This window comes from Citrus sinensis, chromosome 6 (genome assembly GCF_022201045.2).
Source record: "Citrus sinensis cultivar Valencia sweet orange chromosome 6, DVS_A1.0, whole genome shotgun sequence".
Classification (NCBI taxonomy): Eukaryota; Viridiplantae; Streptophyta; class Magnoliopsida; order Sapindales; family Rutaceae; genus Citrus; species Citrus sinensis.
The window spans coordinates 15308171-15378445 of NC_068561.1; the positions used below are offsets into that span (position 1 = coordinate 15308171).

A 70275-nucleotide genomic window follows, 5' to 3' on the forward strand; every position below is an offset into this window, starting at 1 on the left:
ATAAAAATTTACTATGTTTCAAAAAAAAAATCGTGATTCCCCCTCAATCAAGTAATTCTCTTTTAAAAACAAATGGATTCCCCCTAAGGAATTACTACTCCCCCTTTTCTTTGCAAAAGAATCCAAAGGATAATTAAACAAAATAGCCTAAGGTTTAATGAGTAATGAATATACATGTCTGACTAAAATTAATGCTCAAATAATGATGATCATGCAAGAATATGCAAAATAAATGTTTTATATGTGAAATGCCTAAAACAAACTTTTAGTGCAATTAATGATACTTTTCTTTTACATATTAATCAACAGAATTAGACTTTAATCACTCAGAACTAATTAAAGATTAGAGAAATTTAAACTTTTGTGTGTATGTGAAAAATAAATCATCCAAAACTCATTATCAAGTCTCTCAATATCAACAACTTTAGTATAAAAAAAAATAGAATGAACAAATCAAATTAACCTTGTGATTTTGATCTCGAATTAAAACTTATTGAAACAAGTAGGTAGTGTCTTTCTTTTTTTCTCCTCTTTTGGGTTTGCTTTTGCTTTTGCCTTTTTTTTTTCATACCACCTCTTAAGGTAACCTTGTTTTCATGGTAGATTATCATATATCATATTTTATGATATCAGACTTAGATTCTTTTTTTTTTTCTAAACCATGAGATGGTCCTGAGTGGGCCCCAACTGTGGGAGGCACCTTCAAGCCCGTACCACAACCCAGATTAATCCCCGCTCGCACCGGATCGACCCATAAGGGGTAAAGTGCTGGCCAAAGTGGTGATTTCATACAAGAGCGGGGCTTAAACTTCGGATCCCTCTTAAGGAGTGAGAGTGCCGAACTACTCACACCAACCAACTTTGGTTTCAGACTTAGATTCTCAGACAAGCATGTGCAAATAATGCAATAAATATGTCGTAAGATGCAATCTAACCTGCTAAATGTACTGCGAGGCACGACTACACAAAATAAATATCTAAAAAGGTTTTCTCTAGAAATCTTTTAAATTCATTCGGAATAACTGATGGTTGCTGCTTGCATGTGTGTCATACGTGCTTAGTTTAGAGGCTCTTAGTCTTGTGGAAAGCGTTGTGGATCGTAATTTTGGTGATGTCTCTTGAAAGCTCAATTCTGATCTTTGATATCATTTCTTTTTCCTGAATAGATTAAGGCAGGTAAGCATCTAGAATATCCAGCTTGTGATTCTTGCAATTTTGGAAGCAAGCATTAAATATTTGCCATAAGCAGGCTGCCTGGCTATGGATGGAAGTCCAAGCGGAGAGAGTACTGGATTGAGGAGTTCCAGGAACAAGCCTGGTACACCTGATATAGAAGATTGTCCTGGTGTTAACGCTCAAGGGCTGGAGGATATGTCCTCTCAGATTGATAGGTAATTTCACGGGAATTTGAGCCTGCTAAGACATTTGTGAAGGTCATTGAACCTGGTATTGCCTTGGTTATTTGACAATTTTAAATGGATTGAAAACTATCTCATTCTCTCATTAGCATTGCTCCATGATTAATAATAGCCTGTAAGATCAATTGACTCTTATTCTCTGATAACAAATATTCTTTTTTAAGCCAGCAGCGAGTGATGATCTTCATAATAGTAAATTATATGTCATTATCTTTTCTGAGGTCTCATGCAGACGAAAATACTTAAGTCATAAACAAAGAGGATGATAGATTGTTAATGCACAGCTGATGCAAGATCAGATTCAATTGGACTCCAGGATGATTGGTAGATGAACAATCAATCAAGAGCCATCTCAAACTAATAAGATTAAATAAAGAAACAAGATCAAACACAACAATGAAAGAAAACCAGAAAATATGAACACTCAAGAACAGAGCACAAACACCAGAATTGACGATCAAGAAGAGAGGCTTACACTTTCTTTATTAGAGAATTTAACTCAAATTTACAGAGACATTACATGGTACAAAACAAGCTAAGACTTTTCCGTAAATCTTAGTAATCGACAAGATACAAGGCCTTAAATACTACCTAATACTCAGGTTACAAAACCCAAAAATGTCAACTTAAGCTAACCAATTCTCTTATCCCGCTAAAACGTACAAGTCAGATATTAAGCAAATATATCCCTTAGATTTTACAAAAGAACCCTGAGAGTTCACAAATTCATCATTTACCCCCCAAAAGTACAATGTTAAATTAAAAAATAATAATCTTTATTATTGGAGGTTCCTATTATTTGTGTATGATAGCGGTTTAAGAATCAATTAGGCTCCGAATCTACATTGATATTTTTTACGCTTAATTTTTATTTAGATTTGATTTACACTTAGTTTGGGTGCTTTAGCAAGTGTCACCGAATTTGGCTAAAATTTGATTTCAACAAATAAATTTATATTTTAAGGTAATGGGGCTAAATGAGTGATTTTTTTCGAGATGTGTTATGGTTCTTATGATTTGTAGTGAGTTGAGGGGAGGTAGCCTAGTTGCTTTGCATTAAAAACAGAATGAAACAATGTTTGGATCTTGAAATCATGAAATAACCTACAAAATAAAGATAATAGAGGTTAGAGGTGAGGCCAATAGTGTTAATGACCATACTTTGATGCTCAAGTCAGGTTTCTTGGTGATTTAACAGATGTTAAGAGTTTACGAACCTTAGAACCACAACAACGGCAAATATTAAAAGGTTGAAGATGAAGTTTGAGAGAGCAAGAGAGAGATGTCGGATCTCGTTAAAAATTGAATCTGTTGAGCTTAACAGGAGTGTATCTGACAGTCCTTTTCATCATTTTAAGCACCTTGACAAATTTTTATTGATTCTTCCCTCCTCACGTAGGAATATCCTCGTCGCTTCTCTTGAATGACAGTTGCTAGCGCTATCAGCAAGCTCAAAGGCCAAACTGCAAGTGGTGTTTGTTATTTGGATCTTTATAATGTTGTGCTTATTGCTTGGATAGATTGGTTAGTTCGATGAAGCGGATTTAAGATAGCTGACGTGTCTCTATTTAGTTGCTTACCTTTTAGATGAGTTGTGGAATGATCAATTATGAATTCTTCCACCAATTGCGCTCCATCCGTCAAGTGCTTGGTTCCATGGTGATTGCTCTGCGACTGAAAGTCATAATCAAACAGAAACATCAATTGCAAGTGGAAAATACAAAATGGGTTATTGTCCATATAATCAATTCCACACAAGGTCGTCTATTTTTTTGAGCGTTGAGGAAATTGAGGTGGAATGTAGGGCCTGCTTCGAGAAGTCGTCTATCAAGTCCGCTTTTGTGACATGACCCGCCCCGACCTACCTGTCGGATTTGAGGCGAATAGTGCGTATTAATAACTAAAATTTATAACACAAATTTAATTCATAAAAATATGTATATAATATGACCTTTCCTATAAACACATAACAACTTCTGTGCCTTTTCTGAAATCATATATAAATTCAAAACTTGCATAACTCGTGTCTCATTGTACATACTGACATTACAAGTATATTTACATATAAAACATAAGCAACATAAACGTGCTCAAAATGCAAGACATGCAGCAATGCGTCTCATGGCCCAACCTCAATTCATTAGAACTGATCTGCACGAAATCCTGCGAAATCCTGGAAGGAAAAGGGGTAAATAGGAAAATAGTGAGCTTGCGGCTCAGTGAGTGGATGTAATTATATATATTAAAATAATAACAATAATGATAATAATATAGTGTACTAGTGCTTGTGCATAATTATGTGACATAACTCCACATTAAATATCATACATCACAAACTGAACCAAATAGTACCCAAGGGAAATAACTCTCAATACCCGTTGGGATCATCATCACACGAGTAGAGCAGGGGAAAACCTCTCAATACCCGGCGTAATTAAACTATCTCGCACGGGTAGAGTAACCTAACTCTCAATACGCATGCGCAGAGCCTATGGGGAATTGTACACATATGGTGATTGGCAATCACATCTCATGACTCAATCAAACATATAATATGTGTACATATAATCATAACATGATATTAAATCACAATATCAAACATAAATGCTTCACGGAATACATAATAGTAATAATAGTATACACTCACAGATCTTGTTTCACTCTAGGGTTCGTTGGTGCTCTCGTAAGTTCTTGGATTCTCGAGTCCCTCCTAAAATACAGGGTTCGAAAATTAACTGTTAGAACTTATATTAAAACTTATACGTATCATGCAAACTGTAATATAATTGCTCAAATTTCATAAATCTATTACCCACTTATCCAATGGATATAATTCTAACTATCCAATTCTATTTTCTGTAACTTTTCTTTTCAATTTCTCTCTTCCCCACTCTCGGCTTCTTCCTTTTCCTCCTTTCTTTTCTTTTCTTCTTTTCTTTTTCTTTTCTTTTTCTTCTCTTTTCTCTCAGTTTCTCTTTTTTTTCTTCTCTCAATCTTGGTTTGTTTTTGCTCTGTTTTGATCTCGGTTACAATTGAATCTATTAACAAGCAGCTCTCGATTTATATAAACATAATCACCGCCTCAAGCAAATGAGAGGAACATGCATGTGCCAAGCAAAGAGGTGAAGCAAGCAACTTGTATTGCATGCAATGGGCAGGTGGCCACTTATTTTCCTAAACACGTTTGGCTTTTTCTTTTTTTTTTCCAAGAGGTGCATGACATTTTAGGACGAAAATTGGGTAACATTTTCACACCACTATTTTTATAAGCTATCTTTCAAACCTTGCTTTACGAAACAAAAGTGCCCATTGCATTTGGGGAAAGTGGTAATTTTTAAAAACCTCCCCTGAAGTTTGAACTTGTTGCAAGTAGATGGCGAGAATCTATTTATTTGTAAAAAGTCCCCTACCGTCAGTTAATTTTAACATTGACCGTTAGTTGACTATGCAAAGACAATATTGCCCTTAACAACAGTTTGTAAACTGACATAACTAAAAAAAAACTAAAATTATTGGCGTGAAAAGCACAAACCCTATTTTTTGACAATTTTATCCTTATCAATTCCAAAGATTTACAATATCATAGGTAAAGATTATGACTATTTCATTTTCAAGTTTTTAATTTTATCTTTCTTGTAGGAACTTTAAGGAAATATCAATAATTTAAAGAGGATTTTTTAAGTTTTTAATTTTATCTTTCTTGTAGGAATTTTAAAGAAATATCAATAATTTAAAGATGGTAAAATAACCAATAATTTTAGTTTTTTTTTAGTTATATCCGTCTACAAACTGTTGTTAAGGGTAATATTATCTTTGCACAGTCAACTAACGGTCAATGTTAAAATTAACTGACGGTAGGGGGTTTTTTTATAAATAAATAGATTCTCACCATCTACTTGCAACAAGCCCAAACTTCAAGGGAGGTTTTTAAAAATTACCCTTGGGGAAAGTGACAACGATACTTCCATGAGTTTGGTAAAATGTTCGCAGAATTATCTTTTTTAAAAAAATAAAAAAAGAAAGAAATGATCACATTTGGATGATTTTACCATTTAACAACAGTGTCCAAAATCATGCATCATTAGGCAAATCTAAATTATCACCAAAAACAAAAATCTCTATGATCATTTTTTAAAAACTAGAGATCTCTAAAACCATTTCGTGAAACCAGGGGTATTGTCACTTTTCCCATGGACTTCACTAATGAAAAATTTACAAAGATTAGCATACATCCTGAATCCCTTAGACTCTTCTCTTCTCTGAAAACTTGAACATCAACAAGCTTCTAACGAATCAAAATTCTAAAGCAAATTCCGTAAGCATGATATCCCACTCCCAGACTTCAATGTTTCCGAATTTTCCTTCGTTTCTCATTATTCTCGTATCTTTCTTCTTGTGTTTTTAAACTTCAGAAAGCCAAAAGTTCTTGCCTAGGGACTCTTCTCTCTCTGTTGACGACAAATCAGACGTGTTAACTTCCCCAGACAAAACATTCACTTGTGGATTTTATAGTCCTTATTGAGATGTAATTAGTAATCTAGCATATTGAGTAAGAAGTTTGAAGGGTTCTGTGGTTTGTTTTCTACATGAATTAAAGAGTAGCATTTATGTGTGCAATATGGCTTGGGAAATCTAAAGCATGATTAATGTAATCTCTAGAGTTTGCTAATGCTTATAAATATGAACTCTAGTTGTACTAAAAAATAATCGAGGGGAATTAAGTAAGGAATCAAAAGTTTTTCAACAACAAACTCTGTTCTTAAATAAAATTTATTCAACACTTTTGCTTGCACACAACAAATTTGGTATTAGAGCTTTTCCAAAACACCCTCTAAATGGCATCAAATACCTTGCCCACATTATTTTCATATACTCCCAGTCAAGTTCTAATATTTTGAATGAGTACATTTTGAATATTGGAGTAGTCAAATGGAAACTTTTTTTCTTTCTCAAAATTTATGAGATATTGTTGAAGATGGATATATTGAACCACCAGAATCCGGGAGTTCTTAAGATTGGACTTAAGCACATCAACAACAATACAAAGAAAACATACAGAGAAATGCCACAACACTTTTGATATATCCACCAAGGTGTTAGTAAGCCAATTTTTCACAGAATATTTAATGTCAAAAAGGGTAAAATGCTTGCGAAATTCTGAAAGAAGAATTTCAATGTTCTAAAAAGGTAGTCACCATCAAGTTGCAGACTTTGTGGAAAGAGTTTGATAATTTATCAACAAAAGATTGTGAAGGAGATCAAGATTTTTGCAGCAGAGTAACTGAGATTACGTAACACCTCAGCTCGAACTCTGAGAGTAAATCTAACTGCAACTCACATGTAGACTTAAATAACTCTTTACAATCGATAATAATTCAAGCTTCAATTATAAAAGACAATGGAATAATTTAAGAATTTGGCTAATTTGGCCAAATCATCTACCATCCTCAATTGAAGTCCTTCTTCTCATTCATCACAAATTAGCCCTTACTTCTAGAAACTGAATCATAAAAAATTATAATGAGTACAAAACTCAGTAAGTAAACTAGTTTTTCTTATACTAAAATACATACATACTTATACATAATGCAAATGGATGATATACCATGATCTTTTCAAAATACTTGAAACAAATTCATAAAAATCTCTTTATTTTGTTTTCAAACTTTCACATTTTCTTTCAACAAAATACATATCATGCAATGTGGCACTTTGCACCATGCGTGACACTTCGCGGCACGTCGGCTCTCAAGAGGTGGCTTCGCATTTTCTTTCAACAAAATACATATTCTGCAATGTGGCACTTTGCACCATGCGTGGCACTTTGCGGCACGTCGACTCTCGAGAGGTAGCCCCCGCACAATCTCAAGAGGTGCCCCCCACGCAACTTCAAGAGGTGGCCCCTAATGCAAAATCGCATAAAGCAGAAATTTCATTTGTTAAAATCTACTTTCTTAGTCATAGAAAACTTAATGCATTTTCATGCTTATGCCAATGAAATTTCACACATACATATGCCCATATACATAATCACACTCAATACATAATAATACATCACATAAGCACATGGGCAGAGACATATAAATTCATATCCGTACATTTCAAAACTAGGCTTTTCAGACAAGTCAAATATATATATATTGTTTATTTTGATTCAATTAAAAGTCTAGTTTACTTACTCCTTAGCATCATGTAACAAAATGCGTACTGATATCATCAATCTAAAAATCATCAATAGAATCCTCATAAGATAAAATCAAGTCCTAATTATAAATTCCAATTTTCTCAAATATCTCATTTTAAACAGCTCCTAAATTCAACCTCAAGTGTCTTCAATGTTCGGGCCTCAAAACATAACAGTCTAGATTCTCCGATTTTCTGCAAAATCTTAGGTTTCTACTTCTATTGCAAATATCTAATCATGCTTCTCCATAACAAATTAATGAAAACCAAGAATTAAAACTTGCCTCCAATCTTCTCTCAACAATATCCAATTCAAACGATGCAACTTGATCTCATGTGTTACTCGTGGCAGAACCAAGAAGAAAACTTTCTTCTTCTTCTTCTTCTCTTTTTTTCCTTTTCTTTTCTCTTTTTTCTCTCCATTTCTTTTTTTTCCTCTCTGTCGTTTTTTTTTCCTTATCTTGGTTGATCTTTCTCTCTCTCTCATAATGGGAAAGATATCTTATTCTTTCTATACTATGGTAAAAAGATCATTAAAAAGCTAAAAAATACTTAAATACCCTTAGGAGAATTGGGGTATCACAGATTGTAAACCATATTAAAGGTTGTAGAGACACCATTGAAGATAAGAAGATGAATGAAAAGGTACTAAGATGTCTTCCTCCAAAGTTTGATCATGAGCAGTAGTCATTGAAAAATCAAGGGATCTATCCAATATGATTTTTTTAGATTTATCAGGACCATTACGGTCTCATGAGTAAAGAATCAATTGATCTTCAAGTCAGCCTACGGAGCAAGCTTTTTTATCCAAGACTAATAATTCAGATCAAAATAGAAGCAGCAAAAAAGACCAGAAGAATAGAGGCTCATCTCAAAGAAATGGACAACGTGGCAAAGGGAAAAGAGAACAAAACTACAACCGCTACAAGTGGAAAAATGATAAAGAGATTTCATAGAAAAATTCTGATTCTTAGTGCATTATTTGTAACCAGTCTAATCATTAATCAAAAGATTACTGTGATAAATGACCAAGGTATTGCATTCCTAACCATTCTCAAAGGGATTGCTGGTATCAAAATAAAAAAGGCAAAAATGAGGCAAATTTTACAAATGAAGGTAATGGAGATTACTTGTTTTATTCAAGTAAAGATGTTGAACGTGAACCAAAAAATTTGTGGTACTTGGATAGTGGCTGCAGTAACCACATGACTGGAGAACCTGACATTTTCATCAACTTTGACCAAAGTTTTAATTCACAAGTGAAGCTTGGAGATGGAAAGATGCAAAAAGTTGTAGGAAAAGGCACTATTGTTGTCCATACAAAGGGAGGTAACAAAAAGCTCATTTTTTATGTTCTTTATGTTCCAAATTTAACTCAGAACCTCTTGAGTGTGGGGCAGCTAACGCAAAAGGGTTTTTCAAATTTATTTTGATGTTGAAAAATGCAAAATTATTGGTAAAATTAATAATCGAATAGTGGCTGTTGTTGAAATGTCAAAGAACAAGGTTTTTCCTCTTGTTATGCCACTTGATAAGAATGTTGCTCTCAAAACTGAAAAATTAGATTTGTCAAATTTACGACATCTCATATATGGCCATTTAAACTGTAAAGGGATGAATTTGCTTGAGCAAAAGAACATGGTGATTAGCTTACCTGATATTGGAAGACATGAAAAAGTTTGTGAGGGCTATATTTATGGAAAATGCAGAGGCTTCTATTTCCTAAAACTTCATGGACAGCCAAGGTTTCATTAGAGTTAGTGCATGTTGATATTTGTGGTCCTACAAGGACTCTCTCTCTCAATAACAGGAGATATTTCATTTTTTTTGTTGATGGTTATACAAGGATGATGTGTATTTATTTTTTGAATGAAAAATCAGAAGCTTTCTCAATTTTTCTCCAATTTAAAGCTGTTATAGAAAGGCAAACTGGATACAAAATGAAGATCTTGAGAACTGATCGTGGTGGTGAATTTATCTACACTTCATTCATGAATTATTACTAGGATAATGGGATTCAAAGGCAATTTACTATCAGTCGAAGTCCACAGCAAAACGAAGTGGCAAAATGGAAGAATCATATGATTGTAGATATAGTGAGAAACAGGTTAAAGGTAAAGGCATTCCTAGCAACTTATGGGCAGAAACATATCATACAGTTGTGTATATTCTCAATCGGTCTCCTACAAAATCTATCAAAGACAAAACTCCATTTGAAGCTTGGCACAATCGAAAGCCAACTATTGATCATCTGAAGATTTTTTTGGAGTATTGCTTATGCACTTATTCCAGCTTAGAACAAGGAGAAGTTTGATGAAAAATGTGAAAAGGATTTATTTATTGGCTACTATGATAACACTTAAAAGGGTATCGGTTGTTGAATCCTACAACAAATAAGTTTGTTATCTCAAGAGATGTTGTATTTGATTAGGCATCAGCTTGGCAGTAGGAAAAAGATCAATCTCAAGCATCTAGCTTTTTTGAAGCTCCTGCATCTCCACCAAATTCACCACAACAAAATAATTTGGAACAAAATTCTCCAAATTTAGCAGCAGAAAGTTCTTTAAATAATGAGAGCCCTCCAAGGAAGATAAAGTCATTGAGAGAAATTTATGAGTCATGTGAACTTGCTTTATTTCTTATGAGCCTCAAGACTTTGAAGAGGCTTCAAGAAATGAAGATTGGGTCAATGCAATGAACGAAGAAATAGCCACCATTGTGAAAAATAAAACTTGGGAGCTGGTTAATTTGCCACATGGAAAAGAAACAATTGGACTAAAATAGATCTTCAAAATCAAGTATAATAAAGATGGTTCAATTTAAAAATACAAGGCGACTATTTGAACTACCCTTGCCTTAGCAACCCAAATGGAATTGAATGTATTTTAGCTGGATGTAAAATATGCATTTTTGAAGGGTGAAATAGAAGAAGAGATCTATGTTGAGCAGCCTAAGGGATATGAAGTAAAAGGTGAAGAAAACAAAGTTTATCGACTTCGAAAAGCCTTGTATGGCTTGAAGCAGGCCCTTCGAGCATAGAATAGCAGAATTGATAAATACTTCATTAAAAGTGGATTTGACAGAAGCTCAAGTGAACCTTCTCTTTATGTCAAAACGGAAGGTACTAATTTTCTTATTGTTTGCATATATATGTTGATGATCTAATTTATTGTGGCACTAATATGAAATTAGTGGAATAGTTTAAAAAAGGCAAGTTGGATGAATTTGAGATGACAGATTTGGGCTTAATGAAATATTTTCTAGGCATTCAAGTGAAGTAAGCAAAGCAAAAATCTTTTGTTGTCAAGAAAACTACATAGAAGATTTGTTAAAGAAATTCCACATGTTCAAATGCAAACCAGCACTTACTTTTATAGGTTTGAAAGAAAAATTAAAGCATGATGAAAAAGAAGAAAAGGTAAATGCAAGAATCTATAGAAGCTTAGTTGGTTTGTTGATTTATCTCACCAACTCAAGAGCTGATATTGTGCACTCAGTTAGTGTTCTTTCCTGATCATGAATGATCCAAGGAAGTCCCATTATATTACAGCAAAAGAATCTTACGGTATCTTCAAGGAATAAAAAAGTAGGGGATTATGTATGAAAAAGAAGACAATTGCAAGCTTGTTGGTTTTACTGATAGTGACTAGGCCGGTTCCCTTGATGACAAAAAAAGCACATCAAGATATTTATTTGTTTTGGAATAAATGTTATTGCATTGAGTTCAAGGAAGCAAAAGGCAGTACCTTTATCCTCAGCCAAGGCAGAGTACAATGTAGCAACTGAATTAGGGGTGGGCATATTTTAACCGAACCAATCCAAACCGATCCAAACTGACCTTTTGGATCGGTTTGGATCGTTTTCATTAGTAAAAAAACTGGTTTCGGTTTATTGGATTGCACACCGACATCACTCGGTTTAGATTTCGGTTTGGAAGGATTCCAAACCGATTCAAACCGATCCAATCCAGAAATATTATATAATTACATTATATTTTAAGTTAAGCAATCTAATTAATTATATTTATCATTTTATGCAGATTTTGACAAATCAAAAGTAATTGGGCTATAAATTTTGACGGACAAGATGCACAATATTTTAATTGTCAAATGTTGTTCAAGTTTATTTTAATTTTGTGAGTTTGTTTTGAATGAACAGGTTAAGAACTTGTTTATTATGATGTATTATGCTGTAAACTTGTATGGATGTATCTTTGAATTGTTATGTAGATATCAAAGTAGATATGAATAATATAAAAGAGGTATCAATTTAGATTACGGACACAAAAAAATAACAAATAATTTAGGTAAAATAATATAAAAGAAGTGAAATTTTAGCTAATAAGTTCAAACCGGATCCAAACCGATCCAGTCGGTTTGGATCGGTTCGGTTTGAAAAAATTTTAGGTTGATATCGGTTTGAAAATATTTCAAACCGATTGGTTTGGATCGATTTGAGAATATATCCCAAAGCGATCCAAACCGAATTTGCCCACCCCTAAACTGAATCATCTTGTGAAGATGTTTAACTTAGAAGAATTCTCAAGGATTTGCAGTTTGATCAAGAAGCTGCAACAACAATTTATTGTGACAACATGTCAGCCATTGTTATGGCAAAGAACCATATTTTTCATGCTAAGTCTAAGCACATTGAGCTGTATTATCACTACATTCATGACTTAGTAAGCAAAAGAAAACTTAACATGGAGTTCATTAGAGCAACCAGCAGATTTTCTTACCAAAGCAATTATCATTGAGAAGTTTGAAAATTTCAAGAAGCAATTGAAGATTACTAATCACGAAGGGGTGCTGAGATGTAATTAGTAATCTAGAAAATTAAGCAAAAAGTTTGAAGGGTTCTGTGGTTTGTTTTCTACATGAATTAAAGAGTAGCATTTATGCTTGCAATATGGCTTGGGAAATCTAAAGCATGATTAATGTAATCTCTAAAGTTTGCTAATGCTTATAAATATGAACTCTAGTTGTACTTAAAAATAATAGAGGAGAATTAAGCAATGAATCCAAAGTTTTTCAACAACAAACTCTGTTCTTAAATAAAATTTATTCTACACTTCCACTTGCACCGAACAGTCTTGGTGAAAATGCTTATTTATCTCAATTTGGTTCACAAACTTTAAAGAAAAAATTGTTGTTCAGACAACTAATCGTGACAGACAGATCATTGGCCAAGGTTTTAGGGCTTCTCTGAGGCGAAATGGCGCCATGGTCATAATTGACATTAATGGCAAAGTGATTTGGATGACTAGCACAACCTCAAATGGTGCTGATAGAGTAGAGCTTTTGGATACTAGACATCTTGTCCTAAAGGACATGCATGGTAAGATTCTATAGCAAAGCTTTGATTTTCTTACTAATACATTCCTTCCTGATCAATTGTTTACAAAGACCACCAACCTGATATCTGGAATAGGTAATGGAACGTATAGATATTGGTATTTTACTTTATATTTTGATAATGATAATGATAATGTATTGAGGTTTCAAGTGTGTATTGGCTTGATCCTGACTTCAATGTGTTTCAAATTAGAAGAACAAAGTATATAACACTAGCTGAATAGCTGTTATAGATAACATAGGCAGTTTCTCATCAAGTTACGAATTCAAATTCAGTGCTATAGGCATGGGTTTTAGGATCAAAAGAAGATTAACAATGGATTACGACAGAAATCTCAGGCTTTGTAGTCTTAAAGAGGTGACGAGATTATGGATGATTTCTTGGCAAGCTGGTATGCAGCCTAGTAAAGTACATGGTGTCTGTGGTAAATATGGGATTCTTTACACAACAGTGTTGAAGTGTTCATGCCCATCGGCGTATAAGGCAACTGAGCTAGTTGATTGGAGTAATAGTTGTAAGCCTAGGTTTAATAGAACTTATTCTTAAAGCTTGATGGAAGTTAAATTCGTAAAGGTTCCACAAATAGATTTCTATGGTTTTGACCTCAACTACAGTTAGTCTATATCAAAAGAGGCTTGTATGAAATTGTGCTTGGATGACTATCGGTGTTCAAGGTTTAGCTATAGGCTAATAGGTCTGGGGCTTTGTTTCATAAAACGTGCACCTTTTAATGGCTTCAGGGCTCGAAATTTTGCAAGGCATCACCGTTGATGCAGAAATCTGGTTAAGCTCGTTGTCAAGACCAGGTGACCACGTCAATACTAGAATTTGTTTTTATGGGAGACGATACTGTTTGCACTTGTTTTCTTTGAGTAGATGTTGACAACCATGAACATTCCACACTGATCTCACTTGCAATCAAAAATAACAATTAGGGGGCACCGGATATTTTCGGGCGAAAATCCTCCAACGGTCAAGTTAAATATTGGGTTTCTAGGAAAAACTTGTTTGACAAATTTACGGGGCTTAATTTTAACTACTATAACTAAAGTTTTTTATTTTCCTCCCAGAAAGAAATGAACTCAAGGAAAGAAATTCTGAAATCAGAGAGACAGAATTTTCCTTTATAGAAATAAGTGTGCCCTAGTTTGGATTTTACAGGGCTTTTATAAGCAACTGAATATGTCGCACCACCATTAATTCTTGGATGTTAGTGGGTTGGTTGAATGTGTCAATTAAGTAATGGGTAAGTGCGCCAGTTACAAGACAGTTGGGCGGGTTGATCTGGTAACTATTTGGGTGTAGGCATCATGTCTGGATTTTCTAAGACAATTCGCTGGCCGACCTTTGACCAAGTCTTTGAATCGACCTAATTGTGGCTTCTCCTTGTGGGTTCTTTGACCGTCCTCATGCATACGACCAGTTGACTACTTCCTCGAGATGCCACTTCCCGTGATAATTGCTTTTAGAACGAGGAGGCCACGTTCTGCTCAGGTGTCTATCGGGTAGTGGTGTTTTAACCACCCAAACACTAATCCCGCAATTTCTACTGTTAGGAGTAAAGCGAGAGAAAACTAGAAACGAAAAATGTGTTCTGCTAGTTATAGCGACCTGGCTGGTCAAGGTTGTTAATATCCGCAAGACTAGAAAATGTACTCAAAGGTTACCTAATCGTTTCTGGCCATAAAAATAAGATACGACCAGAAGCGAATATTTCTGTTTTCAAACCATCTCCACTGACTTGACCCCCTGCCACCTCACTTTAAATGTGAGTGACGTGGCTTATTTTAAGCTAAGCATTTGAACTTTAAAATGGCGGTTTTTGCATTCTCGAGACGTGTCTCTTTAGCTGACGTGCCCGTTACTCGCAGCGTCTTATTCTCTCTCATTAAGTCCCTAATTCCTTTTCCTTTTCCTTTTCTTTCCCACTCTCCTAAATCGCCCTTTCTTTTCCTCTCGTAAAAAGTAAGAAATTTCTCTCCTATCGTCACTACTGCGATTACTACTTCACCAATTACAAGTCGCCCCAGGTACTGCTTCCTGAACCCATCACTGATTGTTGTTGCTTAGATTTTGCATGGTTGTTTTTGTTTGGATTTCTGGTTTTTTGTTTCTACGATGTCTAAGGCTAAAGAAAAAATAGTAGAAGTTGATTGTGGGGATAAGTTGAGTTTCTTGCCCGATATGCTCAGAGGACCAATTTTTAATCCTTAGATTCCCTTAGAGAATATAGGCACATCTAGTATCAGAAAAGACCCAAGGAGAATGACCGTCGAGGTTTCTTCCTCATCTAGCGAGAGCAAATCAAATAGGATTAGTAACGAGGGGGTATCGAGCTCTGATGGAACTTTTAGTTTAGGTAGAACAGAGAACATCAATGATGAGGGTAGTAGCAAGGAGGATGCCCCCGAGGAGATCAAACCAGCTAAGAAAGAAAAGTTAGCCATAGAGCTGAAGTCGAGTCCTACCCATAGATTATGTGAGATGTAGCCCCACCCAGAAAGACTTGGATAAGCTAAGAGAGGTTTGCAACATTCTTGATGATATCCATCTAACAATTCCTGGTGAAGGAGACACCCCTAGCCGTCCCCCTAAAGAATGTGTGACTTTATATTTAGTGTGTTTTAGGCTGAGTGTTAGGCTACCCCTTCAGCCTTATTTTATTAAGGTGTTGGGTAGAATATATTTAGCTCATGGCCAACTCAACTCAAATGGATGGAGGGTGCTTTCTGGTCTATTCGTGTTTGTGGAGGAGATGTGAGCTGAGTGAACCCACTGTTGATGAGATAAATAATTTATATCAGCTGAGGAATAGTCCAAAGGACGCAGCCTGGTATTACTTCATGTCAAGCTCCAAGAAGAGAAAACCTATTACAAACATTCCAACCTCATGTGGCAATTGGAAAACCATATATCTAAAATTGCTCGTGACTAAGGCTGCTAACTTTAGTCCAGCCAAGTTGTCTTAGAGGGGCAATAATAGTTCTCAATTCTCTCGGACTCAATGAACAAAAGGTTACATAGCTCCAGAGTGGGCCTCAGATATTCCCATCATTGCCAAAGTTGATGTGTACAGTAATGGAGTTGTGGTTCTTGCGATGGTGAAAGAATTCAGCTTTCAAACTGGGTGGTAAGAGGATGGTGAAGGGCAGGAAGCAGAGTTGAAAAGATTTGTCAAGGAAGTGAAAAAGAAAATTCTATATGGAGAGGAAGCATGGATAGAGGAAATAGTGGATCCAAGATTGAAAGGAAATTTTAACATGAACCAGGCTGCAACTTTGATTGGAATTGGGATATCCATGTGGAAGAAGATCGAAGCAAAAGACCAACAATGAATTCAGTAGTCCATTTTAGAATGTGAAACTGAGTTTGAAATTCACATTACAGACGATCACAATTCCATTTGAGCTTTTTTTTTTTTTTTTTGGTGCCTTCACGACAAGAACAATTTAAATATGTAAAATCAACTGATGGCATATCTACAAGTGATATAAGAATTAATAATAGAATGGTTAATATTTGCCTTCACTAATATTTTAGAATGAAACAATTTTCATTTGATTATATGATGAAATATCATCAATAGAAGAGAAACATGTACTTATTTCGAATAGATATGGAAGAAACCTGGGAACTACTGTCCAAAGAAATGCGAAATCCAAAAGAAAAAGGAAAAACAACGAAAGAAAAGGAGACGGAATCAAAATCAATGTTTTTTGGCTATTTGGAGTCCCCGTGAACATAAAGTTATTAGCATTTCATCCAATCAAAGGAATAAATATCTGATAACAAATAAGGTTTCAAGTCTACTTGTAGTTTTGTTTTGATTGGCAAGGAATACCACTTCCCAGTGAAGGAGGATTAGGTAGAGATAAATTGACCATCGACAGTCAGAAAACTTCAAACAACACAATGGCATCTGCCAAGAAGAATTTAAAAAATAGGTAGTCGACAAATAAGTATACTAGAATATTAAATTCATACTCGATAAATTGACAATTTCGATTAAATAATAGTTTTTGTCCTTCCCAACTTCGGGTGACTGATAAATTAATAATTCGATAAATTTATTAAATAATTATTTTTTAAAAACATCTTATTTCTTATATTGGCATAATGTTTTTAATATTTCATCTATCAATATTGTTTTCTTTACACCTTTTAGATGAGAAGCTATTACTGTGTAAATAACAGAGAGATTGACATAATATATAATCGTGATCAAACCACATAATCTACTAAAGGATTATCAAGTAATTGATTCACTTAATTAGGATGAAATCGTAATCGTGTCATATATCTTGGCAGAATCAATCACCGACCCATGTGGATAGACATGTATAATTGATGCATTAGCATTGCATTATTGATACACAGAGTCATAGCAAAAGGCTCTTGAAGATTTAAACAGTTGTTTCATAAATAAGTTGGTTAATAGTGGTCAATCAATCACCGACCCCATGTTTTCGAATCAAATTATAAATAAAATGAAGCCTCCAATTCTGAATAGAGGGAACAAAACAGGAAAGTAGATGGGGTCCATTTTTTTCATTGAATGCCAAAGCCAGTTGCAACTTGCAAGAATTATGGGCTAAAAATGATAATGCAATAGCCACTTGCTATTTGGTCAGAAAATAAAATTTCGTCTGCATATATTTCAACACTTGGACACAAGACAAGCACTCTCATTTTCCTTTACCGAACTTCAGAAACCAGAAACATTAGCCTGGATCTATTATATCTCTTCCAGAATCCAAAAATGGGATTTCCTTGTTTGTTCGTTCTGCTGATACTTGCACCAACTGTGGCATGGTCTCAAGCATGGTCTCAGGGGATACCGAGATTAACCCGTGGAAACTCCTTGGCTGTTGAAAAAGAGAATGATTTCCTGGTTTCACCAAATGGTACATTCTCTAGTGGATTTTACAAGGTTGGCACGAATGCATACTGTTACTCAATCTGGTTCACAAACTCTGTCAACAGAACTGTGGTTTGGATGGCCAACAGAGACCGGCCAGTTAATGGAAAACGTTCCAAGCTAACCCTTCAAAGAAATGGAAACCTGGCCTTGACTGATAAAGATAGTTCTGTCGTTTGGTCAACCAACACATTCACAGATGAAGGTGTCCAAGCACAGCTTCTTGAAACGGGAAATTTAGTATTGGTCAATGAAGCCAATACAACCATCTGGAAGAGTTTTGATTCCCCTACAGATACACTGCTTCCATCTCAGCTGCTTACCAAGAATACAACCTTGGTCTCCATGAGAAGTCCAGGTACATACTTATCAGGATTCTATAACTTGAAATTTGATGACAATAACATTTTGGATCTCATCTTTAATGGTCCTTTAATATCAAGTATCTACTGGCCAAACTCAGCGTTTACAGTATTTTTAAATGGAAGAACGCCTTACAATAGCTCTAGACGAGCATATGTAAATGCTAGTGGACTGTTTAGATCAAGTGATACGTTCAAATTCAATGCATCCGACTATGGAGTTGGTCCAAAAAGGAGATTAACATTAGATTACGATGGAATCCTGAGATTATATAGCTTCGATGAGCCAACCAGGCTATGGAAAATCTCATGGTTGCCTGCTGGCTTAGATAATTGCACGGTTCATGGATTGTGCGGTCCAAATGGTATATGTGTTAACCGCCCACGGCAAAAAACTTGCATTTGCCCTAATGGTTTCAGAAGAAATGATCCTTCAGATTGGATCAAGGGCTGCTCTCCTCTGTTTAATCTGTCTTGTGATCGAAATGAATTGGACTTCATGGAGCTTCCTAACACAGATTACTATGGATATGACTTAGTCACCTATGGCATTGGCATTTCCTTACAAGAATGCAGGAATCGATGTCTAAGTGATTGCAAATGCAAGGGATTTGGATATTCAACAGATGGACAAGGAGAATGTTTTCCTAAAGGCAATCTCCTGAATGGTCACAATATGCCCGGTAAATATGTCAGTATGCATATCAAGATTCCCAGAGGAAAAATTAACTCTTCCGCAGAACTCGAAATGGCAAGGATAAATTATTTGAACTGCTCAGCAGCAGCAGTCGTTCTTGGAGGTGATAATGCTAATGGAGAAAAACCCACTAAGAACCGGTACATGAAGTATTTAATTTCACTTGCGGGCTCGTTTGCAGTCATTGAAACGGTCTTCATTTCTTTAGGATGGTGGTATGTTTTCAGAAGGCACGTTCATGAGGAATTGGCCAATCTGGGTTGCATCGTACTTGCCTTGGGCTTCAAACGGTTCACTTATGCAGAGCTCAAAAGGGCGACAAGGAACTTCAAACAAGAGGTTGGAAAGGGTGGTTTCGGGAGCGTTTTCAGGGGGGTCCTTGACGACGAAAGAGTTGTTGCTGTTAAGAGACTAGAAGGCGTCTTGCAAGGAGATGCAGAATTTTGGGCAGAGGTTAGCATCATTGGGAGGATCAATCACAGGAATTTGGTCAAACTGCAGGGGTTCTGCGCTGAGAATGAGCACAAGCTGTTAGTCTACGAGTATGTTGAGAATGGTTCATTGGATAAACTATTGTTCAATGATCCAGGCACAGCCAGCATATTACAATGGGATCAAAGATACAACATTGCGGTAGGAACAGCAAAGGGCTTGTCGTATTTACATGAAGAATGTTTAGAGTGGGTTCTGCACTGTGATGTGAAGCCTCAAAACATACTACTGGATGATCAGTTTGAACCAAAAGTGGCAGATTTTGGTCTATCAAAGCTATTCAAGGAAAGGCATGACACAAAGTTTTCGCGAGTGCGTGGAACGAGGGGATACTTGGCTCCTGAGTGGATGATGAACCTGAAGATTGATGCAAAAGCAGATGTTTACAGCTACGGCATTGTTCTGTTGGAGCTACTGACTGGGAAAAGCGCTTCTGACTATCTTTCAGCTTCTGTTTCGGATAGTAGTTACTGCAACCATTTGGTGCAATGGGTGGCTAAGCAGATGGAACAAGAAGGATTAGAGAAAATAATTGATCCAAGATTGAACGATGTGTACGACAGGGAGAAGCTTGACAGAATGGTGAAAGTTGCTCTCCTTTGCGTTGCAGAAAATCGTGATACAAGGCCTCCAATGAGCAAAGTGGTGAAGCTTCTCACAGCACATGATCATGAATCAAGCCAAGATGAGAGCATTAGTGATTGATGAGTAATTTCAATGTATTAGTAATTGGACTCCTGAACTTTTTACCCTCATTACACTTTACTGTACTGCTTGTTTATTGGATTATTAATGTATGAAACTCGAGCATGAAACGACTTTGCGGCTTATACTCTTCTTTTCTTTTTTTTTTTTCTTTTTTCACTCATTCAAATGAGAAAAAACAAACCAACACCTTACTCACGTGTTAGAAATTGACACCATCAACTTGTCAATATAATAGCTATTATGGTCAAAAAAGCATTAACTGGACATGTCGACAATAATATTAAAAAATAATTTGACCATCACAACTATGAAAAAGATTTTTTTTTTTTTTTTAAAAAAAAGCAATTCGAGGACCATGGTTGTGGACCTTTTGTTGTCTTGCTGTCGAGTTGGGGCTGACCTTTTTTACTCAAAGAAAGTCCACTGTCACTGGCGTTCGCCGTTCGGGGCTACAATAAGCAACGCGCAGAATTCTCACTTGTCCGTTTGCACATGGTGCGCAATTTAGCAGAACCCTACAGATGTCCGCACGTGCGACGACAAGACAACAATGTCAAGTGAAAACAAATGTAAAAACAGCAAAACATAGTAAACATGGAAGTAGCGCCACAACAGAACACAACACTTGATACTTCGTAACAGGTTAACAACTCCCCTCACGCTCACTCTCACTCTCACAGAAGCTCGAAAGCCAGAGAAACCCAAACGCTAACATCTGTCTCTTTATTTAGGGCGAATCACTTGCGCTCTGAGTCGCTGCGCCGCCTCCATTTTAAACCCTAAAATAAAAATAAAAAATAAAAAAAGAGAATCATTTCCAGCAATCAAACAAAAAACAGCCTCAGTTCACTCAAAGTCCACTTTAAAAAAGAAAAAAAGTTTATTTTTCATTTTTTATTAGATTTCTGTTTATTGTGTCGTAGGGAAGAATTGAATCTTTATTCGTCGACTTGCCTTTTTCTCTGAGTTCAAATATTGGAGAAGCAAGCATGGCTGGTTGTGTATCGGGTTTTGGAGGATTATCTCACGTTGTGAATGTGGGAAACGAGGTCGTTTTGGGGAAGATATGGAGTCAGAGTTCGGTTTTTTGTAAGGTTAGATTCAAAAAGTTTGTAAAAGAGGTGTATTTGCCACATGTCTCTGTGAAAGGAAAACAGATGCGGCTTGTTGCGATGAGTAGTAATATGTCAGAGTCATCAGCTGAGCTACAATCTGGTGTGGCTTCAAGTGTAGAAAGAAAGGAAGGAAATGTTGGTGGTGTAGGAAAGGATGTAAAAGTTTTGGAGAATGATTATGAGATAAAAACTGGTAGTGATGGTAATGGTGGAAATGGGAGATTTAACAACGGTGGAGGAGGAGGAGGAGGAGGAGGAGGAGGCAGTGGGGGAGGAAATGGGGATGACAGCGAACAAAATGATTACGAAGAGAGGGAATTCGGACCCATTATGAAATTTGAGGAGGTTATGAAAGAGGTGGAAGCTCGAGGGGCTAGTCTTCCTTCAGATATGTTTGAGGCTGCCAAGAGTGTGGGGATTCGCAAGTTGCTTCTACTTCGATATTTTGACCTGCAGGTACTTAAATTTCAAGAGTTTGAATTATATGCGCATTTTCTATTTGTTTTTGTGATTGCTTTGACCTGATGTTTCGGCTTTAGGGGTCGAGCTGGCCTTTGGGATTTCTGATGAAGTCATGGGCCATGCTGCGAAACAGAATGTTGGCTGATCCATCTTTCCTTTTCAAGATTGGAACTGAGGTTTGTTGACCTTGTTTTGATATATTCTTCATGCAAACTGTGTTTGTAACCGAGTGGTAGAACATTTTTTTGTGGTTTATTTTTGAAATTATTTTATGTTTCCACCAACCCGTGCATTAATATGATTGCTCGAGTATTAATTGTTTGGGGAATATGATCTGCTAAGAACAAATATATGGAAGAAAGAAAGAAATTACTCATCCTGTTGGAGCTGTGTAATGTCAAAGAGCACTTGTATTGTGGATTTTATTGCCAGTATTTATCTGGATACTTACTGGTATTTACTTGATGCAGATTGTCATTGATTCTTGTTGTGCTACACTTGCGGAAGTTCAAAAGAGGGGCAAAGACTTCTGGGCAGAATTTGAGTTGTATGTTGCAGATCTTTTGGTTGGTGTGGTGGTTAACATTGCTTTGGTTGGTATGTTGGCACCTTATGTGCGCATTGGGCAACCATCTGTTTCTAAAGGATTCCTTGGACGCATCCAACATGCTTATGGAGCTCTTCCCAGCAGGTTAATAGTTCATGCTTATAACAATTAGTCTTATCTTCAATCCTCTTGTGTCCTGACATGGTTAGGTTGCCTAGTAATATGTTTCAATACTAGTTCAGTTTCTGAAGTGATCATTTTTTTTGCAGCGTATTTGAAGCTGAAAGGCCAGGGTGTAGATTTTCTGTGAACCAGAGAATTGCAACATATTTTTTTAAGGTCAGATTGGCATGTATGTCGACTGATCTATAGTGGACATATTGTTAGGGTGTCATTATTAATTTACATATTATGTTTTCAGGGTATTTTGTACGGATCAGTTGGGTTTGGATGTGGTATTATAGGCCAAGGCATTGCAAATGTAATAATGACTGCCAAGAGGTTTGCTTCTACTATCTTTTTAGATCTTTCCTGTATCACCTTATTCTTGCTCTGATATTTAACAAGTCATTTGAATGGATATTCCCTTTCACTATTCAAAAATCCTTTTGTTGCCCTGTGAGTACAGCGTGATATTTGCCTCTTAAGAGGTTCTTCCAGATGACTTTTCATTTTTATTGACAAAACTTTGTCTGATCAGAGAACCATTGAAATTCGTGCTAATAACTGCTAAAGTAATTACAATACGTTCTTGTTCTATTGATACATGACAACTTCTTTTGAAAACAAGGAAACCATCAATAAAAACAAATATTATTCAACAAATCGATAAAGGATATGCTTGCTATTGCCAGTGTAAAATTATGCTAAACTGTACTACTATATTCCTGCCAAGACTCAGTATTAGAAAGTAGAAGAATTGCCATGTTATTGCTACAACTATTTATCTCGTTGTAGTTTAGTGACTTTGAGTTTCCATCTTGATGCTGAGATGGTATAGCTCTAAATTAGTATGTATGATAGTTTGGAATTTCACGTGTCATGCCTTATGATTATATTTGTATATTTTACAGAAACTGAGCTGCTATGGTATTTTTCTGTAATGAAGTGACAGCTTATTGTTAACTTTACATCTTTCTGTCTTCTTGAATTCAATGGCTCATTGTATCTTTCTATCTCAGGAGCATAAATAAATCAGAAGAGGACATACCCGTGCCACCTCTTCTGAAAAGTGCAGCTCTTTGGGGTATGCTTGCTTATTTATTCATGCTCTCACCCTATTTGGAGTCAACTTTCTTTCCTAACTGAATCTCCTTCCTCTCCAAACTTGCAGGTGTTTTTCTTGCAGTTTCTTCAAATACCCGTTATCAAGTCATCAATGGACTGGAACGTTTGGTAGAAGCATCACCCTTGGCGAAGCAGGTTCCACCCGTTGCAATGGCTTTCACAGTTGGAGTGCGATTTGCCAACAACATTTACGGCGGAATGCAGTTTGTGGATTGGGCCAGATGGAGTGGGGTGCAATAACTGACTGCTTAAATTGAATTGAGGAAGACTCATTAGTTTTCTCTAAAAGTCAATTGGATGTTTAAAAATCCTTAAATTGAACTGTTGCTTGTGTAAATTCACAGGCACTGGCAGAGGGAGAAGCTGCCACCATTATAAGTTTTTTATTGTGGCTTGTTCTGCCGGAGAAATTTTGTATTTGTTTCTGCTACTAGAGCACCAGTGAGGAAGTTCACCTTCTCAATTATATGGAACAAATTGAATTCTTGATTTTTGTTTCGATGGCATTTACGAATGAAAGTACGAAATAATAAAAATAAGGGTGTGTTTGGGATTGAGGTGTTATATCTTTTAAGTTATAGTTGTTGTACAAAAAAAAAATTATAATTATGAAACAAAAATTAGTAATATGTAGTCAACATAAATTTTAAATAATTATTTTGATAAAATTATTAAAGATATAATATATTTTTTATCATACAAGTGAAAAATTTTATCAGTATACCTTGCAATTATAAGTTACAACAGTTAGTTTAGTGTTGTACCTTTTAAGTTATAACTGTCTAACTTCAATTTCAAACGCACTCTAAGTCATGTGAGACGAAGAGTTATTTATTTTAATTAATCGAATTATGTTATATCAGTTAATATAAAATAAAAAAAAAGGTTTGAGTAACTCTTATCATTACTCATGTGAGAATGTCTCCATCATAAGATTTATTTTGCATATGCAAAAGGATGATTACCCTCAATTTATTCTTTCCTCCATTGGTTTAATTGGTTTTATGGCCTCACACAAAGAGAATATTTTTCTTCTTCTAAATTTTTTAGAGTAGCTGATTTTATTATCCTGCTAATGTAATTAATGTGTGGAGAAGTAAACCAAGCAGTCCAGTAAAATCATGAAAAAAATTGGCAGATTAAAGGGATCAGTTGTGACGGTTAGTTTAACTGTAGGCACGTTACTACTGACGACAATTGACATGGTATAATAATAATATTCACTGAGTCATTACGTTAATAGGAGTTTCTCGCACTGTATGGCGTTGCCTTATATTAATTGTATTGCATCATGGTGTATTGTATTAAGTTGTGATATAATATAATGCTTGGTCTATTATGAACTGTATTATATATATATATATATAATATTATATTGTGATATTGTTTATATTAAAATTAAAATTAAATTAATTTGAATTTTTTTAAATATTTTAGTGTTATACTAATAATTTTTCAAATTAATTATTAAATAATTATTTTTATATATTAATTTTTATAACATAAAATAATTTCATAATATCCTATTATCAAATAATAGAAGATTATAATATTATAAATACAAATAAAATAAAATATATAATATTATATAATACAATATAATATTAAAATTTCAATTTAATTATAAATTATTTTTTATTACTTAATATTGAATATAATTATTTAATTTAAATTTATTTTTAAATTTAGCATTTTAGCAAATAACAAATGATTAAATAATTAAAATACTCTTTACATATTTAAAGTAAAATAAGTTAGATGATTTTATGTAGTAAAAGTAATATAATATATTATCATTTATTTATTAAATATTTAGGTTTATTGATATTTTATATTATTATTTAAATTAAATTTTATTTCATATAAACATAAATTAATATTTAATAAATTTAAATTTATTATAAATTATTGAATAATAAAAGTAAAATGATTAAATTTAAAATATGAATAGTATTTTAATGCAATAAAGCCTAAACCTTATTCCCTATGGAATTATTTTATACTCCTTTTATTGTATTAACCATCTTCTCAATATAGTGCAATGTAACTGTGCAGCCAAACATGGGTTTTTATAATAACAGTATATTAATGCAATAGAGTAGAATGTAAATAGTAAATACGACCTGCCAAACGCGCTCTTATACACATGAGAACTAATTAATTGATTATGATAATTTATCAATTTTAATGTAACAAGAAGAGAACATACTGCATGTAAACTTTTATAAAAATAGAAGAATGTGATATATTCAATCCAAGAATTAAATGACTTTACGACATATAACATGTAACCACACAGCAGTTATAACAGTTCTTAATTAAAATGTTACACCTCAGGTCCTGAAAAAAGAGAGGTCGCAGGTTTCACGAAACCTCAGCTGTTCCAAACAGAAATGTCACCTTAAAAATCATATAAAAACTTTTTGTAACATCATTTGACATTTGGAAGAAATAGGGGAGGAGGAGGAGAGAGATGGAGAATGAGATTCATTCAACATTAGTAGATCAAAACTCTCGCTCCCCTCCTCCTGATTCTCAAAGACCTAAAGGAGGATGGAGGTCCATCAAATATATTCTTGGTAAATTCCTTGATTCATTCTGCAATTAACATTTAATTCATGGTTTCGAACATAACGTTTTCACTGGAGTTTATATAGAATGATTTTGATGGGTTGTTTTGTTAGGGAACGAAACCTTCGAAAAGTTGGCTTCCATGAGCTTGATTGCGAATATGACGGTGTATTTACGTACAAAATACAACATGGATGGTATACTTTTGGTTAATGTGGTCAGTATTTGGGGTGGTTCCTCAAGCCTTACGGCAATTCCTGGGGCTTTGCTTTCTGATACGTACCTGGGCAGGTTCCGGACTCTTCTTTATGGCTCCATTGCCTCATTTCTGGTAAACATATATTGCCTCATTTCTAGAGCCTTAATTAGTTTAAGATTTTTTTTATGTTTTTGATGCAAATATATTATAATCTGGAACGGGACAAGTTTTCATATTGAATGAAAATTATTGTTATCATGGGTAACCTTTATCACATGATTGTGGATGAATTTATGGATTCTGTGCATTTCAATCAACAGGGAATGGGAATAATGACTTTGACAGCAAGTATACCTGAACTAAGGCCGCCGGATTGCACAGGAGCTCAATGCCCCCAGCCTGAAGGTTGGCAGCTTAGCATTCTCTATGCGGGTCTTGCATTGCTAGCCATCGGATCAGGGGGAATTAGACCCTGCAACATTGCCTTTGGGGCTGACCAATTTGACACCACTACGCCTAAGGGGAAATCACAACTTGAGAGCTTCTTCAATTGGTGGTACTTCTCATTTACTGTCGCTCTTGTTGTAGCCCTCACCGCTGTTGTCTACATTCAGACTAATGTCAGCTGGATTCTCGGCTTTGCCATTCCGACCGGCTGCTTTTTCCTCTCCATATTCGTTTTCTTGATCGGTTATCACACATATATAATCAAGAACCCACAAGGAAGTGTTTTTGTTGACATGGCCAAAGTGATCACAGCTTCCTGTAGAAAGCGAAAAGTAAATCTTGGACAAGCCTCTGGAAACTCACTCTATGATCCTCCTTTAACACAATCAGAAACAGAATCAAAAACAACAAAGCTCCCTCACACAAATAGATTCAGATGCCTCGATAAGGCTGCGGTGATAGTTGATTCAAGTGAATTAGACGACGACGGGAAGGCCAAGAATGGCTGGAGACTATGCAGTTTGCTACAAGTGGAACAACTAAAACTGCTAGTCGCAATGTTCCCGGTTTGGATAACCGGAATATTTTGCTTCCTAGCAATGGACCAGCAGAATACAATTGGGATCCTTCAAGCAATTCAGACTAATAAAAGATTCGGAAGTTTTAATGTTCCACCAGGCTGGATGGGACTAATATCAATGCTTACACTTTCAACATGGATCTTCTTTTATGAGCGTGTTTTTGTACCTCTATCACAGAAAATGACAGGAAAAAAGATAAGATTGACAATGAGACAGAGGATTACTATCGGCATTCTAATGGCAATTCTCAGCTTATTGGTAGCTGGCTTTGTTGAGAGAAAGCGTAGGCTATCAGCACTGCAACATGGTTCATTTGAATCACCTATAAGTATTTTAGTACTTGTACCACAATTTTCTTTTTCGGGTTTGACAGAAGGATTTGCTGCGGTTGCCGTGATGGAATTCTTAACTACACAGTTGCCTGAATCAATGAGGACTGTTTCTGGGGCAGTCTTTTTCCTCAGTTTATCAATTTCAAGCTACATAAACTCAGCTCTTGTTAATATTATTCATGGCTTAACGAAAAAGTATGCCAAAGCACCATGGCTTGGTGGCACTGACCTTAACAAGGATACCCTTGACTACTTCTATTTCACCATTGCTGCACTTGAAGTTGTTAATTTGTTGTATTTTAATTTCTTTGCATGCCGTTTTGTATCAAGTAATGCCATTGGGAAGAAAGAATCTCAAAGTGAAGAGAAAAGTCAGAACAAAGAATCTGCTCACCAGCATGTATAATTCTATGCCTCCCGTTTGCCATTTGTAAGCTCAATTCCTTTTTTCTTTTCTTCTTTTTTGTATTTTAAGTTCCTTTTATTGATATCTCAGATTTTTTGCGCATGTTTTTAGCACTTTGATCCATAGCATTGTTCTTTATTGCATTTTGTTCATAATAAATTATTATGGAAAAAGCACTAAGAATCATAAAATTTATTTAAATGCATAAATAAACTCATGATTTCATAAATCGTCATGTAAACTCCATTTTAGTCACATTAGATCAAAAGAATATCTTTTTGAACAATTATATCCTTTGACAATATAGAACCAATTATATATATGGTTACAATTGTCCAAAATATGGTGTCTATGATTATTTCATAAACTAAAGGACTTTATGTGCATTTAAACAATTTTGGGAGTCTTCAACAATTCATTTGAAAATGAAAACCAGTTAATTCTCACACTCTTCCATGTAAGGAGTTAAGAACCATTAGATATTAATGACACAATAAATTGAATTTTTTTCTGCAAATAAATGTTTTAAATATTTTGTAAGAATAAAATGTTTTTCAAAATATTTTCAATAACATATCAATCAGCATAAATTTCAAAAAAAGGTCATAAATCAAAAAAAAAAGGCAATTCCTTGGTTAACAGCGCACAAGAAGGAATGTAACTGGACCGGGCCCACTTAGGCCCAACCTCTGAAATTGCCACGCCATCCAAACTTATTTATACACGTGTCAGCATTTTTAACAAACCCCAACCTGCCAAACCAACACAGCAAAATTCCAACGGCTATATTCACTTCCCGCCCTTATAGATATTTCTTCATTTATAAATAAACCCCAGAAAACAGAAAAAACACCACAATAGCCCTCAGCCTCACAATTATCACACCAGTCACACGAATCTTGAGACTCTAACAATGTCCAAGATCCGTCGATTCTTCCTCCCTTGCATCTTCCCAACCGCCGCAGACGCCCAAACAACCCCCGCACCCAAGAAACGCCTCAGCACCTCTTTAAGAGACGACATCGACGAACCCACCAACACCAAATCAGCAGCCGCTGATCAAGAAGCCCAAAACCCAGATCAAGAACCAACCTCTCCTGAAGATAACAGCACGACACTCTTGATTGTTCCGCCTCGTCCGTCGAAATCAATGGTCATCGGCACAATCTTCGGCCACCGCCGCGGCCACGTCTGGTTCTGCATCCAACAAGACCGTGTCTCGATGAAACCGACTCTGCTTCTCGAATTATCGATGCCCACTAACCAACTCGTTAAAGAAATGCGCTGCGGACTCGTTCGTATCGCCCTTGAATGCGCCCGGCCCGAAAGCACCGAGAGAATTGAAGTCACTTCTTGCCCGCTCCGTTTGGTGCCTGTTTGGATAATGTATTGTAACGGGCGCAAGGTGGGGTTCGCGGTTCGGAGAAAAGCGAGCGGCCAGAATCGTCTGATGTTGAAGATGATGCAATCGATTACCATTGGAGCGGGTGTAATTCCTGCCGGGTTAGGGTCTTCTGGTCCGGATTCGGGTGAGCAGATTATATACATGAGGGCTAATTACGAGCACATGATTGGTAGCGCTGATTCGGAGTCTTTTCATTTGATTAATCCAGACGAGTGCGCGGGTCAAGAATTCAGCTTGTTCTTGCTTAGATCAAGGTGATTAATTGAAGGATTTCTTGGTAAAGAAAAAGGGTTTATTTATGGGTTTTAGGAGACGATTTTGGGTAAATGAAAATTAGGATTTTGCTGGTGATTGAAAACGGTGCGTTTTCTTGAATTTGACTTTGTCTTGATTGATGAATTCTTTATCAGGTTTTGTGGGATTTTTAGGGACTCCTAGAGTTGGGTAACTTTGTTCAGATGAGAATTGTAGTTGAATGTATTGATGATTTCTCTTAAGGTTTTGGCTCAACATGTGTGACTTCAAGACTTGGAAGTTCCTTTTGAGTATTATAATCACAGCTCAATAGAGAAATGGACTGCTTGAAATTTCATTCATTTTTCCCTTGTATGGCTTTTGATAAATTTTGATGATCATATTTCGAACAAGAGAAATTTTAACTGCCTGATGAGTTTGATTTGAAATTGGATCTCTGGGTTTATTTATCAGTTGTGCTAAATCTTTTATAATTTACATATGATAATATATATAGCTTGACAATTAAGCTACCAAAGAAGAATGCTGACACTTTGTTGCTCGACAATGGTGTCTTTGGACACGACAGTTAGCAGCCACAAAATATGAGAGTTAACTATTTTGGTCATTTCAATCTAAATATGGACCACTTTAGAACAACTGACTGGGAATCCAAAAAGTAGAAGGCATCAATCTCTTGTGGTTCTACCTGTAGTGCAATTTTCTGACTGACTGTTTGAGTCAATGAAGGTCAAGCAGGGTCCGGAACAACAAATCATGTCTCTTATTAGAACATGATGAAAAATAGAATCGCAAGATGTCCAAAAACCACCTCATGTTCTGTTGAAATCCCGGATTTTATTAACTTGCTTTTTGGAGATTTGTCGCAACTAGAAAGTTGCAATGGTATGCAATCAATGACTAGGAAAGATATTTTTATTACAACTGTTTTGATTTAACAGTTCCTAGTGCTTACAAATTTCAATTTTTATAGGCCAAAATGTGAAATTGACAGCGAAAATATCATCGCTTTGCTTTTAATCTCCACCACCAGCTTCTTCTTATGTTTTTCATGAACTTGTGCTATATAGACAAAAGGCAATTAGAGGCCTTCATGCGCATTCACTTGTCTTTTTTTTTTTTTTTTTTCATTTTTTTCTCATTGAGATGCTGGAAGGAAAACCTGTGGTACAAGAGACTGACATGCCAGATGAGCTGCAAAGCCATGTGATGGAGTTAGCTTACCAAGCTCTTGATCTCCACGAGGTCTCTGATTGTCAATCCATAGCTCATTACATCAAACAGGTATTATATTAACCTTTAGAATCCTTGTCAGTACATGAGTGAATGATGATATATGTTTGTTAAAGAAAGTGATAAAAAAGGGTACATGTCTATAGTCAGGCAATTTAGAAAGATGATTTTCTTAAAATAACAACACACTAAAAGATTTAAAATCTCACTTTACGGTCCAATCTCGAATCTTGACCTTATTATGTAATCTATAACAAACTATGTCTTGTACTCCTGTCATCTACTTTGCATCATACAATCCAATCAATTTGGATGTTAAAAATTGGAAAATAAACAGGTTATATATGCTTCTTCACCTTGATAATGAATAATATATGAGCAAGCAGTCATGACCATAGCAAGCCCCCTAAAATCTCTGTTTCTGAGTGCAAAACGTTCTCTGCAGACTTGACTCCCACAATGAAGGGAGAAGAATTCATGTACATATGGAAGATTTTAATGAGTACCTTTAGATCTCCGGCACAATGTTATTGACTCAAGAACTTTGGAGGATTGGAGTTTTCGCTCCCTTTTACTCTATAATTTACAGTCTAAGCTTACATTCATCTGACTAAACAGAAATTCGACGAAGCATACAGGCCAGCATGGCATTGTGTGGTAGGCAAAGATTTTGGATCTTGCATTACACATTTATGTGGAAGTTTAATTTTCTTCCGCATGGAGATGATGGAGTTTCTTGTTTTCAAGGATGGCAAGGACTGCACTGAAAGCAAGGAAGAGGCTGTTGGAATGCTTCAAAAATCCCAAAAAGCTGATCCATAGTCCTTAGGATTTGAGCATGCATGAAATTTATATTGGAACAGTAATCTTTACCAATATTATGTTATATTATGTTCATAGATTGAATATTATGTGTAAAAGCGGCATCCTAGTGCTTGTCTTTGAGTAGTAGAGCTAAAAATATTTCATTAAAAAATTTTGCAGCCTCCATAATAGATTGGGAGGCCAATATTTAGACATGGCTGGATCTTATAACCAACCAACGTGTGAACTCTGATAGCAGAAGATAAACGACATGCAAGTGCAATGATAAAAAATTACCTGACAAAGAGGAGCAACAGTCAAGTGCTACTTTGCTGTGCAGCCACCATAAGTAGCTTATATTAGCTAATAGCTTCAACAATAAAAAGTTTTATATTGTCAGTAAGGATAAGGTAATCCGTATCCTGAGGACTAGATACAACAAACGTACATGCTGATCCAAACCTCAGGATGCAGATTACCTGATCCTCACCAATATGGACACAACAAAGATGAAATATACCTCAGAGAGAGTAATGAACAGACAGTAGAGGAAAGGGAAAACATAACAATCGATAGGTATTAAGAAGTTCTGTAGCAAGAGGAGGTTGAGTTTCATTTGCATGATGCGAGGAATTTATAATTGCACAAAAAGCAAACATGATTTATTCCCTAAGTAGGGGCTGATTTGGTGTAAAGGGGTGCATAGAGTATAAAGCGATGATAAGGTGCTCTGATTTGGAATCATCGTCATTTGATTCTGTTCTTCAAAAACCAATAATCAATCAGTAGCTTGCTTTCTGTGGACAATGATGGATTGATCTTGACTGCTTTTTCCTGGAAGACTGAGATCTTCACTTGCTAATTACATATTTTTACATTCTCTGCAAATTATTATGGAACTGTTGAAAATACTGAATAAAGAAAGCACATCAATAAGCTGTCGCCATGAAACAGAGCTGTTCAGTGAGCTTGAAGCTTAGTTCTGTAAATGAAGAATCTATTAAAAGCTTTCTGAATGCTTCTGCTCAATAAAAATCTCTCGATCAAAGATACTGAACTGAAAAGAAAATGCTCGCCACATACCCAAATTTTATCTACTTGTTATATATCTCGTTTGATGGTCACCATCGGCTTTAAGTCAGTAGCAAATTCTATTCCCTTGGCTATTAAATCACCTTCTTCCAGTTGCGAGCGGCTTTCTTTAACTTATACTGCGCATGTATCAAATTCTGAACAAGTGGGTTATGTGATTAACGATATTTTTTCGTATCTTATATTATATTTCATTTGTTTATTTAAGTATACTGAAAGTTTGTTCGTCACAAGTCAGAACCTTGGTTAATTAGCTAACTATGGCAATCATTATAGAAATAAAGCAAATGGAATCCCATCTTGTTCTTAATGCATCCAAGTTAAAGCTGAGCGCCGTGAATTATTATGTTCTTTTTTGAAGTCTCGTTCAAGTTATTGTAATCAATTAAAAATTTGCAAGAATCTAATGGAAGGGTGTCCATACAAGTACTCCAAAACTTTCTTTGCATTTATGAAATGCCAGGATTCAACTTCGACAATCCAACATGTTAATACATATCTTCCACAGTTATAATAATCAATTTAGCCCTCGAATATCAATTATAGTTTCTGTAACATCTGGTCTATTAATATAGCAATTTAATAGTTGATTCTATTGTTATCTTTGTTTAATTTTTATGAAGTAACAGTCTCGCTTTAGTCTTTGTATATTTATGCAGAAATTCGCCCAAACTGCTTGCAAGCATAACTTTACATTGAAGCTAGGAAGTACTCAAAACCCCACATTGTGCTTTACAAGCACGTACTAAACTATTATATACTTTGCCATCTGGTGATCGATATTTCATCTCTGGTATCTGATATTTCCCTTTAGGAGGTCTCGAAAATGTCCATCCACACCACGACAAGTGTTCCCGAACCAGCCTGCTATTTTCTATCCCTTTTATCTCACCCTTAATCCACTTCTTCATTGCATCAATATTCTCCTTTGCAGGTACAATCACAGCATATGCACGATCCCGAGCTGCACTTCCAGAAACATCATTACTTAGTTTACCAGTATAGCTGTTATAAACTCTATGACGACATTAATTTAATTTATAAACTTTTACATACATGCATACCTGTGACCACTTGTCTGGATCTCCAGTACCTCAAGCTGGCTTCAGAGAATTCGCGACTGCTAATCATATTTTTCCATTGCTTACAAACCGTCTTAAGTGAAACAAGGTACCGTGGAGGGACTCTAATCAATATGTAAAATGTGATCTCACTGGGAAGATAGGGCTTTAAGCCATTGTCGCGGTAATCAATGCAATTTGCTCTGCGTTTATAGTTCCTCATCATGCTTCTCTGTAATGTAATGTGAAGAAGCCAGAATCGTGTTTGGAGGCAAAATATATATAATACTCACTTTTGTCTCTCTCAAGACTTTCAGGATGGCATAAGGAAACTTTCGTACGGATTTCTATTTAAATTATGTCCTGTTTTCCTAAGGATTTCTAATTAATATTACATTTAGAAAACTCATGTCTCGAGTATTTTGCTTTTACACCGCTCTCTGGGATATTATCTAAAGTTTTAAAAGTCACTATCATGGTTTATAATATTAAAAAAAAAAGAAGAAGAAGAATGTGCCTGGCATTAACAAATATGAATTAAATCAATTACTTCACTGAATAAAGGGAAAAATAAAAATTTGGCATTAATCATAGGAGCTTAATCAATACCATAATCAGTTTTGATGATATACAATAACATCAACAAAAGGAACAAATTTATACAGTCAAGGAAAAAAAAAAAGCCAAAACATCTGTATTCAATTCAGTTGATCAATCCCAACATATTAGGCTAGGAACATATGTGAATTTTGGTGAACCATCAGAATTTTCTTCCTGATGTTGACCCTTGAGGCTGTATGAACCCAATTTGCCACTAATCCTAACAATGAACTTCACTTCTTCTGTCTCATCAGCATCCATCACAAACAAAATACTGAACCTTTTGCTGAAATGAAATGGACTGCCAAGCTTTTGACCATTACATATATTATATTTCTTAATCCAAATATGCTCATCCCAATCTTTCAAGATCCAAATTCCAAGCTCATTCTGATCCTCAGGAATTGCAACACAAAGAGACCCTTCGACATTTTCCATCTGAAACATTTTACAATTTGCTGCGTAATTATCCCCAGGTTGGCATGGCAACTTTATCTTTTCCTTAAACTCTTCCCCCACAATATCCAACGCTTGTACATAAACCAGTCTCTCTTCAACACTGACAGTGATGTTGTGAGCTAACCAACACAACAACCCATTAACCAAAACTGTGTTAAACTCCCATTTCAAGAGGTGCTGAAACCGGGTTTCAACATTTCTCCAAACTGGGGACTGAGCCTCTTGACGATCATCACCATCCAACTCAATTACACAATACCTGAGAGCAAACTCAGGATTTTCATTTTGATAACAAAACCCTATGACCTTGTATTTCTGCAAGGCGGAGTCAAACACTAACTTATAAAACGTACGGAACGGTGCATAGAAAGGCGAAAAAGGCGTGACGCGCAATATCAGCTTAAGCCGTTGGGTCAAGGGGTTACAGACGTAAAGTTGGCTTTTGCTATAAGTAACACGAAAGAGAATCAACCCATCAAGAGAATCTAAAACAATGACATTGTCTTCACGTACTAAATTTCTCAAGGACAGCCGATGACTAGTCTTTGTTCTTATATCCAATGCAACAAAGTCTTGATGAGGGAAAACTCCTTGCAAAAGAATGACATCAAACCTTGATTTCCAATACTTCAAGTGGGCTGCCGAGAATTCACGACCGGAAATGATATATTTCCAGGACTTGCATACCCTTTTAAAAGAAACAAGATCCCGTGCCGGGACTCTGATCAGTATGTCGTATATGATCTCGTCAGGAATAATCGGCCCTGATTTGTTGTAATTCTTGCTTGGCTGATTCAGTTTCTGTCTCTTGTTTTTGGCCCCCATGCCCTGAAACAACTTCGTGGAAACCCAATTGTGAAAACTGTATGCTCGAGAAGCTACTAATTTGAATTGGAAAACTATAAATAAGAAACATAAATAAATTTGATCGAGAAAATTATTTAATATAAGACTCACTTGTTGTTAATCGGGCTCGGGAGTCCCGAGTCAAAAAGTAAACCCTTCCCAGTTGGTGTAAGGATTCTAACGTGTTTTGTTGTTTGGTCGGTGCGTCGTGATGGTCGCGGATACGGGTTTTGGAGATGCGTCGGTTCAAGGTATTTAGGTAATTTAACGCGTTTTAAATCAGAAATCAACTGAGCTGATTTTGTTGTCTAATCTCTGCTATCCCCAAACTTTATATAGCAAAGAAGTTCCTCGGCGGCGCAGGACTCTCTAATCCCGAGAGCACGTGGATAACGTAGAATAAACTTTTGTGGGGCCCACTTGTTAAGTTGCATTTGCGTAACTTGCAATCAGTCGTATTAGTACAAATATAACTAATATAATATACTAGAACTGGTCGGCCAGGTCATATTGTAATTCAATCCGGCTATAAGTTACTGTAAATATAACATTATGTAATAATCGTTGGATGAAAATTTAACGATTGTTGTACAATCATGTATGTTATATAATTATGTAATATAATAACCTCTGATTAATAATAATTATGCAAAAGTAAATGACAAGTTTTCCACATTTGCAGCCCATAGAATTTTTTATCTTAAGATGAAATGAGTGGAAACACAACGCGTACTTTATTTTATTTTATTTTTTTAACCCAAATGCTATCTTATTTTTTCAATTTTTTCAATATATAATGTAAATGAAACATGATAAATTTTATTAAGTTGATGTACCAATGATATTGTACCTTACATTATAAAGTATCTCCTTCTTCGGAGTTTAAATTCATCTAAAGATCGGATTAATAAAATCATAATAATAATAATGAATGGCACTCAAAACTCTAAGATTCGCACCCTATGGATCTCTGTTATTTCATAATTGGGTTATTTTTAGGGACCTCCCCTGAGGTTTGGTGTATTAACAATCTGATAGAAAGTATTCACGTAATTACAAAGACCTCCCCTGACATTTGTATTCTGTTAAGTGGACTGTTAGTTGACTATTGAAAATCCAAAAATACCCTTCCTGCCAAAATATTTCTTTATTCACTGATGAACTGATGGGTAATTCGTGCCAAAATCACAAATTACTTAAGAAGATGAAAATATCCATTGGATAAAAAAAATGAAATTGCTTAATAAAAAAATTGACATTGCATAATAATAAAAAAATTGACATAATGTGTGGCAGCATAGCTGCCTCCTGCATGCATATTATTATTGTGATTTTTTTTATTACAAACTACTTCATAACTAATACATGCCACAAGAGCAAAGCTATTAAAAGAAATGATTTTCATATTGTAAACTTGATAGTACAGGCGTTGGCACCGACCATAAAACCCATCTGATACCAATCTTTGCTCCATCCATATTTAAACCCAGATCAAGTAAATATTAAATTGGATTTCAGGTCCTGAAAATCCCACTCTATAATTGATATCTTCGAGTTTTGTTGGTGCCTCAAACCTGGATCTAGAGCATCATCTCTGTCATACTCGGAACACCTAAACTAATGGACTTGCTACAGCTGCTTATTCTTCTTCTGAAATGATGCACGCAGATAGATTACAGACTTTGAAATAAGAAATACAATAAACAACATGTAATCGAACTTAAGATTTCGGCAAACTTGTTTGAAAATTAGAATCAAACAAGGAAAATGGCAAGTCAATATTTTTTAATCTAGAAAAAGGGCAATTTCAAAGTTTATCACATGCCAAATTCATAGTCTTGCATCCACTATTTTCTAGTTTGAATAACAAACAAAAGCCTTAGACAAAAACACAGAGAACATCTCACATGGGAGCAAAAATTGTGTGTAGAACAATATACTTAAGTTACATTTTATTACAATCACATTATTTAGCAAATACAAAATTACCTTCTCAAAAAAAAAAAAAAAACACCACCACCAAATTATTGAAGGTATTACAACAATAAGGCAAAAGAACACCAAAGGCATGCACAAACCGAAACTAACACACAACTCAATTAGTGTCATGACCCCAAACTGAACAATCACATAAACCACTGTGGGCTCTCTAAAAGATTATCACATTATAAGCAAACTGAAACCCATCTTTGATGAACTACATCTAGTACTTACACATCTCTTAAATCATTAGAAAATTGCTCTTATCAGTCATTACCCAATAGTTTTTTTCAACTCAACACTAACAACCCCAGAGAGAAACAACATCCAGCACCATTTTCATTAATTAAAACAGACTTTCATTAATTAAAATAGACCCATTGTTATTTTTAATCAATAAAATAACAACAATATCTTGTAAGCCACTGATTCAAGCATGCAAGCTGCGTTTTCGAAGACTAACCTCTTCTTGCGATCTAATTCCAGTCACGATAGACGCTAGATGCCGGTAATACTCGCTTCTTGGAAGCTCTGGACCACCGCACGACGTCATCTTGTGCAGTAAATGAAAATAAATCAATGATTTCAGAAATTATTTGTGAGTTACAGACGCTTCTTCTCCATGGACGAAAATGATGGTGGGTTTTGTTCAAGTGTAAGCTGTGTTTACGAGGAGAAGTACACTTTGTGAAAAAATTTCAAGTTTACTTTTACTTGTTTACCCTTTTATACTGACGCTTACGTATTTTTATACTAACGTTAAGGGAGGTCGTTGTAATTAAATGAATACTTTCTATCAGACTGTTAATACACCAAACCTCAGGGGAGGTCCCTAAAAATAACCCTTTCATAATTGGATACTCATACTCCCTCTAGTCAGTGAATTTTGTCAGATTGATCAAGATAAGGGCATTATGGTACACGCAATTATCTGGTAACATTTGACAATTAAATAAGGTTGAAATATGGCACAATTTAGTGAGTTGAACTTTATTAGTTTTTAAAATTAATTAAACCAAATTACTTGCTGCCGTGGCTTGCAAATTACGTCAATTTTATCCTATATTTATATAATAGTTTTTTTTATCAATATTATTATTAAAAAATCATATTTACTAAAAACAACTAATTTTTATTTTATAATTACTTTTTTTTCCACAACTTTATAACAGCTCAATACCAATTTAAGCCTTAGTCCCCCAAGTATTTCTCCATGTTAAGGCAAATGGCATGCTTCAACGATGAACCCTCATTTAAATGAGACTAAGCTTATGGGGGCATTCAGTATTTCTTCAACCAAGATCCAAAAAGAATCAAATATAACAAATAATATTGTATTTCCTGAATCAAACTTACATAAATGTATCCTTACGGACTCAAAAGTGGAGGGCCAGAATAATACAACACATTTCATCTATGTATTATCTTTTTGTTGCTGTAGAAATCACGAGTTCACAAGAAAGGAAACAATAGAAGCCCGAATCCACGGCCTATAAAAGCAGGTATTTCAAGATATATAACAAAATTGTTAGGATGACATGATCGTCAATGAATGCTAACACATATGAAATGTCAGGACTCGAATCAGTTGAAACAGGATACACTTGATATCACTCTCGCAGTTCTAACCACCTATACATTATCCGACCGAAATGAAGGAAAAAGGGGAAATCATATAGTGGCAACGACAAAATTTACCACCATTGTTACTCTCAGCAAATGCCAGACATTTGTTCTAGCTGCCTAGTATATCCAAACTAACAGAATTTTCTTTCATGTCAAAGTGGGTTTAATAATTTATGAACTCATGGACATGTTATAGCATAACATATGCCGGCGATAAGTAACTAAAAACTGGTAGGAACACTTGATAAAAGCATCTTCAATGTCTCGTAAGTCATGAAAACAATGCCAACACCAGGAACCACCTTGTAATATTCTGGCAAAATGCCTCTATACAAGCCCTGCAGACCTTCAGACTGAATTATGTACCGAAAAGTCCCTAACAACCCATTATTGTAGACACGAGCTCGACCACCGGCCCCTTCTAACTGCATTCTTCTCCTCACAAGATCAATAGGAAAAGTTGCTGCAAATTATCAAAAGGATAGAGTTAAGTCTCAGCAAAGGACAGGAAATCTATCCAAATAATTTACAACACAATATGATTAGTATATCTGTACATGTGTGTGACACAAACACAAAGGAAGACAACATCAGAGCCTAATTATCCCCATATATAAATATATATTTCAGACAGTTGTGTTGCCTGGTAAGTTTCATAAAGCCCAGGTTGATCATTCCTAAAACTAAGGTTGCCAAGACTACAGGACATGGCAAACCATGTCATTGCAATCCAAAAATCACCCTAGGGCATCAACTATTCAACAAATATTTGTCATAATGCCAACTTTAAATTTAGATCACAAATTAGTACTATCACAGTACTATGGTGTAACGAAGATATGTCAAATCAAGAAATACATCCAACCGAAAGTTTTGATTCAAACAAAATGCAAAGTCTGCAGCTCAAATTTCCTGTCCATAATGAACATATCAATTAGAAACACGGAAGAGAAATTGAGCAAATAAGCCGATTATACATCTTTTAAAACTTAATCTCAACAAGTCAGTGGAAAGAAAACCTTTGAAAGCAACTAGAAATTTTCATGAAATAACTGACCTACAATTAAAAAAAGTAACAAAAAAAAAATAGTGCAACCCAATATTCAAAGTTATTAAAAGGCATCAGTTAGCAAAAAATTACAAAAATAGAAATCCTAAGCAGTGATATTAAGGGTATTAATTCAAAAAAAAAATCTATTCCAAAAAAATAAATAAATAAAATATCTATTTCTCAAATTTTGATGATACTGGCATGAGATAGAGAGCATAATTGATAGAAGCATAGAAAGAAAAATCAACAGCAACCATGAAATTTATGCTGCATAATCACAGTGGGAACTATTAATAAAACGTTGTTTTCCAGAAAACAAAGTAAATTCCTAGGCTCCTAGCTCAAATGATGAAAGAAGGATTGACTTTGAATGTCGTTCAAAAATGACTGACCTGTTGATGAGGCAATGCCTGAAAGACTGCCGCATGCAAGGCTGACCATGACAGTGGGATCATTGGGCCTGATATCAATTGAAGAAAAAGTTATAACAGGCTATTTCAATTAGCGCATGGACAGATACTAGGCCGATGACAGCAGATAATAAGACTCCAGTTTAATGGCCCTCACCTGTAAGACTGCCAAAAAGATCTGAGAGACTCATAGACAGAAAAACTTATTGCTATACTAGGTCCAACACCCTGCAATACATTAAGTGACAGAACAACATTAAAGACGGTAACACAAAGCAGGAAAAAAAAAATTGAGGAAGAACAGTAAAACATACCAATAATGTCGCTCCAAGTCCTTTATACAAGCCCAAAAATCCTTCTTCTCTGCAAATGGTTTGAAATGAATGCCAAATACCTTTGTAGTAGATTGCTTGTCTCTGCAAAGTGCCAAAACTATTTGAGTTAAGGACAGAGATTTTAAACTGGAAGCACAAATAACAAAACATGCCCAGATACTTTGATTTCATTGACCAATGAACCCGGAGGGGGGGGGGGGGGGGGGGCGGGGCAAAAAATGGACAAACTCAGACTATTACCCCCCAGTTCTAATTAACCAAAAAGTACCTGTGCTGCAAGGCGTGTCCTCACAAGATCTAATGGATATGTAGCAGATGCAGCAGTCATTCCAGCTAACCCACCGCCTACAAAGTGCACACCCAGATTGACGCTTGCACTTTCCCGATGATTATCCAAGCCAAGAACAGATTGCAAAAACTGCAAAGGGAGACATGAAATAATAATGAGCAATTTGCAATGAAAGTTTTCTTATCCTACTTTAACAGAAAATATAAGTTATTCAACAAGCAGGTACACTGACATTCTTGTAGTGCTCATAACAATAAAAGTTGACTGAAGAATAAGGAAGACGGTGTGCAATGGTAACCAGATTGCCTTTCCAAAATGCTCTAAACCCTTCTTCATTAGCTATACGAGAAGCCTCACGCAATATACTAGGCTTGCTCAAGGCAGCAAGATCTGAGTGCATACCTTGCACCTAATAAAACAAAGTAACACCCGCAGTCAAGAAAACTACAAGTTTAATGAAAAATAAAACGCTCTGCAAATAATCCATAATAATAAAACTAAGTAATAATCAGCATATGGACACTTCATGATAAATATCTCATCCAGATTGTATAGCACAGGATTACGAATTAGATTGGCTTATGGAATGCTAACTCTTCTGCTTGATGTAAAACATCTGCAATATTTTGACAGATTAAAAGTTTAAAACAAATTCATCTTCAAAGGAAAGGGTACTCATGGCAAGACGGAAACATACTATACAATCAAATACATTTCATGACTGATGTAAATTTATTTTTTATAATTTTTTTCAAGTTCCTACATTTATACGAAAAAAATAAGTGCATGCAAATTTCTGACATTCTATTCAAAAAGTACTACTAACAAAGTAATAGGAATTAAAAATTACAGAAATAAATCAAATTAAACTACCCAAAAAAAAAAAACTCTGGCTTTACACACACATACAAAAATAAAAATAAAAATAAATGAAAAAGCAGCAAATCCAAGCCAAAAAACAAAAAACAAAAAAAAACCTGGAACAGAATAGTAAGCCGAGCGAGAGGTGCTGTACAAGTCTTGCTGAAAGCACCAGCAATACCACCGGCAAGAAGCTGCTGCACGGTTCCAATCTGAGCTTGATGCTGATTTAACGACCGTTTTGGGACACTTAAATTATGTTGCGGTTGTTGCGGCTGCTGCAAGAATTTTCTAGCGCTAGCGTCAACAACGCTGCTGTGAGCTGTATTTAAAGCCCTTTGGCCTCCTTCAACAACCACACCAACTCTCGCTTCCATGTTCATTGGTAATGAAAAATAACAAAAAGCTCCAAACTTTCTTAATCTAGAGAAGAGTTTGGGTTCGATCTCACATGGGTTATAACAATGAATTAAGAATTTTGTGATTTGGGTTTTAAACCCTTGAAGAAACCCTAGAGAGGAGAAAGGTTTGTATGTGCCTATCCTATTTAATTTAGGGTTTTTGTTTGTGGTTTAAAAACTGGTTGCTTGAGTTGTGGTGAATCAAAGCGTAGATGCGTTTGGCATTTGGAATATTATTTTTATCTGCGTGCTTTGGACGAAAGTTGCCACTTTGTCATAAATTCTTTTCTGTTTGGATTCTAATTAGCTATTTAGCCCTCAGCCTTTCTTTTTTCCCTTTTTTTCTTTTTCCATAATGTGCTTAATATTTATTTTTTTTAAACATCTTTTGCTAGAAGGTTTTCTACAGTCATCAAATTGTATTTTTGAGTATTTTTCTGATTTAATGAGAGTTAATTATTCAAAAAATAAATTATATATATTTTGTTTTTAAAAAAAATGTGTGTGTGAGTAAAAATAGATGAAGGCCTTGTCCTAGTGGTAGGCTAAGTTAAAGACACAAGTCTAAGTATTTACAAATACTCAAAAATATCTTTTCTCCTATAAAATAAGTAGGATAAAATGTTTCTTCTATTCGAGTTGATCTCAATAAATTTGTTATTTTTTCGCTATAACATATCAAGGCAAGACTCACCAGTGTTAAATTTATAATATTAAAAAATATTTTTCAAAATTAAATATGATAAATTTTTTCTATAATACTTGCATGTATTAGTATATTTTTAATATGATTAACGAATAAAATATTCAATTAAAAATTCCCAACTCAATAACCCTAATGAAAGATTTAAGTTACTTAACCTTGTCATTTGGTATTTTACAATTCTCAAAAATCTTTAAGAGGATAGCTCACGTCAATAAAAGTGAAAACACTAGATTTAAGACTTGTATGCTCCTCATATTAATTTTAGAAGAATTTATTTAATTTATACTTGTGCGAGAGTAAGGATGGCAAAAGGCGGGTTTGAGCCGAGCTTTTTCAAGCTCAGGCCCAAACTCACTTAAAGTTAAGCATAAGGGGTTTGGGCCAGACTTGAGATTTTTTTTTAATTATTATAAATTTGAAATAAATTAATGACCAACAAATTATTATAATTATAGATAAATAAAAATAAATAAATATTTCAAAGTAAAATAATAAATAAAACAAATAAAAGCTTATAAATTTTTTTTTTAATACTGGATTCTCTAATTCAAAATTTTTTTAATTAATTAACACATAAGTAGGAGTTTAGTATCATAATTTTAACTTTTTTTAATCATCATTAATTTATAAATTAAGAATTTAAGTTTTCTTGTTTTATTTTTAAGTTACTTTTTAATTTTAATTATATTATTCTAATTTATAAATTTATTTTTTAAAAAATTAGTAAGCTTGGACCTGACCCGGGCTTTTTTTTCTTGAACTCTTGTCCAAGCACTCATGTGTGAAGGCTGGGCAAATTCCGCAGGCCTGGACCTGGCCGGGCTTTTTTACCCACCCTATGTGAGAGTGGAACAAGTATGTAACATAAGCATAAATGATATTTAGTCATTTCAATATGAATGAAAAAAAAAATTTCATGTAAATAGATAAACTATGTAATTTCAAAAATATAAAGTCAAGATCTAAATGTTATTATCCGTTTGGGAATCAAAAGTTACGTCTAGATTAAATTACATTCAGCAAACCCATGATTTGTCATTCATGGATGACAACTTAATTATTTCACATATTTTAACTTTTTTAATTTTGAATAATAACTCAGGAGTTTCTGTATGCAGTAGCAATGCCACGTTGAAGCTAGCAAGTTGAAGCCCCTGCTTGACTTTTCAGAACTTATAAAATTTATTTTAATATTTGTCATTTTGTCCCATTTTTAATTTAATTTAGCATAAAAGCTCCATAAAAGTATAAAAATAACTAAATTATTGGGTATTTATTTTCACCTCTCTAACCTACAAAGAAATATTATTATTTTAAAATCCTTAAGGTTCTAACTCTCCTAGCACAAAAGAACAAAACTACTTATGTACTTAGTTTTATTTAATTGATTTTTTTTCAATGGGTCTTATGGCCCTTGAAAATCAATTTAATGTTTACATTATGCACGTGAGTTCTAATAACAAATTTTCAGGATTGAAAGAGATTAAAGAGCTAATAAGAAAAATAATTGATACTAAAAAGAACAAACTATATTTATTAATTTATTTACTAATGATATCAATATTGATTTTACCAATTGCCACACTATACTAGAAATGACAATTTTAGCTATGAATTTTGTGAATCATCAGTGAAATTGAATGGGAGAAATTAATTGTATGAATTAAAAAAAAAAGATATATTGATGATGAAAACACGTCAATAATACATATGAATGTATTAAATTAAATATATTTAAAAAAATTATTTTATTTATTGACCATTTTTAAATTATATTATTGTTTGAACTTAGCACCTATTAAATTGAATTACATCGATGCAACATACCATGATCCTAAAAGTGATATTACTTCATAGTTTTTATAAACACGACCTTGAGTATTAATTAACTCATAGAATAATGTAAATAGATCTTAATAGATATTTTAGGGTGGTTGTAAACTTATAGTCGACCGAGCAGATAGAGTAGGGTTAAAAAAAAAATCTTACATAAATAAATAGTAATAACTTTTCAATGAACTTAAAAGCATCTATTAATATTTATGTACAAGTAAGATTTAGCTATTTTTTTAATCAGTATTTATTAACTGCTCATAACTCCTAAATTTTACTGCGAAAATCTCAAATCCATAGAAATCTTAATCCTTTCATCTCAACCTGGCGTTTTACACATTGTAGCTGTTTGTTGAATTTTTTTAATTTTATTTTTTGTAAGTAGCTGTTAGTTGAAGTTGAATGCATTTTTATCACGATGTAAATGTAGGAGAAAGACCAGGCACAGGTTCCAATTTCCATGTTGTGCTTTCTACCTTTTGATATACAAAACACGTGCTGTTGACAGATCCGCGGAACAGCATTAAAATTTATAAGGGTAATTTTTAAAAACCTCCCATGAGGTTTGGGCTTGTTACAAGTAGATGGTGAGAATTAATTTATTTATAAAAAACCCCATACTGTCAGTTAATTTTAACATTGACCGTTAGTTGATTGTGCAAAGACAATATTACCCTTAATAATAGTTTGTAGATAGAAATAGCTAAAAAAAACCAAAATTATTGGCTATTTTACCCTCTTTAAATTATTGATATTTTTTTAAAATTCCTACAAAAAAAATAAAATTAAAAACTTGAAAAATCCTCTTTAAATTATTGATATTTCCTTAAAGTTCCTACAAGAAAGATAAAATTAAAAACTTGAAAATGAAATAGTCATAATCTTTACCTATGATATTGTAAATCTTTGGAATTGATAAGGATAAAATTGTCAAAAAATAAGATTTGTGCTTTTCGCGCCAACAATTTTAGTTTTTTTTTAGTTATGTTAGTCTACAAACTATGGTTAAGGGCAATATTGTCTTTACACAGTCAACTAACGGTCAATGTTAAAATTAACTAACGGTAGGGAGTTTTTTACAAATAAATTAATTCTCGTCATCTACTTACAACAAGCCCAAACCTCAGGGGAGGTTTTTAAAACTTACCCAAATTTATAATTTGGGTCAATCAATTTGTAGACACTGGACAGGCAATGGCATGTGACATGAGAGAAATTTCTTGCTCCATTTCGTCTACGGCCTACCTAATTAACTACGTCCCCAAAAAAAAAAAAATAATAATTACGATGAATTCAACGTTTATAGTTGTTTTCTTTCTTTTTTTTTAATTATAAATTCCAGATTATTTTCTCACCAAATGATCATTTTTAAAATACTCTCTGAATCATGGGCGAACCCAGCCCTTAATATTACCCTAAGCTAAACTAAAAATTTTATATTTTTAAGTGAGCACAAACATTAATAAGTAAAAAGAAGTATATCAAATAAGGGTGACACGAAAAACCTATAAATATGTATTATAAACAAAAATAAATTTACAAAAAAAAGTAGAAAATAAAAGATAATTCAAATATAAAAAAAAATTATTTTTCAATTATGAAATCTGGCCTTACGACCTATAAAAATATGTAATTATATAAGAATTAATAAATCAATTAAGAAGATAGAATAAATCAATACATGTAATTATAATCAATTAAAAATTACAAGTAGAACTTTTATGTTTGAAAAATACTTAATTACTAGGCTTAAATAAATTAAACAATAAATCTATTCATCTTTTTAAATTATAAAAATATTATTAGTCAAAAGTTTTAATAATAAGTTAAACTTAACCTAGCAAAAAGGTATTCGCGTGCCGTTATTTCTTTACCAAGCACTCTAACTCTCTTTAAAAAATTAGATGCTGATGATTCTTTCTTTAAAATCTTCTCAAAATACTCAAATTTTACTTTCTAACTTATCCTCTTAGTTAATGTAACTAATAAATAAAATCTCAATATTCACTTAAAAAATTTATGAAATTGTTAATAATTATTACACTATATTTTTTTAGTACTTTTAATATTAATGACGATGTTATATTATATTTACATACTTTTTTCAATTAAAATTTTTAAAATTATATTAAAGCGGTAATAAAATTTTAGACGCCTAATGTTTTCAATCCATTCAATAAATATATAATTTAATCATTTTTAAAGAGTCATTAATTTCAAACGGAAAAAATATAATTGGATTAGGGATGTATCTGAAAACAAAATAAAAACTCTATTATTGTATGCAATTGATGAAAATATAAGGGTAACTGAATTAGGGACATATATGAAAACAAAATAAAAACTCTGTCCTTGTATAAAATTAATCAAAACATAAGGGGTTTAAATAATTTTTCTGGACTAGACCGGGCTACAGCCCGGTGTAGCCCAGCTGTAGGTCTGCCACTTCTCTGAATTATGATAAATTTTAATTCACTCTCATTTTTATTGAAAAGATAAAAGAAAATTCGAGATGGATTGATGAAATTTGTTTTAATCTTTTAATAAAAATAAGAGTAAACTAAAATTTACAATAGTTAAAGAGTTATTTTGAAGATTATCCTCTCAGGTAATTTAAAATTAGCCTTTAAAAATTAATATGTATAAAATTAACCTTTAAAAAAAATAATATGTATATTATATTAAGAATCAATAGTTATTGTTAGATACAAAATTTTTATTGACAAATGTATAGATGAACTTTTTTCTTTTTTCAAACATTTTAAACATATCTTTTTTTTTCTTCCATAAAACTAAAATTTTCATTTAATCAAAGACAAGTTCCAATATAGTAGCACATTTGGCTAAGACATACAACTAGTACAAATGATATTAGTAGAGAATCTATTTTAAGTAAATGATTATATTTTTAGAAGAAAAAAAGTAGTCCCCTAGAGATGCTTGATGAAGGATACCACTCCCATTTATATTTCAATAATTTTAGGGTTCACAATATTTAAATTTTAACTTGAATTCCAATATCATATGTTACCCATTTATTAAATGATAGATTTAATAACTTATAAAATTACTGAATTATTATCTAATGAATAAATATCACATCAATTGATATTTAAATTGAGACTTGAATCTTGGGATAACTGGTATTACTCTTTATTATACTCTCCATCTTAAAATAAAGAGTGCTAGGGATAGCCGCTAGCATCACTCAATCGTATAGTCGCTAGCCTTGCATCAAGCCACGTGTACTTTTATTTATTTTTTGTTTTGCAATAAATGTATTACCATAAGATCCTTTCCTTACCAATTTATTTAAAAATTGTCATGGGCTCCCTTCATTCATTTATGCACATTCTCTCTTAAAACACGGCACACACTCTCTATCATAATACAAATAAAACACACTTTTCTCTCAAGTCAAAATTCAGAGAGAGAGAGAGAGAGAGAGAGAGAGAGAGAGAGAGAGAGAGAGAGAGAGTGGCTACTATCACTTGTAAAATTGAATTCACAATTCTAATTTTGTTAGATACCAAAATTAATTAATGATTTTTAATCTTCAGATTTTTTTCATTTTTTGAATTGATTTCCACAAAAAAAACCACAAATTAAAATCTTAATAAATAATTTTTAATTTCATCGTTCATATCTAAATTCTCTCAGTGTTTTTTTTTTCAAAGTTTTACAAATAAATTCTAGTTTATAAATTTGTTGAGATTTATAAGTTTATAAATTATATATTGCTGAGAAATTTTGAATCTGAAAGATGAATTAAAAAATCATTTATTAATTTTTCAATTTGTGTCTTTTGTTATGGAAATTAGTTTTTAAAAAAATCTTAAGATTAAAAATCAGTAATCAATTTTGGTATGTAAATTTGGAATTAAATTTTACAAGTGACAGTACTCTCTCTCTCTCTCTCTCTTGATTTGAGAGAAAATTGTGTTTTATTCATATTTTGAGAATGTGTTTGTGTGCGCGCAGTATTTTGAAAAAGAATGTGCATAAATGGACGAAGGAAACCCATATCAATTTTGAAATAAATTGGAAAAGAAAGGCTTTTATAATTAATATATTTATTTTTAAACAAAAAGCACGTAAAAGCACACGTGGTTTGACACAAGGCTAGCGACTCTAATAGTGAGTGATGCTAGCGACTGTCGCTAGCACTCCTCTCTTTAGATTTAGTCTTTCCAACTGATACATGAATATACAAAAGAAATCTTCACCATTACATACAAAAATAGTAAATACAACCATAAACACTATAAATTTAGATCTAGAGTAAATTACTCACCATAGGAAATAACCATCTTCAATCTTCATACATACTGATGGAATTCCAATTCGTCTAAAACTAGAAAATATAGAGAATGAAGACTTTTACAAGAAAAGCCTCTTCAATCTTACTTCTCTCTTTTCTCTCACTCTGCCAAGCTCAGCCTCCTATCCGGAAAACAATCAATTTTAGCATCTTTCCGACGAAAATCTTTCAGTTTTGTTAATTAATTATAGCTTAACGATATTTCATTCCCCAGATCATATAAGCAGGATTCGAATCATATATCTTATATTTTAAAAACATTAAGTGCCTGTTTGGTATGACTTATTTAAGAGGTATAAGTGCTTATTTAATCTCATAAGTACTTTTTTAATTTTTTTATGGTGTTTGGTTATTTTTTTAGTAGAGTTTTTTTAGTTTAAATAAGCTAATTTACCTCTACTAGTAAAAGCCCAAAATTTGAGCTTTTGGAAGTAGAGGTTAGAGAGCTTTTCTAACAAATATATAATATAAAAAATATCACACAATTTAATTGTTCAAAAGTTTTTTTTTTATTGACAACCAAACACCCAATGACTTTTGTCCAAAAGCTCTATTGGTATAGGCTCTACTATTATAAGCTTTATTTAGTAAGCTGTACCAAACGGAGCCTGATACATATTATAATAAGGTAATAATAACAGTGTTACCCGACATTACATTTCTTTTCTTTTTTTTAATGTAATTTCTCCGTTCAAATAAAGAATAATGGGGCTGTGAAATTAAAATGTATATTATCATCACTCCATGGATCATAGCGGCCCAAATCCTCAAGAAGGATTTGGAAGGAATTTGTAGTTCCGTGCCCAAGTTCTTTTAAGATTATTCACTCTCAGCAGCCCAATATCCGTTTGGAACAACCCACTGAGTTTTTAGATTTTGAGAATTTACTCTGAAAAGGATATCATTCCCTTTCGGTTATGGCTAAATGGGTATCTGCAAGACAGCAACTTTCAGAGCTAAAGTAACACTTTTAAATCTGCAAAGCATTTGCTCTTTCCCCTTCAACACTCTCACTCATCCTATGTATTGATGAAGAATCAATGTTAAAAAGAATATGATCCTAAGAATAAACAAAGTAGAGACACACAGCCATCCATGCAGTTATTTTAATGCAACAAAACTTAGTTCTGATTCCCACTGCAAAAAGCTGAAGAAGTAAAGGAGCCCAGAAGGAAAAAAAGAAACACTTCTTTTGAGATTGGTCTCTTCACAAATTCACGAGCCTGCTCGTGTTAACCACACTCCCAGTCCCAGTATCTCCTAAATGGAATATTATATATACTCATTTAGTACTAATGAATTCATACAAATCACTAGTCCCTGCTTCATGAACTTTTTCCGATGCTGCAGAAAATATATGGCTGCTTTTCTCATAAGAATATATAATAAGTTGAGAAAAAAAAAATGTACCAAAATAATACAAGAACTGTTCACCAACCTTTTGCCTTCATGACAATTCAAACAATAATCAATTTAACAAACTAACGCATCATCCAATTGAGTTTGTAGCCCAATAGTGCTCATGCCCTCGAGATCAACATATGTTGAGGGTATGAATTCGAGTCTCATGAAATTCATTCTCTTTGTTGGAAAATTTTTGAGATGAAGTCTCTCTCAATTTGATAAAGTCAAAGCATGCTAAATGGAACTGTCCTTCAGGAAAAATACCACCCCACAAAGACATTTTCTTGGTGTAAAAATGAGTCACTCGGTGGCCTATCCTCCAGAATGCAATTACCTGGTTGGTTTTGGACGAGTGTATTCCTGTATACAAAACTCTTGAACAACTGCATAACAATATATCTCAGTAATATATAGTGAGAGTGTTTTCTTATCTTTTTATTCATCTCTACTGCCACCACTATCAAGCTTATTAAGCTTGTTTTATATAGCTCAAATCATAACCACCACCATTAAATCATCAACAAATTTGATATAAATGTCACTATATTGATATTGTAACTTTCAAAACGGTGGAAATGAATACGTAACAATTTCAATTTTTTGTAACTCTCATCTCATAATTCAACATTAATGGTTAAACAATTATTGTATATTTTGAAATACTATAATAAAATTTCTAACACTCTTAGAATAATAATAATATATATCTACCCCAATACTAATGGGAGCAAGGTTCCAAGTTTTATGTTCATGTATAACATGTGTACTTGAATTTCATATAATCCTCACTTGTAACGTAATTTTTTAAAATAAATACACATATGTCATAATATAATTTGCTTGTTATATATCTAACATGATATCTCCAATGTATTCCAAAATTCTCATTAGATAGACCAAGTTTTGGCAAACTCATGGACTGTACTACAAATGTCTCTATCTATAATTCTAGTAGATTTAGATAGTATTAAATTTTGTGGATCGTTACCCAAAAACCACATACTACAAAAGCGTACTAACACTGCTAAGTTTCTTGTTTTGCCTTTTATTAGAATCAATTACACTTCATCAAGGCACGACCTAGGATAATTAGTCGCAAAAAATGTTGCCTAATCCCATTTAATGTCACATTCTTGAACATAACCTGGCGGCTGCCCGGCATTAATAGAATTAAAAAAAGAAAAAAAAAATCCAAGACGGAGCCCCCAAGAAGTAACACAACTCACCGAGAATTTTCGGAGAAAGGATTTGCAATTTTTGACTCATTCGTTCATCAGGTTACTCTCACTATCCGCAACTCTATAGCAAAAACTTTCATTCCAAGGCTTTGATTCAAATTGAAAACTACATTCTAAGGCCACACTAACCTTGATCTGTTTGGCCTCAACATGTACCAATTCTTAACCAAATAAATTATAAATTTACAGAAAATTTTTACACCAATCATTTTATGTCATAGGCACCTATCAAGGGATCATATACACTGAACTTAACCTTCTTATATCCTTGGAGCAATCATTTCGACCACTCTATTTTCGGCCTTGATTTTGGTTGTCCCCATAAAGCACATCAACACGAAACAGCTTTGGACATATATCCAACATTATAATGCCCAGACACCTTGTAATCCAAAGATAAAATCAGCCAACAAAATCATGTAACAGCTGCCCGCCGATAACATCCCGACCAAAAATCCGACTTTGGGCTTCATAACCACTCAAAACAAATCCCTCACTGCTTGTCTCATGGACAAGGCCAAATCGTTGAGCTGCACTTATAGGATAAGGCTCTGACAAGCCAATTCCATTATTCTGATAAAGACCTAGTGTTAAGGAAACACCACTATTTCCACCAGCCATGCTCACACCAACACCAACATGTGGATGGTTTGATAAGCTGTTGTAAGACAAGTTTGGTGGTTCCTCGTTGCCGACAGGTATATCAGGGAACTCATCTCTGGAGCGTTTGGATGGGGTCTCTTGCACCCTTTGGGTGGAGGTTGATGGGTTTTCTGATGGAAGTGAATTTGATGAAGGTAGATGATCACTTGATCGGTTGGCACTTTGTTCCTCTCTTTGGGTAGCTTTTTGACCTTGCCGTGTTTCTAGCATGTGTATCTCTTCTACCATTGGCTTCCAAAGCCTTACTCTAGCATTGATAAACCAATTAGAAACCTGTTTCACAAATGATATATCATCAGACACTGATTAGTGCTGCCCTAGTATTCATAGGAACATGAAACCTCATGTTCATTTTATAAATGAGGAAATTGCAATCATAGTTAAATGACAAAAATGACACACCTGGCTCCGTGATAGACCAGTTTGTTTTGCTAACATTAGCTTTTCTGTATCAGTAGGATAACTGTAAGGTCAAACAACAGCCACACCCACACGTGAGTCAAACAAGGAAGAATTATGCCTTTCTATTCCATTTAGAAAAAGCATAACAAGTTACACGCAACATTTCCTAGCAACACAATATAAGAGGACCAGTGTTATTGAAATACTTACGGATGTAGGAAGTGTTCAAACAGCCAAGCCCTGAGAACAGTGACGGCACGCTCAGGAAGCCCCCTTTGGGGTCGCCAAACAGGTTGGCTTTGGCGCTCAATGAATCCAGAATTAAGGACAGGTCTATGGCCATAAGGACCTCTATCAGTGCTTCCAAATGTTGAAGCTTCATCTTTCCCACGGTTTGCTTGAATTTGAGCTTTATTTGTGAACTGAAGCTGGTCTGTAATTGCATTTTTCAAGGACCTGAAATGTTTGGACATGGCTTTCAAAGCCAGGTTTGCAAATGGAGCTGCATTGCCAAGCCCAGCAACATACTCAAAAGATGCCACCGCTGCTTGCATCTGCTGATAGTATTGCTTGTACCTCCTGTATACCTAAAGCAGCTAAACGTGGTAAGAATCATACAAAATTATACAGGACAGAAATCCCATTCAGTTGGAATTAAGTTACACAATGCAAACATCCGTGTACAGGAGGATAAAGCAATTAAGTTACACGATGCAAAAATCAGTCCACAAGCAGATTGCAGCATTGATACACACATCCAGCAAAATGAGCAAAAGAAAGAAATTTAGTAGATTCACATGCTCACAAGAATAGGGACTGAACAAAGTTAAATTCTCTATTAATAAGGAAAGGACAAGCATAAAATTTCAAGATTACTTTATTTTTCACCCCCGAGGCCCCTAAGCATTGTAATGAAAGAAAGGAAAGCAATCAAAATGAAGATCAAAATCATTGACCTCATTCATCTACTCAATATATCATTATCATCATACTAAGAGTGGCACTGTGGGTGGCGGTGGTCAGTTCTGCGATTCACTCATCATGGATTAATGAGGGAAAATAACAATATGAATTCACACCAGACCTTCTTAATCATTCCATATTCAAGTATTTCGTTTGAAGAATCTAGTTGTAGAGAAAGATGGTACTTGAATTGCATTAGATTTTCAAGTTATAATGCCTTACTGATTTCAAGGACAGTGGTACTAACTATTTTATACATGCTACGGGAGTACAGGCAGCATTTAGGATTTTGATATGACTTTGATCACTGAGGCGACCAAAGATACACTTGCAACTTTATGATATTCCAAGACAAACCAAATGGCATTCCTTAGTGCATGTAAATGTTCTAACTTAAAATATCATATATACCCCAAACCAAACATTGTTATTATACTTGAAGATGAACACTCCTTTTTTTAATTTCTTTTTATAACAACAGATATAAAATTAAAGCAAAGTGACACCAATTCCTAAAGGGAGATAATCGGTAGCCCAAGTTCTGAATACGATGGAGTAAAATGAGTGCTGTGATTATTTAACAACTGAAAAATTTTTTGGGCTTGCATCTTACTCTCACGTTTTGATCCTGCGCTCAGTTAACTAATTAGTTTCTTCAAGACTTAGGGTTTCATTACCATGCATCTAGGAAGATGACAACCATTAAGTTGGCCAAACCAGATACAATCTCATTAAAATTGTAAGGAACTCATCTACAAAATGATGCGTAATCTACATGTATTGAACTAAGCAACAAGTTCTCAATTATAATCATATCAGAAGAAGCCAGTGCTTTAAGGAGCAAAGCCAAAACAACATTAATGAGTTATTAGGAAACAACCAATTAAGACTGCTCAAATATTATATATGAGTTAAATAACACACTATGGTACATTATCAAACATTGTCAATTTCAACCCATTTGTATGATGTGTATACATAATTATACATTTCACATGCAATAAAATAGCACTTGGAGGTTCTGATTTCCTTTATCTTTTTCAACTTGTTCCAGTCCCAAGGTACTGCTTATGTTGTGTCAAATCATTCAACCTTAGGCAAGACTCGTAACTGCTGTTGTTCCCCCATCTGACTCCCTCTAGTCATAAGAGAAACTATATTTGTGGCCAATAAAATCCCATGACTCCACTTTCCCACTTCAGGATATAGCAATAATGTGTAACATAATTGCAAAGCATTTGAGAAAGGAAGATAAATTGCAGTCTTGTCAACTTCTCAAAAGCTATAATACTTAAATAAAATATCAATATTATCAAAAATAGCCAAATGAATCAATTCAACCTCTTCAAAGATATCTCAGTCAAAACTGAGCATGGTCAATCATTCAATGCACAATCTTTTCTTAAATGGATGATGGATCTAAAGGTATGGAGGGACGATCAATTTCAACAATCAAGAAGGGAAATGAAAAAAGATTAAAGAAAAAATAAGTCACACAAGGAAACTTCACATGTATAACCCTTTTTCAAATACCTTTTGAGAGGCCAGATTCACATCTCAAACTAGATAATTTAACAAGTTAGCAATTAGAAAAATTGAATTTAACTAAGGACTATCCAACAAAAAGGCCAGACACCTTGTCATGTACTCATTTCTTCTTCTTTAGGTTAGGAATACCAATTATGCTTTCCACAAGCTTTTTTCTAGTATAAATCTTTTCAAATGGATTCCTTCAATCACTTTATGCACATTAGGCTCCAAACTTGGCGACATTATCACCTAATAGAGCTCTTTCTATGGCTGTCAGACACTTTATAACACTAATAGTTGTGCATATATTCCCTACTATATCACCTTTTACAAAAAGATGATTTTGTAATCGAGGATGGCATTTACTCCCCAGCCACATAAGAATCTAATTCAGATAGATTAATTATGGTAGAGGAAGCCATAAATTAGACAATCTCTTAAACAAATCACCAAAAATTGACATGCTTTATTGCAACCATGCATCACAGCCGATTGCATGCTGGTTCAAGAATCAAGTACTGGCCTAACACATTAAATAATCATTTATTATTTTTTTAATATTAGGACAAGTTATGAAAAATTATAGCTTCTACAGTGACAAAATTAAGCACGGACCAATCAACAAAGCAAACAATAATCAACAAAGAAAAATATCAAACAAGCTAAAAATGCAATGAGAGGGGACAGGAGAGACAATGAACAGTGAAAATCAAAGTAGAGGACTTAAGCAAGCAAACCTCATCAAGCATTGAAATTAGCCTTGACTTCTTTCTTCGATTGTCACTCCCGTCTCCATCATCAACAACAATTCCACTGGCGTTCAAATTCACCAATGGAGGGTCCATCAAAGAAGAATCAACAGTATAATTTTTCTCAGCAAAAACTCCCTGACCCACATCACAAAACTCTTCAAGCAACTGCTGAGCAGGTTTCAAGAATCTTGATCCCTTCAAAATCGAAGCATATCCCGTAAATGGCCCAAAGGGAAGTGATGAAGTGCTTCTCGAGACCTCATTCGAGGTCGAGCCTGATGCTCCGGCAGCAACAGTGCTGCTGCTTGGAACTACATATCCAGTGCTTGTAACTCTATGGTCTCCATAAATAGCAGAGCCATATCTTTGAAGATTAAGCTCCAGAGGGAGACTGTTGTTCTGAGTAGTGTGATGAGAAGATAGAGATAAAGCTAACGGTTCTGGTTTAAACAAAACAACTTCACTACTGCCTTCACCACCATTATAGGATTGATCAAAGTCTCTGAGCTGGTTTTGAAGATTATGTGGAGCAGTAAAAAGAAAGGGGTTGTTGTTATTGTTAATATCAAGAATGGAGCTAGGGTTTAAATTATGCAAAGTTGAGTGTGGATCCAAATAAGGATGATGATTATGATGTGATGAAGTTGAAGCACCACCAACAAAACCCATCAAATTGACACCTTCTTCTTTAACAACACAAACTGGGTTCGTTGCTTTATTATCTTGTTGTTGCTGATGCTGAAACTCGTGGGCAGTTAACAAATCTGATGAAGAAAGAAGTGAGGAAGCATCATACAAAGGGAGTAACCCAGCTGCAGGTGCGGGGGCTGATGAGGACGATTCAACACAAACTACAGATGGATGGTTTTGAGCCACAATTCGTAGCTTATCTCTTCTGCTTTGTTGTGGGACATGGTAGGGCTCAAAACCCTCTGCCATAACAAACCCTGATCAAATCTTTAACACACCACTTACTTCTTCTAAAGAGACATAGAGAGAGAGAGAAAAAAAAAAGGAAAAGGAAGGGAAGAACGAAAGACAGAGTGGGTTATTAAAGAAAAGAAAATAGATAGATAATACTTAGAGATGGCGAAAGAAAGGGAACAGTGAAAGAGATGTGGTTATGATGATCTTATTTCAGAGGCTGAACTGAAAATATGGCAGAGATACGTGATGAATGAAGTGAACCACGCATCTTCATAACACAGCACAACACAACAACACTTGTTACTTTACTTCTATCAGTCACACTCACTCGCATACTGCGTACACACAACACAATACAATTACATATATAAATGAATAAACAAACCAAAATCTTGGTTTCTTCACTCCTATCACTCACACTTGTTACTTTACACAAACTCTTGGTTTCAGTTGGGCGCTGGAGATGAGTGATGAGAGATAGAGCATAGGGTTTCGAGCGACCGGGTAAAAGCACCGGCTATATCCGGTAATAATTGAACTAGAACTGTGCTGCTGATATTTCTGACAGGTTTTGGGGGCTTTTGTCCTTTTCTCTTTTATATATATATATATATATATATGATTTTGGGGGCTTATTTAATTATTTTAATCAATTAATTGGAGTTAAAATTGTGTTATTATGTGAGAAGGGGATGTGATGACGCACGTGAGCTAGTAGAACAGGCAAACAGAGTGTGATGAAAGAAAGGCTGATGACTGATTGAGTTTTGCCGTTCTCAACACTCATCCTTCCCACTTTTGATTCTCGGTTTACGAGGTTCTTTTCTTTTAGTTTATTGTTATTTTAATTAAGAGTATTTTTTATTTTGTTTATTTATATCAGCATACGTATTCTGTAATCCGGGTGTTCTTTAATTTCTGTTTGATACGGACGGCCGTAGTTATTAAAAAAAAATGTTAAAATCAAATTTGTTAGTATTGAAAAAGCATGACGGTAATAATTTTGATTAAAATAATAACGATTTTAATTTTAAAAGTTTAAGTGTGAGGTAAAATTAATATAATTTTTAAGTTTGAGTTACATATATTTATCAAATATTTTATTTTGGTAATTTTTGTCCGCCCATAATATTAAACGGGATCTTAATTACTTAATTACATGCATAATTATTTTCATTTCATATCATGTAGAACCCCTACTAAAACTAATATTTATTCTTTTCCCTATAAGTTTTCTTTTTGTGAGCTGCTGTTTTTTTTTCCTTTTCTAAAGAATTAGGCAGATGAAAAATCTTAACATTAAATACTAATCATTGTCCTTTATTTTGACTTAAATTCAAGTGACTATAGGCACATTTCTACGTCTAGCTGAACTACACCCGAAAAACGAATCCAATATACACTTAGGTAGTGTTTACTTGCGGGAGTATGAGTGTGGAGTGTGAATTTTTCCCACTCCAGTGTTTACTTACCTTAAAAAAGAGGGGAGTGAGAGTGGAAATCCGTGGGTCTCACTCAATTTTGAAGTGGGGAGTGAGATTCCCACTCCCATGGGGGGAGGTGGAAGTGGGAATCCACTCTCCCCTCTTCCCATTTTATCTTTATAATTAAAATTAAAATAAATAAATAATATTTAATAAAATAAATAATATCATATTTATTAAAAATAATAATAATATCATATTTATTTTATTAAATTTAATAAAATAAATAAATATTATATTTAAATTAATAATATTAAACATTAATTTTAATAAATATTAATTAATTATTTAATTAATAATAATAAATATTTTATTCTAAAAAAATATTAATTTTGAACTATATTATCAATAATAATATTTCATTTGTATTGCTATTATTAATAATTTTTATTCACATAATTTAAATTAAAATTAATAAAAAATTATGATTTACATAATTAAGAATATTAGTAATTATTATTAATTTATAAATATAATAAAATATTTATTTTATTTTCTAAATATATTTTTTATTAATTTTTTAATTACAAATTATAATTCTGTACATAAGGATAAAATTGTAATTTAAAATAATTTACTCCCAATCTAAGACAAAGTAAACAAATAATTGGGATTCTGATTGACAATTATACTTTCATTTAGCCTAAGTAAACACCCTACTCCCACTCCCACTCCACACTCCTAATCCAAGGATTCCCACTCCTCAGAATTCTCACTCCAATCCAAAAAGTAAACGCAGTATTAAATGATTTAAAGAAAGTTGGTATGACCAACAAGTGTATAGATCAACTGACATGAGACTGTTTCATCTTAATTAAAATTTTTAGTTCGAGATTTAAGAATGCAGCTGCGTTAAATATTTGTTGGAAGAGTTTTACTGCCCTAGTGGTCCTACCCTACTTAAATTTAAATTAGTCAGGACCAATGTGATCTTTAAATACTAGATGATTTAATATTAAAAAAAAAAGCTGATATGAGCATAGAATTCATTCTTGAGGGAGGAGTAGGAGTTCTTATGTTTGCAAGGCTTGACCCAATTCTTGACCTTAAGGTCCTGATTAGGAAATGGGTTACCACTTATCACTCAGGCTATTACGGATTCTAATAACATATTTTGTTTATTGATCAACTAACAATTTTAGTCGTCGTTTTTTTACCAACTAAGAATCAATAAATATATCCAATTCAATTTTTATATTGTACCAAAAAATAAAAATAAAATATTATTAATTGCGCTCTTATCTTATTTAATTCTATCTAATTCGACCTACTAAATGTGCTTTTGATGTTGTAATGCTATGTTGGTTAAACTGAAATTACTGTTCATTAGAAACAAGGAAAAAAAACCAACAAAGTGTTGGCTCCACTGACAATGGAGTCCCTTTAAGTGGTTTGACTGGGTTTGCTCTCCAGTTCGAGTCGCAGGGAAGTCGCCCTTGTTGAGAGAACCTGTGCCTCTCGGTTCGAGCGAGAACTTCTAGTCTGAGTTGTGGTACGGGCTTAAAGGTGCCTCCCACAGTTAGGGCCCTCCCCAAGATACCTCGTGGTCAAAAAAAAAAAAAAAACACGGAAAAAAAAATGTCAAAGTTAACGTAAATGATGAGGTTGACCAAAAGAGGAAGGAGCAAAATATTAATTACATTTTACAATGCTAGGTTAAAAGTGCCATCGATAAATAGTTAAATACTCATTTTGTAAATTATGGACTAATCCAAACGACACCTAGGGAAGCTTTTGGTAACTTAAGGGCATGTATACGTTGATCATGAGTTAGGTGAATTATCCCTGTTGTCAAATTATACCTAATTATTACAGCTGTGGATTAGCTGACTATTGTACGTGTTTTTGCCTTTTTAATTAATTTATTCTTTGTAATGCATGCATGGACGTGTCCTCTATAATTAGATTCTAAGTTGGACACTTTTTCTTTAATAATGAAGAGAAATCCCCTTTGCTAACACTGCTTTTAATAACAAAGTAAGCTATAAAAAGTTAATAACAATATTGCACTTTAAGATGTACCACTGTAGGTGCTCATCAAGCATGGATTTGTAATATTGCCAAACAGTGATCACGTAATTATGATCAATGCATGAATTAAAAGCCACCTAATTTAAGCAGTAATTCTTTTCCTTAATTATGATGTACCAATTGCCATGTTCAGCACAGAGGTCCCAGTTAAGAGAGTTTTGAAACTTATATTGTCAGTCTGTCAATTATTTCAATTAGATCTTTTATATTTCAAATTTGCAGAGTTATTGAAATAATTTTTTTTAGGTATTTAAAATCATTTGTTGATTTTATTAATTTTAGAATACATCAGAAATAATACAATTAATTAATACATGTATAATATTCATAGATGAATTTTATATAATGACCAACTATATGTTGATTTTTTAAAGTAAATGCACATATATAATAACATCATTTACTTAGCTAACATGGTATTTCGTAGGTATTATAAAATTTCTCAATTTTATCAGTGCCAGCCCTTGTAGTAAGAAATTAAAATATAATCATAAGCAATTCTCCAAACTTAATATGCATTTTGATTACTCTCATCACCAACATTATTTATATGCATCGAATCTTTGGTAAGCCCCCCTAATATTTAGCATCAATCGACATTGGTTTTGGTTGCATGGTTTTTTTTTTTTTTTCATTTTAAGCAATTCTAGGCATCTCAATGTCGAAATTCTAATTTGAATTCCAACTAATGTGTCATTCATTTATTATATGGTAGTTAAATAATTTTATAATTTATATGATTCATCATCTAATAAATGAGTGATACACATTTGGACTCAATTATTATGATCTCTAATATTATTTTTTCATCTTTTTCTTTTTGGGATGTTATCACTTTTTTACCTAAGTTTTTTTGACATGTCGAATCAGTACTATGGTTTAGTGAAAATTGAATTTTACCACCAAATGTTTATGCTGTTAATATTTTATCACCATTCAGTTAACACAATTAAAAATTAGCTAATGTTATAAGGACATTTAAGAAATTTCATGTTAAAGCCAAAGCGCACCGTTCAATTGTAAAAGATAGTATTAATTTCCCCAAAAGTTTTCTAACATATCAATTCAGTATCAAAGTTTCCCAAAAAAAAAAACTACTTTTCAGAACCTAATGTTAAAGTTGTTATCACTTTACCGCCAAAACATCAACACATTAAAAAACTTGTATATCATATGCGCATTTAAGAAATTTCACATTGAAGCCAAAACATTAACACGGTTGTTGAATGATGAATGTTAAATTTGGAGTATTTGATTGCCACTATATTGTTTGAAATAGCTTATGATTGTCGGTGTTGAATGATTTTATCAAAACTGAAGCTTTGGGCATGTATTACTTGGGATTTGACATTTGGATACACAACGTGGTGTTTGTATAATAAAAAAGTAACCATTTTTTTTTTAATATAACGGGCTACTTTTCTAAGATAATTTCTCCTTTATAATTTCTTTATTTTCAAATGACAAAATCATCTTTTATACTCTAAGTTAAATATTTTGTTATTTGTGTTTTGTAGCAAAGTGATAACAACTTAAATAGTAGATGGTAAAACATAATTTTTAAGATATATTGATATTGAATTGATATGTTAAAAAAAATACTTCGGAAATTAAAAGCGCTTAAAATCATTGTACCATAACAAAGTTCCAGCTGTTATTTTGGTCTGAACAGTGAAGATACAGACAGTGATCGATTCAAGAGAAAAACTCTACAAAGAAAAAAAAAAAGTACCTTCACTGTTTAATATAAATTTTACTCATTCACAGCAATGCGCCAGCAATTACCAATAAGAATTTAATGATATCCAAGGACAAGGCATCATTTGATTCAATGCCATCTTCCGTAATCATAATTTCACTAACCATATTTTAACTAACAAAATGTTTTAGGCTAGCTGAGCTGAACTTATGAAAATGGTTGGTGCCTCGTTTAAATTATAGCAATTCGTTTTTCAGCAGTAAAAAGCGGCGAAAGGGATTTATTCATAACTTTCAAGCCTTTTGACTTTCCATTTTACCAAGTTTCATCATTAATGAAATTTGTATCTAATTCCCACCCATAATTGCGTGCAAATTAAGCTGGCCTGGCCGCACAACTCGCTACCCAATCGATGATGAGCTCAATGTTCTGACATCACACCATCAATTCCATGTGCCCCACTTATTTTCTGTATTGAAATTCATTTTGGAACTTTTTTTCTTTTTGATCCCTAACATTTTTGTTTTTAGAAACATAAAACAACTGGTAATTAAACTTAATTAATATGAGCAAAATTAGAATCTTAAATCACTTCTACTCATACGTATACTAATGGTCCATTTGAGATTGCTTTTGGGAGGTTTAAAAGTAATTTTAAAAATTTAAAAGTTAATTTTAATATTTGGTAAAAAAAATAAAATTATTTTTGTCAAAATCAGTCTTTCTTACAGTTGATTTTGAAAAGAATGGAATAAATAATTTTTAAATTCTGATTTTGAGAATTAATTTTATCCTTTAATACAATTCCATAAATATCATTAAAATTATTATCTAAACCCAAAATTATCCTTATTCAAATTGGAAGCAAAATCAATATTTTAATAAATTTTTATTACAATTCATCAATATAAATTTATTAATATCAATTTGTTTGTCAAATTATTATTAAATTTATTTCACTATATTATAAATTTAATAATCAATTGTCTTAAGATAAAAAATAAAATCAATATATTGTAAATTTTATTTTTAGTAAAAATTATTATAATACACAATTAAAAATATTATATATACATGTTTCTATATGTATAAGTAAATTTTATCATACATTATGTATATTTTAGTCATTTATTTTCTCTCAACAGTTTAATTTACCAAACGTCCATAACTGCTTCAAAACTCACAGTATTTCTAAAAACAAAATTTACCAAACACATAACTGGTTTATTCACATTTGATTATTTATACAGCACTGCTAACAACAATTATTTTAAAAGTTACAACATTCCCAAACTAGTAAGGATGTTCAGAATCCAATTTGATCCGCTCAATCCATCTGATCCGTAAAAATCTGATTCGTGGATTGGTGGATTTGATTGGATTGGATTAAAAATTTGATAATCCGTAATCGGTGGATTGGATATAGATCTACTTTTGTAAATCCTTAAAAATCCACAAATCTGTAAAAAAAATAAAAGTATTTATTTAATTAAAAAATAAAACTTGTAAATATGGCATTAGTACTTACTACTAAATAAATAAGTTAAAATATAGTTACAAATATAGCTTAAATAAACAAATATAGCTTCCTAAATAGTTAATTTCCATGTTCTGATCTAAACGAATGAGATTTTTTTTATTTTGGTGTGTTATATTTTGAAACTTTAAATGTATTTTATACCTTTATTTAAACAATTAATTTATTTAAATCTTATTTAATTTTAAATTTGATCAGCAGTAAAATTATTTTTATATTAAATTTTTTATTTAGTTAGTTCGTAGATTGGACATAATTAAAAAATTTTTGTCTGCAAATCAATCCACAAAATCATGGATCTATAAAATCCGATCCGCGAACACCCCTACAAACTAGCCCTAAGGTCTCATTTAGGATTGTGTTGAAAAGCTATAATAGTTTATTTAATAAGTTTTGAGAAGACTGATTTTTGATAAAGTTTTTAAAAGTTGCTTGTTTAATAAATTTCTCCATTTTGACAGTAAGTTTTAAAAGTAGATAGATGATTTTTTTTTTTTTATAAACAACTTACCAAATAAGGCACTACACCTTTTTAAAGTTCTTATTACAATCTTAATATTCTAACAAAAAAGATAATTATATCTTTTTTTCCAAAAATCCTAATATACAAATAAAATACAATTTAAACTTAAATTTATTTTAGTTATTATATAATAAAGCAACACTTTCATAATAAAATTTACTATATGCATGTATTTTGGTTTTTAAACTTCCAACAATTGCAGTAACATAGTTTACCACACACCAAGTTCATTTTTCAATCAGCAACTTACTTCATCTCCAAGACATAAATAATTTATTTCATTAATCATTACAATCCTAAATGAAATACACAAACATTTTGATCATTGACAAATATTCAAAATTTAAAACTTGTTGTTCCTTACATTATATTCTCTAAGATTTTTTTTTATGATAATGCCTACAAAATTCTCTTTTCAATTGGGACTAGGAAGTACAACTTGTAGTTGGTCCTACGTTTCCTATATAAAGAAGAAATCGTGTAGTTAAGGGGATTCTTACTTGTACAAATGATACTTCGAGTTTGGAATGAGTATGAAGAAATTAGCGATACTTTTTTATCTTTTGAGTTGTTCCATTGGGTCGGTCGCTCAGGACCTTTGGTTTCTACCTAGACCTAATGAAAAATGCAATACCATTTCTTCTAGACTCATTCAAAATGATTCTGATCTAGTCCATAGCTTGTTAGACGTAGAAAGCGCACTGATGGGGTCTTTGCGAGTAGAAAAAGATCATAGTCGATTTGAAAATGATCAAGTGGCATTGCTTCTTTGGCCCGAATCAAAGAATCCGTTAGATATGATGCAAAAAGAATCTTATTTTATTGTTGATCATAGATTTTTTTGATGAAAAGTACGATTCGTAGTTTGAAGAAGAGGAATGAGAATGAATCCTCGACCCGCAACGGATAAAGGAAGATTTATTCAATCACATAATATGGGCTTCTAGAATATGGAGCACAACTTGTAGTTGGTCCTACATCGGCTATACCAGAGTACCTTCGAAACAAATTAGGATATTTTTATTTGATGGTAAAGAAAAAATGTGATTAAGAAAACCCAAATAGATATATATTAACTTTATTGGAAATTAAGAATATTCGTCAAATATTTAGATTAGTCCACGATAGGAGACAAAACTAAATATTATCAGCTCTTGTTTTAAGTGGAAAATCATCAGCTCTAGTTTGCAAAAAGATTAAAAGATGCATGGCTGCTTACTGTGTGCCGATAAGTGGATGTACTATTAGAAGTGATGGCTATCTACCGATATACAGCGGTAATCAAACCTGCCTCTATTTAAACCAATAATAATAATAATAATCAAACTCTAGCTTCATCAATTCATGCTCTCACGAGTCATTGAAAAGCACGTATTGTAAATTTGCATGAAAGTCTTCGGATAATGCTTTTATACGTGGCACGTGATGACATAAAATTCAAGTTCAGGTTGCGAAAAGTCGACATGCATAACACATGATTAACTTGTGTGATGTAAGTTTTGTGCCCAACCTATTTAATAATTGTATTAAAAAATTAAAATTTTAAATTCGATTCTAAAAATATATAAATAAGTGATACAGCGCAACCCATTTAGTAATTGGATAATCATATCATGTAATATAACACGGTTCATTAATATGCTGATACATATTTAACTCAATTTACATGAATATCACCCATCTATTAGCGCAATTAACACAAATTACATTCATTTATATATCTAAACAATTTTGTTCAATGATATTGTATAATATACATACTAAATTGTAAGAATACTATTTAATTTTAAGTGAGTAATCACATCAAAATCACATAATGGAAATTTAAACAAATATATACATTGTTAAATATTATTTAACACCGGTCTTTTTTTTTTTTTTTTTGAGTTGGAGGATTAATGTGTTGATATAAGACAATTTTCTATTTAATAATCATATCATGTATAAAACATGCTAAATAAATTGTCAAACTTAAGTAATTGCTTTTTTTTTTTTGAAAAAATGGGGTTCTAAAAAGAGCTAAAGAACAACTGAGCGGGGATACAAGACCCCGTACGAGTCATGAGATAAAAAGGACCTAACCCCTAGAGGAGGCGTAGGGTACACAATAAGGCCAAGAGGGAGAGAAAAAGCGAGGTTCGCCATATAATCTACAGCAAAATTAGCTTCTCTATAGATATGCGAGAGGGAAACTTGCCAGTCCAAATTAAGGTAATCCTTGATGGCCTGGATTAAGGGAGCATATTCATTAGATGTTACCGAAGGTCTAGCCACCAACTGAGTAACACACAGGCTGTCTGTTTCAACTTTCAATCTTCGGATGCCAAAATTCCATGCAGGTTGCAGCCCCTGATACAAACCCCAAAGTTCCGCGACCGTGACAGAGCAAGAGCCAATCATCATCCCAAATCCGGTTAACCAACGACCTAGGTGATCCCGAATCAGACCTCCTGCGGCAGAAGTGCCATGAATCTTGTGAGCCCCATCCGTGTTCAAAGTACACCAGGGCCATCCAGCCATACGGGGGGATGCCAAGAAATCCACTTGTGAACCCTTGTGTTCTTTATGATCAACAGATGATTATGAAGCTTTTGAATCTCCTCAGCTCGTGTATGAACATCCACCAACAAAGCTGACGGCACCATTAACCTTTGGTGAAAGAGAAACTGATTTCTCCAAAACCAAATCCGCCATAAGGCAACACCAAAGAAAATTTCCTAGTTGGACACATTCCCCACCATACTTGCATCACCCAAGTTCAACCGAAGCCAATAGTGAAGTCGAGAGTTAAAAAAATTGTGCCTTTTGCTTGTAGGAATAATATTGAGCCAGAATTGTTTGACCAAAGGGCAATCACGAAGGCCATGAATAACATCTTCACACACAGCTCCACACCGGTCACACCGAGATGAGATGGATAAGTGACGCCTGATCAGTTCAGCTATTGTTTTCAAACCAGCGTGGAACGTTTGCCATAAGAAAACTCGCATGCTCTGAGGGCCTTTCCAATGCCATATCAGCCGCCAAGCTCTATCTGCAGCAGCTGGATTATGAACGGAGAGAGCTAAATAGGCAGAGCTAGTGGTAAACTGGCCATGCTTTGAGTGAGCCCAAAAGATGGTATCCGTGCCCTTCGCATGTGATGGGGGGTGAAGAGCAGCGATTTTGAGAATTATGTTGCTTGGAAGATATTGCTCGAAACGTGACCAATACCAACTCCCATTAATGTCCACGAGATCAGCCACCTTGCAATCTAAAATATCCAGAGGAATGGTGTTTGTTGCATACGCAATTAAGGGAGCATTACTGGTAGCCTAAAGATCCCACCAGAAACTAACAAATTTTCCATTACCCAAACTTCAGCGCCTACTCGCAAGAACCTCGCTCCAAACATGACCAAGAGATTTCCACAAGTGAGAGCCATAGTGGTTAGGAAGCACCTGAGGCAAATTGTGGCGATCCACTCGATATTTTGCAGATAGGACCTGGACCCATAAACTGTTGGGAGAAGAGATTATGCCCCAGGCTAGTTTCATGTGAAGAGCTCGATTGATCATGGCCAGCGATTTAAAGCCAAGGCCGCCAAAAGCTTTAGGATTACACACATTACGCCAACTAACCATGCTGAGCTTCTGCTGAGGAGATGAGCCACTCCAAATGAACCTCCTACAAGCTCTATCAATCCTCTCACGGACACCACTAGGGAGGGACAAAGTTTGCATAACAAAAATGGGAATAGCTTGGAGAACTGACGAAGCGAGAGTGATACGGCTAGCCAGAGACAGGTGGGACGCATTCCAGCCCGACAGTTTTTTCTCTACCTTGTCTACAATGTTTTGAAACATGCTGGAAGAGACTCTTGAATGATGGAGTGGAACCCCAAGATATTTGCCAAGATCAAATGTAATCGAGAAACCGAGGAAACCCAAAATTTCAGAAATGTCTTTATCACCCATGTTCTTGGAAAAAAATAGCAGAGTTTTATTTGCATTTATTTTGGCATCCGAGCAAGTACAAAAATCAGCTAACACCGCCGAAATAACTCTAGCTTGCTCAACAGTAGCCTCTGCGAACAAGAGAAGGTCATCAGCGAAAAAAAGATGGGATAGAGGTATACCATTGCGAGATAACATAATCGGATGCCACTTTCCAGCAGTAATGGCGTTATGAATTCCATTACTGAGGCGTTCAATACAAAGGACAAGAGATAGGGAGATAAGGGGTATCCTTGACGAATTCCTCTCGAAGGGGAAAATTCCTTAGTAGCCTCTCCATTCCACAAAACCCTCATGGTCGCTGAAGTAATGCAAGCCATAATCACTTGAATAAGATCGGAAGGAATCCGAGCTTCACGCAAAGTGTCAATGATGAATTCCCAACTGAGGCGATCGTACGCTTTCTCTAAATCAACCTTGATGGCCAAGAAACCAGTAGCGCCCGTCTTTCTGCGCATAGAGTGCACAACCTCCTAGGCAATCACAATATTTTCCATAATGTGGCGGCCAGAGACAAAACTGGTCTGATGAGGGCCAACCAGATGAGGGAGAATAGACTGAAGACGGTTTGCAATAACTTTTGTGATTGTCTTGTACGCGACATTGCAGAGGGAAATCGGTTGGTACATCTTAAAAGAAGACGGGCTTTCTGACTTGGGAATAAGAGCAAGTAACGTTGAGTTCAGCCCCCCAGGAAGGTGTTTGTTCTGAAAAACTTCTTTCACCAAGCGACAAAGAGAAGAGCCAACGGTGTTCCACTGTGTCTGATAAAAAATGGCATGAAAACCATCGGGACCTGGGGCTTTCAGCGGGTACATTCTGAAAATAGTTTTTTGAACTTCAGCATCTTCCACACCCTTATTTAAAGACTGCAACAAATCCTCCTCAATAATGGGAAAGCAGTTCGGATGAGGGTAATGCCGGAAGTCCAGGGAATCGCATGACTACAAAGACGAATAAAACTGTATACCATGCGCTTTTATCTCATTTTGATCATAAAACCAGACCCCTTCATTGTTTTGGATAGCAGCTATATTGTTTTGTCTCCTTCGAGTGAGTGTTTTGTGGTGATAATAAGAGGTATTGCGATCCCCGAGAAGCAGCCAATCCTTCCGAGACTTTTGGTGCCAAATAATTTCTTCTTGAGTAAGAACCTCTTCAAGATCAGCTTTTAGTTTTTCCTCAAGACGCGAAAGACCCTTAGAAAAATAACTCTCTAAAGCTCGCTGAATACCTCCCAACCGAGCCAACAAACGGTTTTTCCGCCAAAAAATATTACCAAAGCTTTGCTTATTCCAGACTGTAACCTTTGAACGAAACTGATCAGCAGTATCTAAATGGTGGAGATTTTGGTCCCAAGATTCAGCCACGAAATCCTGGAAGCCCTCATTGGTGAGCCAAGCTACTTGAAACCTGAAAGGACGAGAATGCAAATTCCTCGAAGACAGCCCGTTACTCCTCACTAGTATAAGTCTGTGG

The 70275-nt window shown here is 34.1% G+C and overlaps 10 protein-coding genes, 1 long non-coding RNA gene and 1 other non-coding gene across 13 annotated transcripts in view; 5 read left to right on the forward strand and 7 right to left on the reverse strand.

The window, feature by feature from the left end:
• Positions 1 to 1882: 1882 nt before the first annotated feature.
• On the reverse strand, positions 1883 to 4676 carry LOC102616596 (uncharacterized). The gene is made up of 6 exons (XR_370962.4): positions 4231 to 4676; positions 4066 to 4128; positions 3550 to 3591; positions 2999 to 3283; positions 2636 to 2881; positions 1883 to 2522 (listed from the first exon to the last, which is right to left on the reverse strand). It is a non-coding gene; the product is annotated as an uncharacterized LOC102616596 (long non-coding RNA).
• Positions 4677 to 17533: 12857 nt separating this feature from the next.
• LOC107177452 (putative receptor protein kinase ZmPK1) lies at positions 17534 to 20246 on the forward strand. Its single transcript, XM_015531226.3, has one exon. It carries the CDS (start codon positions 17716 to 17718, stop codon positions 20128 to 20130), a length of 2415 nt encoding a protein of 804 aa, XP_015386712.1. The 5' UTR covers positions 17534 to 17715; the 3' UTR covers positions 20131 to 20246.
• Positions 20247 to 20712: 466 nt separating this feature from the next.
• Positions 20713 to 24101, forward strand: LOC102616798 (protein RETICULATA, chloroplastic). Its single transcript, XM_006480830.4, has 7 exons — positions 20713 to 21704; positions 21788 to 21886; positions 22181 to 22401; positions 22527 to 22596; positions 22679 to 22758; positions 23439 to 23503; positions 23591 to 24101. Exons 1-7 carry the CDS (start codon positions 21123 to 21125, stop codon positions 23782 to 23784), a joined length of 1311 nt encoding a protein of 436 aa, XP_006480893.1. The 5' UTR covers positions 20713 to 21122; the 3' UTR covers positions 23785 to 24101.
• Positions 24102 to 25958: 1857 nt separating this feature from the next.
• LOC102606963 (protein NRT1/ PTR FAMILY 2.8-like) lies at positions 25959 to 28162 on the forward strand. Its single transcript, XM_025100167.2, has 3 exons — positions 25959 to 26123; positions 26229 to 26446; positions 26635 to 28162. The coding sequence occupies exons 1-3, from the start codon at positions 26018 to 26020 to the stop codon at positions 28078 to 28080; spliced, it is 1770 nt and encodes a 589-aa protein (XP_024955935.1). The 5' UTR covers positions 25959 to 26017; the 3' UTR covers positions 28081 to 28162.
• Positions 28163 to 28786: 624 nt separating this feature from the next.
• Positions 28787 to 30178, forward strand: LOC102607256 (protein MIZU-KUSSEI 1). Its single transcript, XM_015531229.3, has one exon. The coding sequence runs from the start codon at positions 28994 to 28996 to the stop codon at positions 29741 to 29743; it is 750 nt and encodes a 249-aa protein (XP_015386715.1). The 5' UTR covers positions 28787 to 28993; the 3' UTR covers positions 29744 to 30178.
• Positions 30179 to 30701: 523 nt separating this feature from the next.
• Positions 30702 to 31893, forward strand: LOC102617098 (uncharacterized). The gene is made up of 2 exons (XM_006480831.4): positions 30702 to 31024; positions 31592 to 31893. The coding sequence occupies exons 1-2, from the start codon at positions 30887 to 30889 to the stop codon at positions 31793 to 31795; spliced, it is 342 nt and encodes a 113-aa protein (XP_006480894.1). The 5' UTR covers positions 30702 to 30886; the 3' UTR covers positions 31796 to 31893.
• Positions 31894 to 32127: 234 nt separating this feature from the next.
• Positions 32128 to 34377, reverse strand: LOC127903052 (uncharacterized). The gene is made up of 2 exons (XM_052443662.1): positions 33934 to 34377; positions 32128 to 33833 (listed from the first exon to the last, which is right to left on the reverse strand). Exons 1-2 carry the CDS (start codon positions 34154 to 34156, stop codon positions 33571 to 33573), a joined length of 486 nt encoding a protein of 161 aa, XP_052299622.1. The 5' UTR covers positions 34157 to 34377; the 3' UTR covers positions 32128 to 33570.
• Positions 32164 to 32271, reverse strand: MIR2111 (microRNA MIR2111). Its single transcript, NR_161575.1, has one exon. It is a non-coding gene; the product is annotated as a microRNA MIR2111 (primary transcript).
• A 112-nt stretch (positions 34378 to 34489) lies between the features above and the next one.
• Positions 34490 to 36148, reverse strand: LOC102617694 (F-box protein At5g49610-like). Of its 2 annotated transcripts, none has more exons than XM_006480832.4 (2): positions 35947 to 36148; positions 34490 to 35817 (listed from the first exon to the last, which is right to left on the reverse strand). In XM_006480832.4, exon 2 carries the CDS (start codon positions 35812 to 35814, stop codon positions 34642 to 34644), a length of 1173 nt encoding a protein of 390 aa, XP_006480895.1. In that variant the 5' UTR covers positions 35815 to 35817; positions 35947 to 36148; the 3' UTR covers positions 34490 to 34641. The 2 variants fall into 2 exon arrangements, with proteins under 2 accessions (XP_006480895.1, XP_006480896.1); XM_006480833.4 differs by having other exon boundaries at positions 34490 to 35826.
• A 2985-nt stretch (positions 36149 to 39133) lies between these two features.
• LOC102618151 (uncharacterized) lies at positions 39134 to 43051 on the reverse strand. The gene is made up of 7 exons (XM_006480834.3): positions 42504 to 43051; positions 41759 to 41935; positions 41506 to 41655; positions 41217 to 41318; positions 41060 to 41130; positions 40885 to 40952; positions 39134 to 39904 (listed from the first exon to the last, which is right to left on the reverse strand). Exons 1-7 carry the CDS (start codon positions 42768 to 42770, stop codon positions 39663 to 39665), a joined length of 1077 nt encoding a protein of 358 aa, XP_006480897.1. The 5' UTR covers positions 42771 to 43051; the 3' UTR covers positions 39134 to 39662.
• Positions 43052 to 52340: 9289 nt separating this feature from the next.
• LOC102618434 (BEL1-like homeodomain protein 9) lies at positions 52341 to 57974 on the reverse strand. Its single transcript, XM_006480835.4, has 4 exons — positions 56586 to 57974; positions 53566 to 53942; positions 53356 to 53416; positions 52341 to 53226 (listed from the first exon to the last, which is right to left on the reverse strand). The coding sequence occupies exons 1-4, from the start codon at positions 57537 to 57539 to the stop codon at positions 52693 to 52695; spliced, it is 1926 nt and encodes a 641-aa protein (XP_006480898.1). The 5' UTR covers positions 57540 to 57974; the 3' UTR covers positions 52341 to 52692.
• Positions 57975 to 69269: 11295 nt separating this feature from the next.
• The window catches only part of LOC107177419 (uncharacterized), a 1263-nt gene continuing 257 nt past the window's right edge, over positions 69270 to 70275 (reverse strand). The window contains exons 1-2 of the mRNA XM_015531191.1: positions 69951 to 70275; positions 69270 to 69740 (exon numbers count right to left, since the gene is read on the reverse strand). The exon at positions 69951 to 70275 is cut by the window's right edge and continues 257 nt beyond it. Coding sequence (XP_015386677.1) covers positions 69270 to 69740; positions 69951 to 70275 — 796 coding nt within the window. The remainder of the gene's footprint in view (positions 69741 to 69950) is intronic.

Coding starts and splice junctions, on each gene's coding strand:
- LOC107177452 (XM_015531226.3), top strand. CDS start 17,716: ATGGGATTTCCTTGTTTGTTCGTTCTGCTGATACTTGCACCAACTGTG.
- LOC102616798 (XM_006480830.4), top strand. CDS start 21,123: ATGGCTGGTTGTGTATCGGGTTTTGGAGGATTATCTCACGTTGTGAAT. Junction 21,705..21,787: donor TTCGATATTTTGACCTGCAG/GTACTTAAATTT, acceptor TTTCGGCTTTAG/GGGTCGAGCTGGCCTTTGGG. Junction 22,402..22,526: donor TATGGAGCTCTTCCCAGCAG/GTTAATAGTTCA, acceptor TTTTTTTTGCAG/CGTATTTGAAGCTGAAAGGC.
- LOC102606963 (XM_025100167.2), top strand. CDS start 26,018: ATGGAGAATGAGATTCATTCAACATTAGTAGATCAAAACTCTCGCTCC. Junction 26,124..26,228: donor GTCCATCAAATATATTCTTG/GTAAATTCCTTG, acceptor TTGTTTTGTTAG/GGAACGAAACCTTCGAAAAG. Junction 26,447..26,634: donor GCTCCATTGCCTCATTTCTG/GTAAACATATAT, acceptor TTCAATCAACAG/GGAATGGGAATAATGACTTT.
- LOC102607256 (XM_015531229.3), top strand. CDS start 28,994: ATGTCCAAGATCCGTCGATTCTTCCTCCCTTGCATCTTCCCAACCGCC.
- LOC102617098 (XM_006480831.4), top strand. CDS start 30,887: ATGCTGGAAGGAAAACCTGTGGTACAAGAGACTGACATGCCAGATGAG. Junction 31,025..31,591: donor TAGCTCATTACATCAAACAG/GTATTATATTAA, acceptor CTGACTAAACAG/AAATTCGACGAAGCATACAG.
- LOC127903052 (XM_052443662.1), bottom strand. CDS start 34,156: ATGATGAGGAACTATAAACGCAGAGCAAATTGCATTGATTACCGCGAC. Junction 33,834..33,933: donor ATCCAGACAAGTGGTCACAG/GTATGCATGTAT, acceptor CTGGAAGTGCAG/CTCGGGATCGTGCATATGCT.
- LOC102617694 (XM_006480832.4), bottom strand. CDS start 35,814: ATGGGGGCCAAAAACAAGAGACAGAAACTGAATCAGCCAAGCAAGAAT.
- LOC102618151 (XM_006480834.3), bottom strand. CDS start 42,770: ATGAACATGGAAGCGAGAGTTGGTGTGGTTGTTGAAGGAGGCCAAAGG. Junction 41,936..42,503: donor GGCTTACTATTCTGTTCCAG/GTTTTTTTTTGT, acceptor TTGTTTTATTAG/GTGCAAGGTATGCACTCAGA. Junction 40,953..41,059: donor TCTTTTTGGCAGTCTTACAG/GTGAGGGCCATT, acceptor AATTGATATCAG/GCCCAATGATCCCACTGTCA.
- LOC102618434 (XM_006480835.4), bottom strand. CDS start 57,539: ATGGCAGAGGGTTTTGAGCCCTACCATGTCCCACAACAAAGCAGAAGA. Junction 53,943..56,585: donor TAATTTCAATGCTTGATGAG/GTTTGCTTGCTT, acceptor TAGCTGCTTTAG/GTATACAGGAGGTACAAGCA. Junction 53,227..53,355: donor CTGGTCTATCACGGAGCCAG/GTGTGTCATTTT, acceptor TTTGTGAAACAG/GTTTCTAATTGGTTTATCAA.